The sequence below is a fragment of the Dreissena polymorpha genome, chromosome 1, assembly GCF_020536995.1.
Source record: "Dreissena polymorpha isolate Duluth1 chromosome 1, UMN_Dpol_1.0, whole genome shotgun sequence".
Lineage (NCBI taxonomy): Eukaryota > Metazoa > Mollusca > Bivalvia > Myida > Dreissenidae > Dreissena > Dreissena polymorpha.
Window position 1 is genome coordinate 120,948,355 of NC_068355.1, and position 60,948 is coordinate 121,009,302.

The 60,948-nt window shown below is 34.0% G+C and overlaps 1 protein-coding gene across 1 annotated transcript; it reads right to left on the reverse strand.

Annotated features, from left to right (window-relative positions):
- Window positions 1-21,672: 21,672 nt before the first annotated feature.
- Window positions 21,673-60,494, reverse strand: LOC127847192 (uncharacterized). Its single transcript, XM_052378919.1, has 9 exons — window positions 59,608-60,494; window positions 44,047-44,174; window positions 35,397-35,521; window positions 34,449-34,855; window positions 33,537-33,590; window positions 33,174-33,312; window positions 32,238-32,353; window positions 24,855-24,927; window positions 21,673-23,277 (listed from the first exon to the last, which is right to left on the reverse strand). Exons 1-9 carry the CDS (start codon window positions 59,689-59,691, stop codon window positions 22,547-22,549), a joined length of 1,857 nt encoding a protein of 618 aa, XP_052234879.1. The 5' UTR covers window positions 59,692-60,494; the 3' UTR covers window positions 21,673-22,546.
- Between the last annotated feature and the right edge of the window lie 454 nt (window positions 60,495-60,948).

The window sequence follows — 60,948 nt, forward strand, 5'->3', positions numbered from 1 at the left end:
AAAATGAAACAAAAAAAACTTGAAACTGAAACCATACAAATAATTGCAAAACTTGAAAAACAATTGCATAAAACAAACACAAATGATACCAAAGCCATTGAAGATGAAATAACATCAAAAAACAAGTATTAGAAGGAATTAACCATACACATCTCAATGGAATCATACTACGAAAACGTGCACAGCATGTTGAACACAATGAAAAAAATACAAAATACTTCGCAAACATCGAAAAACGTAGAAGTGAACAAAAAACTGTACACAAGTTAGTAGTCAATGGCGAAGATATAACAAACAGACTCAATACTAGAAGAACATTTATTTTTCGAAACCCTCTATAAACGAAAACATGTAGAAAATAACACCCTTTTTAAAAATACACAACATGCTTTAAATCAAGAGGAAATCTACTGTGCGACGGATTACTTAATGAAAATGAATGTGGATTAGCACTAAAAGAAATGCAAAATAACAAAAGTCTAGGATCTGATGGCATCACAATCTAATATTACAAAATTTTCTGGAATGATATTTAAACACATTTAATTAATTCACTTAACTATTCATTTAACAACGAAAACTTAACTACGTGACAAAAACAAGGTATAATATCACTCATTCCAAAACCAGGGAAAAACTTAGAATCCTTATAAAACTGGCGCCCGATTAGTTTACTGAACAATGATTATGAAATTGCAACTAAAAGTATATCAAACAGAATCTAAAAAATATTACCATCAATCATTTCAATATCTCAATCAGGTTTCATTAAAGGACGTTACATTGGTGAAAACGTACGTCTGATACAAGAATGCATAAAGTATTTCAACCAACTAAACAATTCTGGCCTCATTTTATTTGCAGACTACGAAAAGGCTTTCGACTCACTAGACCATTCCTTTATGTTCTCTTGCTTAGAAAGTATGAATTTCGGTGAAAATCTAATTAAATGGGTTAAACTATTTTATACCGATATTAACAGTATAATTATTAACAATGACTTTTTTTTAAACAGTTTTAACATCGAACGAGGAGTAAGATAAGGATGTCCACTTTCATCCTCGCTATTTATTATATGCATCGAGTATCTAACACATTATATCAAATCAAATAAGCATATAAAAGGATTATCACTAGAACCTGACGAAGAAATTAAACAATCCCTTTTTGCTAACGATGCAACTTATTTTTTAAATAACAGTAGTGACTAATTCAATAATCTTATGGAATTGCTAACCCTTTTTGGAAGGACATCAGGCCTTAAACTAAACAAAAGTAAATGCACTGTGCTTCGAGTAGGTAAATTTAAACAAAGTAATATTCATCTTAAAATGAAATTCAACTAGACATCAAATGAAGCAACAACTTTAGGAATAACCTTTACAAACAATGAAAATGAAACAGTTCTAAAAAACATATTGCCTAAACTACAAAATTTTTAAAACTGTTTAAAATCATGGCAGCATCATAAACTTACACTTATCGGAAAAAACACCGTGTTGAAAACGTTTGCAATCCCTTAATTAATTTATACACTAACAGTTCTCCCAAACCCACCACATGATATCATTAAAGATATACAATCAGAAATATTTAATTTCATATGAGACGGTAAACCTGATAAAATTAAGCGAATTCAATTATTTTAACAAGTAGAATATGGAGGTATCAAACTAACGGATATTGATTCATTCTTGAATGCAATCAAATGCAGTTGGGTCAAACGATATTTAGATAATACCAATACGAGTAAATGGAAATTATTCTACCAGAAAATTCTTAAAACATATGGTGACTCCCTACTTTTTGACGATGCTGCGAAGCATCGTCTAAGTTATCATATCATGAAAAAATTCTTCACAATGGCAACCTATGTAAAAGACCGAGCCAGTCCGATTGAGATAGCTCGATTTTTCTTATCGGCATACCTCGCTGATTATCATTGATAAAGGTATAGGAAGCTCAGCTATAAATAGGAGAGCATATTCTGGGAAAAGATTTAATAATAGTTTGAAAACGTTAATTTTAAATCAGTTATATTCAATCCATTATATGTTTATAGATCAATGAAACAACTATGGATTTTCGGTATTGTATTTGACCTTTGTCGTGATTCAGTAAATAAATTGCGAATTAAAACGTGTATAATTAACTTTCAACGCGATCATGAGTGTAAAGAAAACGAATTATTTCGAACCTGCCATTTGTAAACGTTGTAGCGACTACGGTATATAAACAGCATAATAGCCGTATCATATATGTGATACTCGCTCTTCTGCGTTCTTTCTCATTTTGCATATTTAATAAACTTTTCAAGCATAAATTACAGAGCCACATCAGTACACATACTATGTTTGACAATTCATTATTTTGTTGGATATTGTTTGCTTTTTTAAACACATATTAGGTCATATCGCGGAGATTTAGTTAACCTTACCATGTGTTCATGGGCGACCTCCCGTATTCAAGTGCTCTTACGACTTTGTGCCCATACCCACTTTCGATCGGGAATCATCATGAAATTATTGCCGTACTTAACGAACAAACATGCCTAAGCTTATCGAATTAGAGAAAAAGAGCAATAATCAAAAGAGAAAAAGTATATGTTCATGCACATGGGATTGTGAAATCACGTCCGTACACATAGCATCATTAACTAAGGAAAAGAAACAACGAAATATAAAGTTTGGTATGATATACATGTGAAATTAAAGAGCATGGTGTAATTAAAGAGCATGTCAAGAATTGAATTTATATGCTGAAACGTAATGTTATAACCCACAAACGTTTTACTGTAACAGACAGTTTTTTAAGATGAGTGGTACAGAAAATACACGTCGAATACCTTTTTAAAGATATTTCTTGTTATATTTGATCGAGAATGTAACCCGCCTCTCAGTTTCGCTGAAAGGATCAAGTTCCCCACGGGTTCTACTTCTCCGTACTCTACATTCGTAGAAAATATAATTGAAAATAAAAAGTAAAACGAACAATATATTTTACACACTTCAAATTACAAACTCAACCGAAAGCTCTAAATCTGAAATTAAATGGCAAAACCTTCTAAGAGAAAACAAATTAATTGGAAAAAAATATGCCATATAAATCAACTACTGATAGCACACTAAGAAATTGTCTATATAAATACATCCAGAGAATAATTGCAACAAATAAATATCTTTTTGAATGATACCTATCCAACACAAATCTATGTGATATGTGTAGTGAACATATTGAAACAATTGAACACCTTTTCTGGGAGTGTAAACACATTCAATCTCTATGGAATCAATTGACAACCTTTCTAGAGAAACAACAATTTATTGTTAAAATATCTCTCTTAGACATCAGTTTAGGAGTAAATACCTTCAAAATACAAGATATTAATAATGCTGTGAATTACATAATTATATTAATGAAATATTTTATATTCAGCATGAAAAACATAAAACAAATACCCACAATGAACTGTTTTATCAATTATTTAAATCTGAAGATTCAAATTGAAAAAGAAATAGTCCTAAACAATGATACACCTTATATATTTGAACAAAAATGGAAACACATTAAACTTTCATAAACAAGTCCAGTATGCTTTCTACCCACTTTATGCAACCCATCCTTATTCATAACTATTCTTTTTTTTCTTTTTTTTCTAAAAAAAACACCTATCACAAACAACCAAAGAAATAAATATATATTAAACCTTTTTTTTTTAAACAAAAGGAAACCACAAGGTCAAAAAATATATATTAGTATATATTGTATAACATGTTTTGAACATTATTTTTGTTACATGGTATCACTTTGTTTTATGATCATATACATGTATACATTGTATGTGTTATATTGAATATAAAAAAAAACATTTCTAATATCCAATACATATCAGCTCAATTCGACAGTGAAACAGCATGAATTTTCTATAAATTACATTACCCACCTCGAAGTAAGTAAAATAATTGGCAATTTTAATGTAAACATGGCTACGGGAATCGACGGGATCGTTGCAAATATTTTAATATACTGTGGAGAGCATTTTGTTGTACCAATCTTCGATAATAAATAATAGTATTCGTACAAGAATTTTCCCCAATTTGTTAAAAGAAGCTTATGTTCTACCAATATATAAAGGCTCAGACAGAGAGGACTGTAATAACTATCGTCCGATTTCAATTTTGCCAACTATATCCAAATCAAAGTAGTGACAGTACTGATGTGACGATGCTTTTGAAGAGGATGGATAAAAAAGGATCAATTTCAGTTTATCTACATCACAAAAATTGTGTATGTGGGTAAGAAACAAAAATGAGTACGAAAATTGTGGGTACAAAAATAATGCCAAAAAAATTGGTTAACAAAAAATTTGGGTTGGAAAAAAAATTGGGTACGAAAACCAAATTGGGTACGACCAATAATGGGTACGAAAAAATTGGGTACGAAAACATTTGGGTAAGAAAAAAAAATTGGGGGTACGGGGAAGTAGTACCCGTGGTAAGCTTGACCCATTCAGCGAAACTGCGAGGCGGGTTACATTCTCGATCAAATATAACCAGAAATATCTTTAAAAAGATATTCGACGCGTATTTTCTGTACCACTTATCTTAAAAAAACGTTATGTTACAGTAAAACAATTGTGGGTTATAACATTACGTTTCAGCAGATATATTCAAAACTTTACATGATCTTTAATTACACCATGCTCTTTAATTTCACATGTATAGCATACCAAACTTTTTATTTCGTTGTTTTCTTTCCTAAGTTTATGATGTCATGTGTACGGACGTGATTTAACATAATTTTTCTCTTTTGATTATTGTTTTTCTCTTATTCAATAATCTTGGGCATGTGTGTTCGTTAAGTACGGCAATAATTTCATGATGATTCCCGAAAGTAGGTATGAGCACATAGTCGTAAGAGTACTTGAATACGTGAGTTCACCCATGAACACGTGGTAAGGTTGACTAAATCTCCGCGATATGACCTAATATGTGTTTAAAACAGCAAACAATATCCAACAAACGAATGAATTATCAAACATAGTATGTGCACTGATGTGGCTCTGTAATTTCTGTTTGAAAAGTTTATTAAATATGCAAAATGAGAAAGCACGAACATGAGCGAGTTTCATAGATATTATACAGCTATTATGCTGTTTATATACCATACTCGCTACAACGTTTACAAATGGCAGGTTTGAAATAATTCGTTTTCTTTACACTCATGATCGCGTTAAACGTTGATTTATACACGTTTTCATTCGCAATTTATTTACAGAATCACTACAAATGTCAAATACAATACAGAAAATGAATAGTTGTTTCATTGATCTATAAACATATAATGGATTGAATATAACTGATTCAAAATTAACGTTTCAAACTATTATTAAATCTTTTTCCCAGAATGTGCTGTGCTTTTTATACCTGAGCTTCTTTTACCTTTATCAACGATAATCAGCGAGGTATGCCGATTAGAAAAATCGAGCTATCTCAATCGGACTGGCTCTGTCTTTTACATAGGTCGCCATTGTGAAGAATTGTTTCATGGTATGATAACTTAGACGAGCTGCTTCGCAGAATATGTTAAATAAACATCAGTCAGGGTTTAGAGAAAATCACTCTTGCCAAACAGCACTGATTCGACTCATTGATGTGGCTAAAAGATGTAGATAATGGTAATTGTATTGGTTCTGTTTTTATTGACATGAAAAAACGCTTTTGATTTAGTTAATCATAAAATTATGTTATACAAACTTAAAGTTTATCACTTTTCGGGTGGTACATTTTCCCTTTTTCATTCTAATCTTAGTCAAATACAACAATGCGTAAAACTAGGTACTCGTTTTTTTACCCTTCTTACTATTAAGAGTGGTGTCCCTCAAGTTTCTATTTATTTTGGACCCTCTCTTGTTTCTAATTTATATAAATGATATTGGGTTATTACTAAACCAATCAGACATAGACTTGTATGCTGATGATTCGACTCTATATGCTACAGGGCCAATCTTTCAGAAATTCAGACTTACTTACAAAATGATATTTATTCCATACAAAAATGGTGCACCTTCAATAACATGATAATAAACCCTATTAAATCAAAATGCATGCTAATTTGCTCGAAACAGAAAAAAATAAGATCAGCCTTGATCTGAAAATAGATAGCATTAGTATTGAAAATGTCACTATCCATAAGATTTTAGGACTTTATAACGACAAACACCTGCAATGGAAAGCACATTGATAAAACATGCTATAAAATCAGCAGTAACATAATTCTGCTTAAAAAGATATCAAATTATCTCACTTTTGATATGAAGAAATTATTTCATAATTCATTTATTCTAACCACTTTCGATTAGTGTTGTACGATCTAGGGCAACGCTAATAAAACCAATTTACAAAAACGCGCAGCGAAAGTCATTCTACAAACGCCAAATAGAACACCATCCAAAGATTTGTTTTTACAGCTTAATTGGCTCTCGTTTAATAATAGATGTAAATACCACACGGCAATCTTAATATATAAATGTATATATGTGTCAACAATCAGAATCCAAAATATTTAAATAACTTTTTCTCGAAATCACAAATATAACTTAAGATCTGTAACCCATTACGATATTGTTAATACCAAAGCGAATACAGGTTGGATATTTGGAACAGTATACCAATTGAAATAACAATGGCATGCTCTATCTCTGCTTTTAAAAGGCAATATAAAGCACATTTATTTTCTAATCAATGATATGTCATGTTATTTTCTTATCAATAATATTTCATGTGTGTGTAGCGCCGTTAAATGTCGCATCGCCGTTAAATGTCGCAGGCTACGAGATTTGTCGCAACGTTGACGATAAATGTCGCAAGGACCGACATTTGTCGCAAATTCTACTGACGATAAATGTCGCAACTTTAACGATAAATGTCGCAAAAATTTCAACTGCCGATATATGTCGCAACATTAACGATAAATGTCGCACACCTTTTTAAGTCATGTTAAAAACGAAAACTTGAAGTAAAATGACTGAAACTTTAAGGTTAGATTTAGATTACCCGACGAGGTTCTTTGAGCCGACTTCCACCAGAATGGTCAGTTTTTAGTTAGTATTGTCCGAAATGGTCAATTGTGGTCAGTATTTTCCATAATTGTCAGTTGCGGTCAGTATTGTCCGAAATGGTCAGTTGTTGTCAATATTGACCCAATCAATTCTTATAATTCTTGGCTCGAGTAGCCAGTTGTTGATTTCCCTGTGCTAAATGGACTGCTGTTTTAAGATTGGCCAAATGTTGTAAGATGTGATAAAACTGTAACATTATTACAGCAACACAAATTACGATAAAATTGTATTGAATATTGAATGTTAGTTACATGACTGTAGTACATGTAGCATTATCTTAGTTAATGTATTACTATTTTGCAGACGCACTGGCATATGCCGGAGTTTGTACTGGCGTACTGATGAACTGACTGAAGAATAATATGTTCTTTTTATTGTTTCGATATCGTTGCCTTCAATTAATGCTTAACATATAGGCAGCGGTATTCTTTGTCGCCGATTCACTGGCTCGCTGCAGAGTATCAATCTAGTGAAAAATACCTCATCCCCGTTTATCAGTGAACTTAGACTTCTGTTAGTTATTTCCTTTACTTTCGTGAATATAAAAGTTTTTGGATAGTTGCAGTGTCAAATATCATCCTCCGTTCACAGTAATTTTGTGTATATATAATCTGACACGAGTTCTCGTTTAAACTTTCATACCATTTTTTATTAAACGAGTTCAGAAATTTTGTTAGTAAGCGAGCCTCTGATGAGCTTACTTACTAATTTCCTGGACGAGTTTAATAAAATATGGTATGGAATGACAACTCGTGTCAGATCGTTTTTATCACATGCTTTTAAACTAAATAAAATACATCTTAACTGACCAAACAAATGCTGATAGATATAAAAGTTGTTTTTATATCGTGACGTCATTTAATGTTGACAAAGTCATTTCACCAAATGAAAGCAATGCGATGGGTTAGTTATTGATTCTGTAGCCAATGAAAACGCTTAAAAATGTTGTATAACACATGTGCAATGTGATAAATACGTAATGTCTGTATTACATTGAAAACAAGGTATAGTATGTGATAAAATATGATTCAAGATATGAAGGTCTATTGCAAGGAAAATCAACAGGACACAAAATAACGAAACAATTTGTTTTTTATTTTACACTAAATTGAAAAACAACAAATAACTGCATGTTTCTACATATTGTAAGCAATTAGCAGTAAATGAAGCAATGTGAAAAATACGTAATGTCTGTATTACATTGAAAACAAGGTATAGCATTTGATAAAATATAATTCAAAATATGAAGGTCTATTGCAACGAAAATCAACAAGACACAAAATAACGAAACAATTTGTTTTTATTTAACGCTAAATTGAAAAACAACAAATAACTGCATGTTTCTACATATTGTAAGCAATTAGCAGTAAATGAATAAAAATAATAAGTAAACAATAAATGTAGACATTATAATCATTTTTAAATAAAATACAGTAAAATACCAACAATGTCTTTGTTGATATGATGAAAACAATAAGGCATTCTTCGTGGGTAAATGCATATATATATATATATATATATATATATATATATATATATATATATATACAACACAAACTATTTAATTACTATATTTCCAAAATCATCATGTTATATAATATAAAGAAGTGAAACTCCAGCTGCTGGAGCAGTATTGAATTTTCATTAAAAACAATTAGTTGGTCCTTTATTTAAGGCAAGTGACCGATTGCCCAAACAGTACAAAACAGCACAATACAGCACAATACAAACCAACATAAACACAAAATATGAATAAAGCTGGGGTCACCGCCTTGGAACGGTCAATGCAAAGCATTGGGGGTTTAAACCTGGTTATAGAGCGCTCAACCTCACACTTGGCCCAGCAATATTCATAATACATTTAAGTGTAAATAAAATTTAACGTCATAGCATTGTAACTCAAATTAAACAATAATAAAAGGGAATTAAAACGCATTCAATTTAATTACTATTTAATTACTCAATTGAATTGAAGATACAAGAGTAACAGAATTACAACTTTTTGACGAACGATCAAATAAAACTATTAACAATTGTCAACTACATTCCTTCTTTATAGAAAAGATTTGAGAATGTAGAATCATAGAGTTAATATCTCAGATAATCATCGCGCAAATACAGGAAGAAGCAGCAATAATGGGTGTAAAAATTCCATATTACATAGCTTGGTTGTTTATGTGACTGCTAAACAAATTAAAAATAATTAAATCAATCAAGAAACGCCTATCAGAGAGAAAATATAAATAAAATGGAACATTATAAACCCAATGACCTATGCATGTAGATTACAACTGGGAAAGTCGGTCGTATGACGTCACAAAAATCCATAATGACATAATGACGTGAACAAATTCCAAGGGCAGTACTAAATAAAAATATTCATGGGGCTGTGCTACTTATAAAACAAGTTTACGTGATTTAATATTAAGAAGCAAATGAATACAAATGGTAATACCATTAAAGCGACATTATTGGAATCAAACAGTATATAGGTGTTTTGACAACTGAAGACAGAAATGATTTGATGTACGATTTGAGTCCAAATGTAGTTTACATGCAGATTTGTTCATACGACACAATGACACAATTTTATTCAACAGTGAAAAATGCCTATAATGTAGTATTCATGCAGATTTGTTCATACGACACAATGACAAAATTTTATTCAACAGTGAAAAATGCCTATAATATCACTAATGATTCCAAATTTTAAGGGAAGAAAGATATAGTGAATCGAAAACCATCAAACACGTGTTTTTAAGTACATAAGCATCGTATCCTTTTGATAAAAACAAGTTAATTAAATTGAAAAGTTTAAAATGAACATTTGGTTTAACATATTTTAATTTGCGGACACGCTTCAAAACATCTCCATAAAATGATGGATGGGAGATTCCATTATTTAAATGCCATTTTAAAGAAACATTATATTTTGAAATTAAATCACCATACTTAGAGTAAAATCTAGCAAATTTATTTCTTAGGTTATGATACAAAAAGCCTTGTTTTAGCAATTTTTTAGTTAATATTAGATTACGATCAATAAAATCTTTAATACACGAACATGCTCTAGCATAACGTACCAACTGCGAAATGTAAATACCATAGGAAGGTCCTTTAGGGATGTTGCCATCTAGAAACGGAAAATTCACAATTTCAAAGTTAAAATCGTCCCGTTTGTCGTATAAACTAGTTTTGATCAAATTATTATTAATAGTTAAATGTAAGTCTAAATACGCAGCGTCTGTATTGGATATACACGATCTATTTAAGACTAGTTCTTTTGGGTAGATTTTGTGAATATATTGTTCAAATAATGGATTATCTAAATTAAGTATGTCATCAATGTACCTACTAGTAAGGTTAAAACAATTAATCAAATCTACTTGCTTAGTTTTAGATAATTCTAACATAAATTCGCTTTCATAACAATATAAAAAAAGGTCAGCTATAAGTGGCGCACAATTAGTACCCATAGGAACGCCAATAATTTGTTTAAATATTTTACCATTAAATTCAACAAACAAGTTAAGCCGTAAAAGTAATTGGTTATATCACAAGTAGTTTTGGGGAACACAATATGTGAACAAATACAAACTTTCATGTTAATTTTCATATAAGTTTAAAATAGAATGGTAACATATATTGTGTATTCAGTTATTATGTTTTATGTATATCCATTGCTGCAGCTGAACATATAACGCTAAGGCATTAATTGCGCCGTTGCCGTCTATACCAAATTCCTTCTACCGTGTACCAGCCGCATAAAGTAGCTAATCGCAGAAATAGCCATGCATTTACCCACGAGGAATGCCTTATAAGTTGACGAATCGCCTGATTCAATCCACTGCCAGAGCCAGATAATGCGATTATCTTTCGAACACTGATGGGCGATACGGTAACGTCACCGAACCGACTAGGACAAAGATACAACCGCGGAGGCGGTGTCTTACCTACTAAATCTCTTAACATCCTATTTACTCGTTGAAGGGAGTATCTTGACAAAGGGCTTAGTTTTAGAACAATATCAACAATTATAGACCAAATCACACGCGGCAAGATCACATGGCGGTTTTGGTGAACGTGTTTTCGGTTCCTTTTAAACTGTACCATTTCTCTCAATCGCGTAATGTCACTGGTATTGGGCGATCCCAGGTCGCCAGCGTTCAGGTCATCACCGCCAGCGTTCAGGTCATCGCCGCCAGCGCTCAGGTCATAATTGCCAGCGTTCAGGTCATCACCGCCAGCGCTCAGGTCATCACCGCCAGCGCTCAGGTCATCACCGCCAGCGTTCAGGTCATCACCGCCAGCGCTCAGGTCATCACCACCAGCGTTCAGGTCATCACCGCCAGCGCTCAGGTCATCACCGCCAGCGCTCAGGTCATCACCGCCAGCGTTCAGGTCATCACCGCCAGCGCTCAGGTCATTACCACCAGCGTTCAGGTCATCACCGCCAGCGCTCAGGTCATCACCGCCAGCGCTCGGGTCATCACCGCCAGCGTTCAGGTCATCACCGCCAGCATTCAGGTCATCACCGCCAGCGTTCAGGTCATCACCGCCAGCGCTCAGGTCATCACCGCCAGCGCTCAGGTCATCACCGCCAGCGTTCAGGTCATTACCGCCAGCGCTCAGGTCATCATCGCCAGCGCTCAGGTCATCACCGCCAGCGCTCAGGTCATCACCGCCAGCGTTCAGATCATCACCGCCAGCGCTCAGGTCATTACTGCCAGCGTTCAGGTCATCACCGCCAGCGCTCAGGTCATCACCGCCAGCGCTCAGGTTATCACCGCCAGCGGTAAGGTCATCACCGCCAGCGCTCAGGTCATCACCGCCAGCGCTCAGGTCATCACCGCCAGCGCTCAGGTCATCACCGCCGACGTTCAGGTCATCGCTCGTAGGTGGATCAGTTTCCCACGTTACTTGTGCTGATGTGCATACAATTCTTTCTAATACATGCCTTTAATAACCAAGAGCAACGTTATGCTCACCGGCGCCCTCTGGGTAATGTCCAAGTATTATTAGAGGGTAACGGCTTGACAGACTTGAACTCCCATCCGGACTTATCAATGTAGTGGCACTATTCCTAGTCGACACTATTAAAATCTGCATATTTTTCAGCTGCGACATCGCTTGCAATGTTATTTGATCACCGTATTCATATTCTGTAGACATCCGCGACAAATAATTTCGTGGTTGCTCAAGTATTGAGTTTCACCAGTTTGCTCCACAAATCCTTTTACCAAGTACGGGTATTTGCCTCAAAAAGGTTACTACTTCTTGTCGAAGCGTTTCTTCCGACCTATGTATTCCATACTGGCGTATGTGATATGAAACAGCTGCTAACTGACAGTTTCCGTTCCCAATAGGATCCATTACGACGGGCAATCCTAATTCCGATCTCAAGTTTTCAAGTTGAGACGATTTTGTTGTAGCTATGCAATATTGTTTTCGATGTAACCGTTTCTTGTTGGATGCACCAGTTGATGTACACGTATATTGTGTGAGGTTGCTTACGTGGTACCATTTTTCTTCCGAACGGGCAGATTGTCCTGCTCGAGCAGATTCGGGGACACGATATTTAATTTTGTACATGTTTGTTTTCATAGATCGTTTCGCCTATTACACTGTAGTGTTGCGACTTTTGCGGCATCTCTTAGTTTCTTTATTAGCAGTTTGCGATTTAGCTTTGAATTGTCATTATAAGGATCCCTTCCATAGTAAACTTCATGCGGTGACTTCCATGCTAGACATTCTTTTGGGTAATTGTTTAGTATACGTTGATTCTCTGGTAGCTGTTTTGCCCAGTTAATACCAAAGCTATTCGCATGCGTCAAATCGTATGCAATCTTTTGCTTCAATGTTTTATGCATCCTTTCAACTTTCCCCTGACTTTGAGGGTGATAAGGGCGACTTTTGATATTCTTTATATTGAGAACTTTCAACAACCGTTTTACTTCCCCATCGAATTCACGTCCTCTATCATGCTGAGTTATTTTTGGTTTACCGAATTCTGCAAATATGCGACTCAAATGTTTAGTGATTACATCGGGTGATTTGCTAGGTATAGCTCGTAACCACACAAACCGACTAAATATATCCATTACGCTTAGAATGAATTTACACTTTTCTTTATTATATAACTGCATGTCTCTTCATATCGACGAGATCGATTTGAAGTATATCGTGGACAGAACTGCTGCACACATGCTTGAGAGGGGCTTTGTTCGAAAACTTTGCATTTCTCTTCTGATAATCCGGCAGTTTAGAAATAACTTGCTTTATATATGCCTCTTAAACTCCAGTATATCTTCGTTTTAACAGATGATATAACCTTCTCACACCAATGCCTTTACTTTTATGGTAATTATGAGTTATAACTTTGCTGCATTTTGATTCACACAGAAGCTCTTTTCCCTTATAGTACAGTCGATTATTTTCAATCGAATAAAACTCTTTGTATCTGTGAAATCTTCGCAGTGTAGATCGTTCTAAGGGTGTCCTTTCTGCAACCGGTACATGATAGGTCCCTTCCGATACCGCGGACGTTTGTTTTATGTTTATTACTTGCATGGGAATTAGTGATGTTATTACTCCATTGCACGACGTTTTATGCAGTGGTAGTATTACGATAACGATAACAATAAACCAACAATAACGTGAGTGTTTTGCAAGAAAGGCAGCAATCGATAAACAAGTGTCTTAACACTTGCGTGTTCATCCTTTTTTCCCTCCCCCCTAAAATCAGCCAATATTTTTTTTAATAAAATGTGCATATTTGGGGCCTTAAAATCGAATGCCAAGGGTTGGTTAACCCCAAAAAATTGCTTGCGGCGCATAGAATAGGATATCATAAGCTACTATCAACCGTTTTAGGATTGTCAATTTTTCACTTAAGTATCCACCCCCTGTAAAACTTGACCTACGCCCCCCCCCCCATTCGAAAACCCTGGAACCGCTCCTGCTTTGATGTCACAAACATGACATCACGAATTGACAGATGTCGGACACAGTACGAAGGTCTTATTGATTACAATTTTTGATAGACGATTCCATTTATTTAAAAAAAATGGCAGCAAAATGAGATCGTCCATCCGGTTGACATTTAGTTTAGACTATTCATGTTTCTACAAGATGCAAACACGAGTCGCGATTATAATTTAATCGCATGAAGTCTTCTTATCCAACAGTTGACTTGTCTGGGATTTCATTTTGGCGCACTAACTAGAGAAAGAACCATGAAGACAGCGATGCTGATTTCGAGTTAATTATTTTTATGTTTGATTTTAGTAGGGCATGAATATACGATTGCTCGTGTGATTAAACCATGGTAACTATAGCATACCTTTATATACCCTGATTTCATAAAAAGCTTTGCAAAGTCATATACATAAAGTAAACGTCATTTGCATGGCATTTGTTGGTGAATTTTGACTTTTTTTTAAATGTTGAAGAAGATATTTTAATTTTTAAAGGCGATTACAAAAATAAAAAACAATGACGCTAAGGCGAACATTTTATTTCTTCAAAACGTAGGACACGGGTGCAATATTATTGGTTGTTCATTTTCTTGTATCTTTAAGACGTTGCCAATAGTCTTTAAACGAAATATTCAAATTGGTAATGCCGTCTATTTACTAAATGGTTTAACTATTAATATAAAATGCATTTAACATGAAAAGTATATGTATCAGAAAAACGCATGAGTGTCGCCTGCGACATTTAACGGCGATGCGACATTTAACGGCGCTACAGTGTGTCTGTCTAAAAGGCAAAATGTGTGTTTGTTATGTATGGTTGTAAGAAAATATTGTTTGAATGTTTTACTTGTTGTAGAAAGATAAAGCAAAGTCAACCGTTGAGTTAGAAAAAAAGGAAATTATATCCTTCTGCGAATACAATGAAAAAGTGGGGAAAGAAATCTTAATAGAAAAATACAAATTGTTATTGATGAAGATGATCACGTCAAATGTTCTACAAGGATTGTGTGCAGTTTATGCCTGAACAGACGTCATCATTATGGAATATATCGAAAAGTATAGATTAACAATTCACTACATTGGTGTAATTGAGCTGCTAATAAGTATATGGCTTGCATTGAAAAAAACACGTCGTCATGGGCATCAAGTACAATATGTATTTTGGTGACGTCACACTCAGCACACAATATCATAGCAATATTTGCGAGAATGTTTTTGATTTTGCGAGTTGGTATTTAAGCTGCTCGCAATGTTTTGCAAGTAGAAAAAAAAGTTAAATTCGAGCCCTCAACTAAGAACTAAGTTGCACGTTGATCGCATGTCTAAACAGATACCTTACGGTAAATCTAAACCGAGTCTGGTGGATGAACGTATACCGTGTTTAGATCGCGTATGTTTTAAATTATAAGTGATATGGGCATTTTTCACTGTTGAATTGAGCTGAAAAGAATGAACAGGTCAAACGAGTTAGTTAAAATGTGGTTACTGACCAATTATCTGTAACTCATCTTCCTACCAGTTGTTTATAAAAATATATTTTATATTCAATATTCTTACGTGACTCACCCAGTCCTCTAAACCGAAATGATCCGTAAAACAAAAGTGTGTCTTTGTGTAGTATGAACGAATCTGCACTAAAATACATTTAGGTTCACATCGTACATGCATGATCAGTCGTGAAACGAAAGTACGGTTGATACTCCAATAGATTATTTTTCTATTTCCGGGATATTGTTTTAGTATTTTGATGCTGCATTAACAAATATAAAAATGTATATGAAGTGAAAAAAAATAAACAACGGTTGCGATAGACACCTATAAACTGTTAGATGCCCATAATATCCCTTTAAGTTATAACATTGGTAATATATAACAATGCATTCGTTATTCTTAAAGCAATACCTCACAAACCGTAAAGATAACGGTTTTGTTGCAGCGGATATTACCTCGGTAACGGCGTCACAATAATGTGTTCGAATGCCTCCACCATTGATCGTGATTGTCTATGAATACAGGCTTCTGTTCGGCAATTCGATATCATATTTTGGAGAGCGGATACTAAGAGGGAGGCGGAAAACTACAACGGGCGAGGCATGGTATGGTATTGCGCAAGGGGGGGTTAAAGGGCTTGGGTTAGGGTAAGGGTTAGGGGTCGGGTTAGGGTTAGGGTTGGGTTTAGGCTAACCCTAACCCGACCCCTAACACTTACCCTAACCCTAACCGAAGCCCTTTAACCCCCCCTTGCGCAATACCATACCATGCCTCGCCTGTTGTAGTTTTCCGCCTCCCGTACTAAAATCGCAAAAGCTTAAAGTGATAATATGGGCATTTGTCACTGTTGAATTGAGCTGAAAGAATTGACAGGTCAAACGAATTATTTAAAATGTGGTTACTGACCAATTATCTACAATTCATTTTGCTACCAGTTGTTTATAAAAAAAATTATATTATTTTCGATATTTTACATGACTCACCTAAATACCTCTAAGCCGAAATGATCCGTAAAACATAAGTGTGCCTTTGTGTCGTATGGACGAATCTACATGAAAACTACATTTAGACTCGCATCGTACATCGAATCATTTTTGTCGTCAGTTGTCAAAACGAATGTACGGTTGATATTCCAATGGATTATTTTTCTCGTTCCGGGATATTGTTTTAGTATGTTGATGATGCATTAACAAATATAAGTGTATATGAAGTGAAACCACCAAAAATAAATAACATTTGGCAACTTGCGATAGACACCTATATACTGTTAGATGCCCATAATATCACTTTAAAGTAACATTACTACTCAAAATCAACGAAAATTTTGTTTAATATATCGTAAAATAAACTTAACCAATTAAAAATCAGTGTTCCTTATGGCAATTACCGAAATTTCAACGCCAGATGTGGTCTGGTAAAATAGATATTTGTAGATACAACATGCTCGTTGTTTTTCCATTTTAATTTCCCGCAACGATATCTATTCATACGACACAAGAACACTAACATGGTGTTCGTGTGTCGTATATATAGATATATTCGCGGGAAATTAAAATAGAATTAACTGTGGTCACAAATAAATAAAAACGAGCATTTTGTATCTACAAAAATCTATGTAATCATACCACATCTAGCGTTGAAATTGTGGCTGTTGCTATAAGGAACACTGATTGTTTACAAAGAGCAACATCGTCTTAAAGATATGAGTAGATCAGATTCACGAAAATTTTGGAAATATATAAAGAAATTAAAAGGCGGTAATAAAAATCAATTCAATATAAATGTAAATGATTTTTTTAAATCACTTTAAACAAATGTCTGCAAAGCCAAACGAAAATTGTTTTAGTAATTGCAATTATTCAGATTCAGCTGACGGCATAAATATTGACTCGCTCGACGATGCATTTACGACCGATGAAATTATTAAAATGATATCTTCGATGTCCCGAAATAAAAGCGCTGATTTGGACGGTAACGTTGCGGACTTTTTCATTGATTGTAAAGAATGTATCGCCCCATTCCTAGCTAAAATATTCAATTACTTATTTGATAACTGCGTGTATCCTGAGTCCTGGACTAAAGGCTCAATTGTCCCATTGTTCAAAAAGGGTGATAAATCTAATCCGGCAAATTATAGAGGGATAACTTTAGTAAATATTCTGGCAAAAATATTTTCTTTAACGCTGCGCAACCGTCTAAATAATTGGTGCGAGAACGAATCAATTTTAAATGAATGTCAATTTGGTTTTAGAAATAATCGTAGTACATCTGACTATATTTTTATTCTACAAAGTATTATTCAGAAGGTTTTAGCAAATAATTAAAAACTATATTGTGCCTTTGTAGACTATGAAAAGGCATTTAATACTGTCATTCATGATGCCTTATGGATTAAACTTGTGAACTCAGGTATCAGCTGTAAAATGCTTAATATGTTGAAATCCATATATGCAAATGTGAAATCGTGTATAAAGTGTCCAAGCTTAATGTCATACTCAGAATTCTTTGATGTATCATTAGGAGTCAAGCAAGGTGAGCCTTTGTCACCTCTTTTGTTTATTATGTTTATTAATGATATTGGTGAGCATTTGAGTTCTACAAACCTATGTACAAACGATGTTGATATGTTATCTATTTTTATGTTAATGTTTGCCGATGACATTGCAATTTTTTCAACTGATCCCCATAGTCTACAACACCAATTAAATTGTATAAATGAATATTCTAAGAAATGGGGTCTCAAGGTAAATGTAGGGAAAACTAAGGTATGCATTTTTCAAAAGTATAAATATAGAAATATTCACACATGGGAACTCAACGGCGACAACATTGAAATAGTAGATGTTTTTACGTACTTAGGTGTTAAATTTTTCTATAACGGCTCACTTAAACGTGCAGTTGAATCACTGAATGAGCAGGCTCTCAAAGCATTTAATCACCTTATTTCAATATTCAGTAGAATCAAATTAGATATTAAAACTAAGTTGTTACTGTTTGACTCAATGGTAGCACCAATAATCACGTATGGCTGCGAAGTTTGGGGAATTTACGATATGCCTGAGGTTGATAAACTGCATTTAAAATTCTGTAAACAAATACTTGGGGTTCGTCAACAAACATCTAATGCTGCTGTACTAGGTGAACTTGGTCGCTTCCCATTGTCCATCATTTGTAAATAACGAGCTCTTAACTATTGGTGTAAAATCATGAGATCACAGAATACTTTGATAAATAGAGTTTTTAATACATTAACCTCTGACGATGCATGCATGAATATTGATAGAAAACTGTGTTGGCCAAATGCTGTTAAAACTACACTTGATGATCTTGGTTATAGTAATGTATGGTTGCACCAGTATCACGAAATTGATTATATTTGTATGCTAAAACAAAGAGTCCGTGATGTTTACATTCAAACTTGGTTTGAATGTATACAGTCTCAAAGTAAGCTAAAATACTATATCTTATTTAAAAAAGAATTTTGTTTTGAAACCTACTTGAATTGTATAGATAATGAAAAGCATAAAATTGCGTTGAGTAGATTCCGATTGTGTTCGCATCACTTAGAAATAGAAAGAGGAAGATTTAACAATATTAACGTTAACGATCGTAAGTGTAAAGTGTGTACATCTGATATGATTGAATCTGAATTTCATTTTCTATGCATTTGTCCAATTTATAGAGAGTTAAGGTTAAAATACAACATAAGGCTGTCATTTAACACATTGAAATATTTCGAAACAATTATGTCAACAAAGTCTGTAAAACGTATCCGTAAAGTATCGAAATTTATATATTTTGCAATGTTAAAACGAAAAGAAATCATTGATTCGTCTGTTGCTTCCTAGTTGTCTAAATTCCTTCACATAATAAACATTGTGTTTTTTGTGCTACATTTTCATATCTATTTTGTGTGTTTTTGTGTGTGTGTGTGTGTTTTTTATAAATATTATCTATCGAGATTATTTGTATGCTATGATTTAGCCAATCTTCATCTCACTGTGTATATGTATTTATCATATGATTTATTTTGCCAAAAGCATGTAATGCTGATTATGCGAATAAATAAACCATTGTTTAGGTGTTAACTTTATTTTAAGAAATACTTAACGAAATTTTCGTTGATATTGAGCGTTATAAAGACTTTAATTGTCCATAATCCTAGCTGCCTTTATGTTCCTCTGCAATTGACTTATTTTGAAACAAAAAAACGATATTGGAGGAAATAAAGAATATATATTTTCGAAAGTGTTCATTGTTGCGACGCACTTGTAAATACAGTTTATCAAACGCGCAACAATCTTTGGTTACCCTTACATTACAAATTTGCTTTGCTACTTTTGACTATAAAAAATACATTATGCACTTATTATTTATTATTGATTATTTATGGTCAGAATGTTTTAACAAAGAGACAACTCGATGACAACTTTAAAGAAATATTCTTATTAAATCAAAATCATCATGGCTTCCGAAATATAATTACAGTGGTCAAAGTAACAAATCGACAAGCCCATTCTCTTTGACCATACTGCTCTTATACAACAAGTCAATGTACGCGTGTAAATGTACACCATTATTCAAATGTTGCTACGTCGTACTTCATTGCACTCTGCGTAGTAATGAGCTGACAAACTAGTCTTCTCTACTTCACGGGGTTTAGACGCATTGTTGCAGTAATTCACGACGTCTGAATTGTTTGATTGGGGAAACGCTTATTAGATCATTAAAACTGATAAATGCCATAGGTCCTTTCATAAACAAATACGTATGCGGTCTTCGATGAAAGTTTGACTGTGTGATTTCCATGATTATCCAATAATTTTTAGACTGTCAAATTACACGCACTAAGTATTGACAGTTACATCTGGAGTTTTTGGCCGTGTACTACGGACCTTATCAGCAGAATGATTTCTACTGTTGGGAAACGTTAACACCTTTAATTGTCGTAGTGAGCGATGTTAACGTACTGTCCCCGGTCCGAGCGAGAGTTAAGGAGGCTATTTACATCCCTGCACTAAGACCGGCGCTTTACAAGGACGGAGGCCGCTACCAACTCTCGCACTCCTGTGATAGTTCGTTAACATCGCTCACTCCGACAATTAGCGGTGTTAACGTTTCCCAACAGTAGAGATAATTCTGCTGACATGTCCATAGTACACGGCTGAAAGCTCCAGGTATAACTTTTAATACTTAGTGTGTGTAATTTGACAGTCTAAAACTTATTGGATTAAATACGTGTGCGGTTTTTAACATGGGACGATTACATTAATTCATGTTTCCAATCAATTAAGTAAACCTGGGCACTTCAAAGCAATGCAAAAAGTGCACGTGTGAATGCATGTCATTCTATGTTGTATGAAACGCACACAATAATTTTGTATCTGCATAATAATTAAATATTTTATCTTAAACTAAACAATACTGCATATTATTATTCATAGACGCTTATTAACGTGTATTAATTTATATAATTATATGCGGCAATGAAATAGCTTGGATAATTATACTCAAATGTATCAAATTCGCTCAATTGTATTCTTTAAAACCCAAAAATTATTCATTATATTGTGATAGTCAGTCACGATGTACGCGAGTTTACGTTATATATCCGCTTCGAAAGAATTTTAACTCATTTATGCATAGCGTCTAGGAAAAAGGTATTTGCAAACAGTGTAGACCCAGATGAGACGCCGCATGATGCATGATGATCAGGGTAAGCACTGTTTGCTTGAGTTCTGTAAGAAAATATTCAAAATATAGAAATTAATATACTAGAAATCCCTAATTTTGGAAATAAATTGACCCAATTTAGAAGGATGGGAGAGTCCACTAGGCATAAATGGGTTAAACCGTGAGCTGACTGCATAGATGTATAGTGTGAGAATAAATAGGATTCGAAAATAACGCACATATTGAAGGAAAATAATGGTTGCATCGTAAGGTAAAACTTTTACACACTCGGTGCGTTTTGAAAACCACTTTCTTAGAAGCTTTGTTAATTTACCCGGCTAATAAAATTGAGCTTTGTATTCAAATAATAGTTATACCATTACATGCGGATACGTTTACGATACTGACTGATGCAATTAATGGTTTATTAATAAAGAAGAAAATATATGAGTTAAGTATGGTCAGAGCAATGTTCACGCAATATATTATATAATTGCATATGTAAACATATATGAAAAAACACATGACTTCAAAGTAATAATAAACCCAACTATTTTTTCTCAAACACCATCAACGATAAGGTAATGTCACAATGTCTATGATTCTCATGCCAACAATGTCATCATCCGTTTTTTGTACGACAGTTATAATATTATGTTTCATATCGTATTGTGTTTTATTTTTAATTAATATAACTTAATACAAATCTTTTCGAAACAATTTTGTCAGTATTGATGTTTATCGGTCAATAAATATCTGTTTTATGTACATAACGATATTGAAATAAATATCCGATTGAAGTATTAGAAATGTAAACCCGTATACTAGCAATACACTTAATTTGACCGTGCTCCGGTTCGAACATATATTTGCGTTGATTGTTCCTAGTTTTACGATACAAACTGTGTTGTTTTCAAACATGAAAGTAAATTACTATCAATGAAAAAAATGTGTTAAGGTGATAAGCGTAATACTTAAGCAAATGCATATTTTGCCAACTACATGTTTTACTTAAATAAAACAAGTGATTCTTACACATTAAAACTCGGTGTGAAATAATCATGATATATTATGAATATATATAAAAGAAATTGGTATGAAACTAAACACACACAATTTAAGTGACAACGTTTAGAATAAAATAGTATTTACATCTTTTCGGTTAAGCAGACCATTTGTTACGTTGAACTTAATATTTTATAATACAATATATAACACATTCATTTGTACATGACGTATTTATACTTGCAGTCTACGGCATAAAAATTGCCCTTCATTGCAACTTTTATGCATTTCCATGATTTTTTCCATCAATGTTATTAATAGAACACGAATGGTTGTATGGATTGCGGTAATGTACAGTTAAGGAGTCCATGGCACCGAACGAAGCCCGTCTTTGTATGTCCATGGAATCCAGACTGTCTAGTAAACGACTGCCATGCTGCAGTGGAGGTCTTGTTCCCACACTATCACTATGTGCTCTGTGCATAAACACCAAGTCATTTTTTGGTGAAGCCGCGTTCGAAAAGTCTGCTTCCGCAACGCTAGACTCGACCGTTTCTTGCTTTGACAAATCATCCACGTTGCAGTTACGGTCGGTAATGTCATCGTTAGATTCGGTAGATAGGGTATCAATTGTCTCCCCTCGCACCAGTCTTTTTCCGATATGACCGTTTTGCTGCATTGGGATACTAGACTTAAAGTGCGTTTGGATACTATCACTATCAAGCGATGTATGATGGCCATTTCTGTTAATCTTGCCACGCAAGTAATCAGCTGACGATCCGAGGAAGCCAAGCAGTTTCCCTTTACTATGTCTCTTCTCACTCTGCACGGTGGTATCGCTGGAGTGAACAATTTTATTACCCGCCAAGATGTCCTCTGACTTTCCTCTTCGCATTTTAGGCGTTCCAAGAACGGACCAAAAACTACCGGACTTGTTCCCAAAAGCCCCAAACGCCAAACTTGCAAATGACCCCATTGCCCCTTTTCCACCAGGTTTGATCTGTTGCCGAGCTGTAACAAAGTATTGCCGCTAACATTTTACAAGTTTCACCAACCTATTATTTATATTGAAGCTATAAACTTATTTAGCAATGTTCGATATCAGAAATTCCAGGTCAAAATTTGTAAAGTCTCTGTTTTATACCCACTGTTTCGTAATGCGCATTTTGTACGACACAATCACTAGAACCCAATTCAAATGAACTTACGTGGTATTTAAAAATCTAATGACAGAAACTGCACGTGTATGCTAATGAAAACAAAAATGTCACCCATGTCAAAAGATTGAAAACTATTAATGTACTTTTATAGAAAACCTTAAAATGAATGTTAAAATCACATACAATCTCAAATGTTTCACATACAATTTATATCAACAATTGTCATCCCCAAATTACTTGCAAGTTGGATACAATTTACAATAATTAGAACATGCCAGGAACACAGCAAACACTTAATATCAAATGGTCATTTCAGAAATTGATTCTATGTTAGCAAAAACGTATACACAAATTATTTAGATGTCTGCAACATTAAAAAGATGGTATTTACAACGACAATGGCTACATGTATATTACATTGTTACATACTTAAGTTATTAAAAGAAGTTTTCACAGCGCAAAATGCTAACATATATACTCGGAAGATATATACACATTTTTACATAAACATATGATCCATGCTCTGTGAAAGGGGGGTGTATGCATGTGCGTAAAGTGTCGTCCCATATTAGCCGTAGGAGTCCACACGGGCTAATCAGGGACGACACTTCCGCCTAAACTAGATTTTTACTTAGAAGAAACTTCATTTAAACGAAAACTATCATAATAGCCGAAAGTGTTGTCCCCTATTAGCCTTGCGGACTGCACAGGCTAATCTGGGGCGACGCTGAACGCACATGCATTAAGTCCCCTTTTCACAGCGCGGATCATATTTTACTTACGGCGCAAGTAACACACATTTACCCTTTATATGAGGCATGCAAAGCATTGTTGAATACTCCACCGATACACCAAGTCCAATGATACATATTTATCACAACTCAATACAATATTCACATCAACCTACCTGGTTTGCTGAACTGTCATGTCTTATATGTTACGCATGTTTCATAGGCAACAAACCTCGCCCAACGTACTGATAAATATCCAACATGAAAGTGTAACACATGAGCAACTTGTTCGGAAGTTTCTTTGACTACCTTGTATAACGTATTTACAAGTTATTCATTCTGACACACTTAAGTAGTAATACGCATGTATTACAAAACTAACATTTGTGTTGTTGTTTTTTTCCGTTTTCTTTTGTTTCCACGTGTGTCCATTTAAAGCATACATTATCCGTTTATTTAATTCTCGAAGAAGTACACATCAAACAACAAATTGTTTTTCAACCTATCCGTTATTGGTTAGGCATTCTCAAGCGAGGAACGAAACAGGCAGTGGGAAAACACCAAAACCATAAGTCAGAATTTCAAGTCAGAGAGGTTTCACAACACCAAAATCATGCAAGCTGTTGGCGATGGCATTTTCGACCGTTCTTCGCATGCTTTGTTTCAAACAATAACACACCCTCAAGCTGCATGTTACCTAAACTTTGAAATATTTTCCAGTCGTCAATGCCTTCCGAGAGACAAAGTTTCTTCAATGCATCGACTTGTTCCTGAAACACGCATGTTTATATGAACCTCGTTCTAAAAAAAACTGGGCTTAATGCATGTGCGTAAAGTGTCGTCCCAGATAAGCCTGTGCAGTCCGCACAGGTTTATCGGGGACGACACTTTCCGCTTTAATGGTATTTTTAATTTTAAGGAAGTCCCTCCTTACCGAAAATCAAGTTTAGGCGGAAAGTATCGTCCCTAACTAGCCTGTGCGGACTGCACAGGCTAATCTGGGACGACACTTTTCGCACATACATTTAGTCCAGTTTTCTCAAAAGTCGACTCAAATGTATACCAAACGGAAATTAACACTTTGTTGAGACTTTTACGGAGCAGATGCTTTAAAGTTTAAGTAAACGGCACTGTTCAGCGTTACTCACGTGTGCCATGCTTATTAGATACATGGCCATAGCAACGACTTTATATCCGGAATCAAATCTTAAATAACGTGAGTATTGCCCCATATGACTCTCTATCGACATACTGATTTACATGAGCCTAGCTTAATTACTTTCGTGGTGTTTGTAGGATCCTGCTTTAAAGTATTTGTGTAACCGAAGCAACCACACTTTTGTAGAATGAAACATCTGAAATAACGTCCATATTCCCCATATTGGCCTCTACGAACATATAACCAAGTATCATCAACATTTACATGTATAAAGTTATATTGATTCTTCCCAGGATCACTATTTTTCGGACAATTTTACTAATTTCTGTAAGCATTTCAACCAATTGTATGTATCACTTAAAATCTGACATAAAGCGCATATTCCCAAAATACCTAGTTTGATTAACGTCTCTATAACCCTCAATATCAACGAAAATTTCGTAAAGTATTTCTTAAATTAAAGTTAACACCTAAACAATCAGCGTTCCTTATAGCAATAGCCACAATTTCAACGCTAGATGTGGTATGATTACATAGATTTTTGTAGATACAAAATGCTCGTTTTTATTTATTTGTGACCACATTTAATTCCATTTTAATTTCCCGCGAATATATCTATATATACGACACGCGAACACCATGTTAGTGTTCTTGTGTCGTATGAATAGATATCGTTGCGGGAAATTAAAATGGAAAAACAACGAGCATTTTGTATCTACAAACATCTATTTTACCAGACCACATCTGGCGTTGAAATTTCGGCAATTGCCATAAGGAACACCGATTATTAATTGGTTAAGTTTATTTTACGAAATATTAAACTAAATTTTCGATGATTTTGAGTAGTAATGTTACGTTAACATAATATTGGTTATTTAAGGGTTATTGCCAGATTCGGAGGTGAAGGTCAACGGACGGAAACACAGACAGACAGATCAGAATAAGCCTTAACCCAAATGGTTCCTCCTGTAGGGGAATAATGAGAATGTAAGATTTCGTATGCCGGTTCAGAGGCTCATAATATTTACGATTATTGAACCAAAGAAAAGGCAATTCTTACTATTTTCAATAAGAATATTGTCACAATCAGGTACATATTGTATTATACATGTAGGCACTTGTTTTTAGTTGAGAATATTGAACTCCAAATATTGCTTCGGTAATGGGACATTTAATTTGTTGATTTGATTTTATTTGTTTGCATAGCTGATAAATGTCGGTAATATATGTCTTATACATAAGAACAAATACCTTGAACGCAAAAGTATACAATATAAATGTTTCTATGTTTCATCCAATTATTAGAAGAATGGAATGACACTTTCATAGTTTAATTTGAAAAGAATTGTCTAAATAAAGACAATCGGTAATCAATATGATGTCGTGTTGTTTGATTTTTTTTGCAAATATTATTCAAGGTATCTGTAACATTGTCATTACCCCCCGTTCTCACAGAGATGCGACTTGACGACGATCATCCCGATCAAGCCACGATCTGAAAAAGGTTTGGATCGGGGCGGATCGAGACCGATCGGAGTCTAAATCGAGCAATTTGGCAAATTATGGTCTTCATTTCGACTTTTTTTCTTCTTGTTTCTTGTTGGCCACGATCCCGCTACGCTTGTTTTGAGCATGTTCAAAATAAGCGTGGCGAGAGCGTAGAGATCTCCGATCATGAAGACTCTACCGCGATCATACTGCGCTTATGAAGACTCCACTGCGTTTCTCCTGCGATTTGTCACGATCGGCCACGTTTTCGGCCGCGCTTTGATCGTAGTAGAAGCGGCGTCTATGTGTGAACGGGGGTTAAACACAATAAACGTACACAGCTCAAAACGCCAATTCGGTTTTCATATCGATTTATTTCTTTTGATTTCATTTTAACACAAGTAATACATCTAAAGCACTATGTGACATAACCTTTCTTCTTTATTCCAAGCTAGTTCGCTCCTTACAAAGGTCAGGGGGGCCTGCGTATACGGGAGCTTACCGCGTTTAAGTGAGAACGTTGTTGCAAAACTTCAAAGATGGCGTCGTTTAAGTGTTTTTCGTGAAGGAGTAGCGGATATTTTCACCCGGTAAGCCAGTTTATATTTATATTTCTTTTGAATGAATAAGCCCTTTCGGCTCTACGGTGTTTGTGCTCCCCTCGGTTTTTTGTTTCAATACCGTAGACGTCGGAATAAAAGAGTTATTGAAGCAAAACCGTCGACAAATTTGTTGTTTAATTTCTTGACCTTCGAGATGTTGGATGTTCGAATATCATTTTCTCTCACAATAAACAGTATTTGTACATCTTTACAGTAAAATATAACATAAATCACGATTATTTTATTATCTCGACGCGTTTTTATGTCAATTAATTCATTAAATGCCGAATTATAACGGTTTAATCCCCCTTTTTGAAACTAAACTTCCTTTTAAGCACATTTTGGGACCTGACTTCCAAATGATAAACAGCTCTTCCTATGTTAGAAGGTTTTATGCGAAATTACTTTCGTGAATAAATTCCGCATTGGTGCAAGTGTTTTGCAAATCATTTTCACTTGAGGAAATCAAGTTATCTTTTTTTTATTAATTGTTATATTATTAATTTTTATTATTGTATGTTTAATCGCGTACTTAACGCTAACATTTAGTGTGTGTAAAATATAAGACATTCGACGGTATTATTAACACAGTGTTATCCTTACCTCTTTATTTTAACACATATGGACATACTTATGTTTGAATATGCATCAAACGGAATAGTATGCCTACTAAACGGAATACAATGCTTACTATTTCCAGAAATCAAGACGCCAGTTATATATGTCAAGGATGCCAAGATTAAAAAAAACGGCGTAACGAAGTGTGTACCGCTCTAGAAAGCGAAAGGTACATGAAAACCCACCAATCAAACAAAAAAGATTACGTCGAAGTACCACGCCAAACAATCACATGTGCGTGCAATATAAGTGTAGTGAAAACAGAAAAGAGTAAAGCCGTTTCGCTACTAGTATAAGGTTGCTGTAACCAAATACTGCCATTGTTGCGATTCGGAATACATGAAGCAATTTGGAATACCTGACACCTGCTTAGAAGATGCATATCGGTGGGTGTTTTTTTTTAATGAAAACTAAAATATTAATTGTTTATTTAATACAATGACATTTGACACGTTTTACCATAACGATACTGATACATGTATGTGACTTTGATGTGACAAATTTTGGACGACCTTCTTTTAAACCAGTTCTGAGTTGGTCACTATATTATAATCGCAAAAAGTGAATATGTAGTGGATAGAAAGATTTGTGCAAATGCAATACACGATATGATTTCAGTAGAAGTAATCATTATATACATGTATTTTCTTCTCTTTTATACATATGTGAATACATATTATTTAAGACTGTTGTATTGATGGAATAAAGTATTGATTCACATAGAAAGATTATTTCGTTTGTTCCTAACATTGCCTTCTAATCGTATGTTAATATGTCAAATGCATAACGAATTCATTCCGACCCAAATCTTTTTTTTTATCATGTATGCAAGTGAATACAATTGAAAATGTATGCAGAGACATCGTTGGAAGAAATGACGTAACACAGATAATGGTTTATTTTCATAAAAAAGTGAGAAACTAGCATGACTTATACGGAACAAAACGTGTAATTAAGTAGCACTCATAGCAATTATATGTCAGACTTGTCTATGTAGAAATAATAAGATAAAACAAACAAAAAAAACACATAATACATCAGCTGTACATTTTTTTGTTTGGTTCGTTTGTTTTATTTGCTGTTTTAGTCCGGCTCTGTTGAAGGACTCTCTCTTGCATATTCTACATTTAAACTCATGTGGTCCATGAATGGGGAATGGTATCCCAGTCCTCCGCTAATGTTAAATTCCTAATTACATAATTTTATACTGCAACGAGAGATGCACTTATTATCGCCCTTTAACCTTCGTCATCTGAAAAGACAGTAAAAGAATGGTTAAAGAAAATTTCATATCAGAATAAGGTCGACACGTCATAAAATACATTTAATTAATTAAAATATTACTGATAAGGCTGATAAACATTCTATACTCTCGTACATCAGCCACCCCACAACCCATCTTCTTTAAAATCGGTGAATTGATTCAGTTGGTCGGCAGGTTTTGTGTACAACATTTTCATAATTCTACAGTTAAATGATTAAGAAAACACTTATATTGCACCACATAAAATGCTATAAAACTATAAAATTGAAGTAGACATATAAACTTTATTATAGATGGGTAGGTATTTCGTGTCAATCTCTTTCACATATGAAAGAGCTGTTGGTCATTTGGAAGTCATGTTATGCTGCTTAAAGTACATATGGATGCATAACTTAATTTAGATTAAGCAAAATAAAACACTAGGTATTTGCCAAGATTCATAAGAGTCAAATATATACGAGAAGCAAGAGCGTAATCGTGCGCAGCGAGACTTGCTCATATAGAATTGAACCTCTTATGGCCTTCTTTCGAAATAATTTCATGTCTCCGAACTAATATGCAAAACGCCCGGTGTTTTTTTTATATGCGGATTAATGCTCCGTTTTAGATCCATAACTTATGAACGCCTCAATATTTTCAAAAATTTACACCGGATTAATGTTCACCGACATTTTTCATACAGATTTGATATAGAGCTGATATAGAGCTGAACAAAATAATACATTAAGCCCTGTTTTCCCGGCACACGCGCTGGAATACACATTTAAAAAAACGCTATACAAATTCCAGTACTTGTGCACTTAATAGATTGTAAACAATGACGGGTGAAATCCGTACGTGGGAATTTTTCTGGTAACCAAGAGCGACGTAAACGTTCATGAAGCCTTTCATTAATAAATGTACATATGCGTCGGGTGTCAAAACCAGCATCACCGGATGTAAAATCTATTTTTGACCTGCATATTATCCGCTGCTGTGTGCACCTGCCAATTAGTTTAAAATGGATTCCGAACCGATTAGTAGTTAACATAAATCAGGACATAGTATCCCTTCCAAAAAGGGCGCTATGCTGCTTAATAGTACATGTATATTGCAAAAACGTGAAGCTACCCACGTATAATGTCGCAGTTTATAACAATACAAGTTATGTTTCATCTTTTGTAATGTAGCTTGAGGTTTCGTATCTTTGAAAAGTATGAAAAAGGTATACATTAAAACAGAGGAAACGTTCTTTAAAACATTCATATCAATGGTAAATTCAATCACGACAGAAAGTTCGTGTATTTGGAAGTCATGTCCCAAAATGTGCTTAAAAGAAAGTCAGTTCCAAAAAGAGGGGTTAAACCAATAGTTTTTGGCAATAAATTTGTTATAGGAGATAAAACGGCCTAGGGAAAATGAAATAATCATGGTTTTAGTTATAGTTTACCGTAAACGTGCATAAATACTTTGTATTATAAGAGAAAATGATATTTGCACATCCCATTTCTCGAACGTCACGTAAGGAGACAACAGATTTGTGAACGGTTTGCCTTCAATAACTTTTTTATCCTTACGTCTACGATCTTGAAACAAAAAACCGAGGGAAGCACAAACACCGGAGAGCCGAAAGGGCGTATTCATTCAAAAGAAATATAAATATAAACTGGCTTACCGGGTGAAAATATCCGCTACTCCTTCACGAAAAACACTAAAACGACGCCATCTTTGAAGTTTTGCAACAACTTTCTAACTTAAACGCGGTAAGCTTCCGTATACGCAGGCCCCCCCCCCCCCCCCCCCCTGAAGGTACTACGTTCACATTATGGACTTTAAATCTTTTATAGATTATATATCATAACATAAATAATAGCTCTAACATATGTTTCATGTTCCACGTTTTTAGCAGTAATGCGTGCACAACTTATTTTAAATACTATTAATTCACATTCACATAATACTGCCTCAAATAGATCAGTATAAATTAGTATAAATTACTAATTACGAATTCATTATATTTATTTTAAAAATGGTTCGAGATTCTCTGGAAGCTATATGACACGGTAGCTTGCAATTTTTTTTAAAGATGAAGTCCGTTTCAAAGTGTAACGCCATCTTTTCACTGTTAACATGCTGAAATGAAATATATGCAATACACGTTGTAACCGATACCCCACCCAATGGTTGACATTGCTAAATAGATTATCGCTAACACAGACCTAACGAAATATTTTTTATTTGAATAAATATGACTTAACGATTAGATGCGAAATGGCTCATCCTTAGTGTCAAATGTATGTTGTTGTTGTTTAATTTATATAAACCGCTTACATTAAGTATTATGCATATTAAATTTCTCATGAATGGTTATAAGTATTCATTCAACCTTTATTTGAAGTTTGCTCCTCTGACAACATATGCGCGCTGTATTTTGAAGATGATGTTCCTATTTACCGCGAGAAATGTACACACAAAGTGTTATTATAAATCTACCTGAACATATAATTAGCCTTTAATCTACAGGCAAAAAATCGATCTCGGTCCTTCACCAATTAAGATTCAAGCCAGATTATCCGGCACACTTTCAAGGAAGGACAACTTTGTGTTTAATAATCTGTTTAGTTGTAAGCTTCAATCAGCTGTTGCCTCCCTTATTATAGCAAGTAGCGGAAAAAGTAGAGTACATATGCATACAATTTTGTTTTAGAATACATGCTTTTTTAATTCATATATCTCTTTATGCCGAAAACATTTGTTTTGATAAATTATGATAAATATATAATCACTTAGTGTGCTTTGTGTTTGTATGTGTGTGCGCGCGCCCGCATGCGGGCGTGCGTGGATGTGTGCGTTCGTCGATTTATTGCAGCAAATCTGTCAATAATGGTATAGTCAAATAAGATTGACAAGGGCGTAAAAGAACGCTATATATTTATAATTTGATAAAAAAAACAATTAGAAATATAGAACCTTGTAGTTTTCCCTCTCCGCCCGAAGTTGTTTGTTATCGTTTTCTATTTTCTTCTTTTGTGTGAACAGCATTTTCAAGCGAATAGTTTCATGGTCTTTCACAACCATCACCAGACCTAAAACAGGAGCAGAAAAGACGTACATTTGGCAAACATCAAACGGTTGCATGAGATGAGGGCGGGTGGCGATTGCCATTTTAGTCCGTAATATGTTAACTGCACTGAGACGCTTTCGAACAAGACTTATTGGGTGTATTATAGTGTTTTTTTTTAATTCTAAGAATAACTATAATTTTTCTGTAGGCTTATAAAATTACATTTACAGACATACATGTTATTTTCAAATAGCTTTATAGGAACAGTTATTGGTACACGTGATCTGTGGTCTTTGAGGTCATTTGGCAGGTGTTGCAGCTTCAACAACACATATTGACAACATTTTATTTTCTGCATTAGGAGATGTGCCTAGAGTTGCGTTTTGTAAATCCCGAAAATCTAGTATTACAGAGTCACACACGTATGGTAGTTCTATAGGATTAAAGCAACAATTCGAATTCGGTAAAGCGTGTATAAGGGTCGGGCAACTTTGCATAGAAGAAACGAACACAGCCATTAAAACCCCAGAGGTCAAATTTGCCAGAAATTTAAAAGAGGTGTTCAAACTTAATTAATCATTCGACATTCTAAATGGTCGATCTCCAATAGTTCAGTTATATAGAACACTTGCGGTGCCTGCCTATTCAACTGTTTCTTCTAGTGCATGGTGGGCGTAACGAATATGTATATCATGGAAATCCATACATACATGCGTACCTTAGTCTTTAAACCATAACTTCACAGCAAATGCTTATTACGACTATTTTACTTAAGTTATGCTAAGAAGCCATGCTTAGGTTACTATGCCAAGACTGAACTTGTATGTGCATGCGTTACTTACTATTAGTGACCCTTATTACTCGCCAGGGAAGCATGAACGCTAGAATATACACAAACTGCGTGAGTGTGTACATGGAAAGTCCTTTCACGAATATCATGTCCACGACGAAAGACGCTAATATCACAACTGTATCGAACACCTACAAAATAAAAAGGAGCTTCGCATCGATAACAAAGTACATTTATTTATTATCCCTTTTAATAGATGTTTGCTACAGGCAATAAAGTGTAACACTTTACATTTTTTTACTATTTTCTTCTGCTTTGATTAGTTTTTCATCACTCTTTTGTTTGAATAGCATATACTTTATTGGATATGGTTTATATACATAACCCTTTTATTTTTACCTGACCGTACACTCACCTCCAGCCGTCTGTGTAGTAAATTGCGACCGAAGCAAATGATCTTTAACAAAACCTGAAACCCGAAGTAATGCAATATCAGTCATTTTATAAATAGTTTTAATAAAAATATGGTCATACATCTTAAGGCAGTAAATGCGACGTTATATATTCAAATAATTGGATAAAATAGCACACGTGTGATTATTTGTTTATATGTATAACTTATCGCTTTTTCTGAGTGCCGATATTGTCCAGAAACATGCACAATTAGCAATTTAAACGAATGTTTGATGAAATTGTAAACGAAATTTACATAGTTTCATAAACGTGGCAACGATATAGAAAGTTAATATCACCAAAGGTATACGCTGAACAAACCCTTTATAAACCACCCCAAATAAATCACAATCACTTCTATATGCAACACAGTCTCTAGACTAAGCCTGTCATTTGTTTCATAGTTAGGCCGCAATTTTACAAACATGACACCATTTGATACCGCTGAAATCTCAAGCAATATCTAGACATCTCCCCAAGAAAGAATATTAATAAATCCATCTCTATGGCATCGCGTTCTTTTTGTATTGGAATTTCCCTAGATGTTTTGTCCTAATTTATTTCGAAATTGAGTGATGGTGTTTTTCTTTCATTTGTTCTCGTTATTTATTGTTTTACGCTTTGTTCTAAACGCTCAAACATTTGATATGAAATCGATATGCTTGATAAAGTGACCATGTCCTCAAAAAGATTCATTGCACTTGCAATCAATATCGGGATCAATGAAAAGAGTCTACACATTTTGAGTCTACGCAATTAATATATGTATGATACTCTTATGACCCTATCTGTGAAGTCCCTTTCACATAATTCGTTTACACAATCAGGAATATTTTTTTCGAAACAATTTATAACGAATGCAATCAGTACCTACCCATGACACCAGGATCACGCTGATTGTCAAGCTAATTTTATGGAATACGTATCCAACCATTCTGATGGCAGATTCGCCAGCGTCTTCTTCGACTTGATTACTTCGATCTGTCCCCCTTTTGTCTGGCAAAGAGACGTTTAACCCGATATCACCTGGTGCGTTCTCATGTGTCAGGATCGACGCCGTCATCGTGTTCATTAGTAACGTTTTATTGTCCATGGCCATTTGTGTATATCCCACTAATGTTGAATCATTTGCAATTGAACCCCAAAACAGCTGGGATTCCAGGATTTTGTCGTAAACCAAATCTAGTTTACTCAGTGGTATGTTGGAAAACTGATTCGGATACTGTTGCTTTAGTTGTTCCAAAAAGTATTCGGATGACTGCTGTGAATCAAAGAGGATATCTGGAAGAAAAACATGAACTTGTAATTGTAATAGCTCTATTACAATGAATAAGTAAACATTCGGCATTTAATCTAGGTTAACGCAGATTACTTTCAAAAATAGGTCTATGAGTATAAGTAACTTAATCAAAAATACTTATATGCATTCAGCGTAAAACCTCTGACGAGTGTAAGGTTTTAACATTTACGTATACAATGATTAAGTATTTAATTTGCATCTCGTTGCCGTCATATCAATACTTCAAGTTATTAGAAAGTCCCTTTATAATCTTTGCAATAGATACAATCATTATGCCAACATTAGCATGCAGGTGACAAGGAGGCACATACTGTAATTATTATGAAATATGCATGTTACTAACATATTGTTTGCTCCAAGCGGATATTGAAGATAACAATTCATATTCGTAACACGGAAATGAAACATATTGTCCGATCTCGGTTCTGTAATATACCTCTCGAAACCTTGCCAACATTACAATCCATCAATATACAATTACTTTGAAATATGGCTGGTATGTCAACAAAATAATTAACTCGCCTTTCACGTGATGCAAATCTAGAATGAGTTCTCCAAGAACCAAGGCGCAGTCAAGTATATTTAGTGCAACGATGAAGAGGAGCGTGTACTTGCTGAGCAACATCTTGCCGCCTTTCCGCCTTAGTCTGAAGCACATACGTATGTATAAACTTAGAAATCGAAACTATTTTTAATTAGTCAACACATAAATCTTTCTTTTGGTTATCTGCCCTAGAGTTAGAAGTATACCGATTTGATTATGCCATTGTGCGTTTTATTACCAATAAAATATAAAACAGTGATCGACAACTTGATTTTCTTTTGACGAGTATCTGCTTATCGTAGAATCACGAACATATTTAAGTAATTATCTGAATGAACTTTGAGATTGCTAATTGGTAAATACCGGTTGATGGCTGCGTGATACATTCCGGTAGATGACTGCTTTGTGCATGCCTGTAGATTGCATATATTCCAATAATTGTGATAAAAAACAAAATTCGTTGAATAACAATCTGTTAGAAACAATTTGGTGGAGAGATTGTGTTTGCCTGATGGTCAATTTGGTGGAGAGATTGTGTTTGCCTGATGGACAATTTGGTGGAGAGATTGTGTTTGCCTGATGGTCGATTTGGTGGAGAGATTGTGTTTGCCTGGTGGTCAATTTGGTGGAGAGATTGTGTTTGCCTGATGTTCAATTTGGTGGAGAGATTGTGTTTGCCTGATGGTCAATTTGGTGGAGAGATTGTGTTTGTCTGATGGTCAATTTGGTGGAGAGATTGTGTTTGCCTGATGGTCAATTTGGTGGAGAGATTGTGTTAGCCTGATGGTACAATTCGGTGGAGAGATTGTGTTTGCCTGATGGTCAATTTGGTGGAGAGATTGTGTTTGCCTGATGGTCAATTTGGTGGAAAGATTGTGTTTGCCTGATGGTCAATTTGGTGGAGAGATTGTGTTTGCCTGATGGTCAATTTGGTGGAGAGATTGTGTTTGCCTGATGGTCAATTTGTGAATTGATGACTATACTTTTGGGATGAAAAGGGTTTTCTTCGCATGTTTGATTTCTATATATTTGTGGTGTAAATCATAGACCGTTTTGTTTTAAAATGATTTTTTAATGATATGTGATTAACATTCTTCTAGCAGATTGACAAAACACGTTTAATTGAAATGGGAAGAAGCGCAAACGTGTGTGCTCCACTTCTTCTGAATATGTCACGTATTTAGCAGACTTTCGCTTAGTTAATGCCACTGTAATTACGTGCATGAGTGTTTACATATAATAATTCATCAAATGTAATAATTCGTGATACACATGACTACGGACAAAAACTGTTCACACAGAGAATTGGCCTTACCACGGAACTTCAATGAAGACGCGTGTTCTTCTTAAGTGCCCAATCAATCCCAACAAACATTACTGATATGATTATATTCAGTTGCATTTTTGTCCATCATTACTACAGGTTAGCAGGTGTTTGACTCATATTGAGTGAATACAAGAACATTGAACAAGCTTCCGTACAAAGAGGATATGTAAGCAGTTGTAATAAACGTCTTTGTAGTGTTGCAATGTGATTAATTAACCCAATTATGCCAAGTGAACTCTCCCATCCTTCTAAATTGGATCCAATTTATTTCCAAAATTAGGGATTTCTAGTATATTTATTAATATATTTAGAATACTTCTAAAAGAAATTCCTTTAAGCAAACTGCGCAGACCTTGATGAGACGCCTCATCATGCGGCGTCTCATCTGGGTCTACGCTGTTTGCCAAGGCCTCTTTTTTAGACGCTAGGCATAAATGGGTTAATTACATGAGATACATGTCAAGATTTGTCCATGGCAATCTTTGTGTAAAACGCCGTTTGTTTTGCGAAACAGGTGTTACCAAACGAATCAATGTATGCAATGAATGTGCTTAATACCGTTGCCAAATTAATATAATGATATAACTAAAGTCGACATGTCTGTTTATGCAATAACAAATATGAATTTGTTGGATAACTTGGGCGAATTGAAATGTGCCGTGTGCCAATTTATTAATTACAATGAAATCTTTATCATTGTTAGACTCGATCGGGATGGTATAACGATGAAATGTACACTATAAATGTTGAATACACGTTTGCATTCATGTTCGTTTATCAATTTATTGATCTAATAAGTAATATTTGATTTTATTCAGTTAAGAACAAATAATTAGATTATATCTAAACATTGAAACGTATTCATTTTTATTTATAAGATTATTCTTATGGTAGGAATAAGCTGTTTCAAAATAAGTTGATTAATGAGCGATGCGAGTGATTTATTAATCACTCAATCATGAAGCAGTATATGTACTTTAAGAATAACGTTCTAGTATACAGTATTGCTGCTCTCATGTTGAATACATTTAATGCATGCTTATTTTCGTTGCAATCATTTCAATCAATTACTTTTAAGAACCGAAAACTTTCTGTACAACAAATAATTGTAAGAATACGAATTAACATGTATTCATGTTTAAATAACTAGCTATCCTGCAAAGACCACTTATGGTATCGTAGGTGTTTGTCGGTTATAGGAGTATTGTAACAGTCGTCATAGTTACTGATATCAGTACGAAACTTCTGCAATACAGTTAGACCCAGGGCGATAAGATATGTTAACCAAAAAATGACAGGTTAACTTATTTACGTGCAATATACACAATACACTTATATATTATTGCAATATACACACAACCTGTAATTAGTTTATCCCTGCTGAAATGCGTACAACTAAAACGTTCATATGAAATAGCAAATATGAGCACAGATGAAAGTGGACGTTTACTGTAATGTATTTATAAAATATTTCGTAGTTAAGACTAATCATTACAATTGTCGTTTGTAGATAAAATAGATTAAATTTCCCATCGGCATTGTCATGTTCGGCCTCTTTTCGTAATGATTACTCGACGAAATAAATATTTAAACAATCACTAGTTTATTCGGCTTTATAAATCGTGTCGAATATACATTGAGAAGTGATCGACGTACTTATGTTGCTTCCAAGTAGTGTTCCATTGTATTCATTATATTAGTCATTGGCTTAGTATTATTAACAAAGAGAAGTTTCAATAAACAAATGTATCTTAAGAGCATTTCAACTGTTATGCTTCGGAATTTTCAGCTTCTGTTAATGTTCTTGCAGTCTGCGTTCCTCTGTTATCCCGGTCACTTAAGTGCAATTATCAAGCATGTTCCTTGCCAGACCGTTATACAATGGCAACAAAGCTACGACAGCGTGTAATAAAAGTGCCATATCAACCATAATAAATCTTGTTGTGAAACACTGAATGGGGGCGTTCTTTAACCCATTTATGCCAAGTGGACTTACCCATCCTTCTTCATTGGATCAATTTATTAAAAAAAATAGGGATGTCTAGTATACTTATTTCTATATTTAGAATATTCCTTAAAGAAATTCCTTGAAGCAAACAGCGTAGACCCTGATGAGACGCCGCATCATGCGGCGTCTCATCTGGGTCTACGCTGTTTGCCAAGGCCTTTTTTTCTATACGCTAGGCATAAATGGGTTAACAAAAGGCAAATAATATGCGGCCTCTAAAGATGTCGTTAACATTAGTTTGATGTGACACATATTTCTGGTTTATAAAACGTTTTGGACTAAACATATGCTGGACAAAATAGTGACGGTTGCGCTTCATTTTTACACATTTTAACGAAATGGGGGGGGGGGATAATTTTTGTATCGACAAATAAGACGTTTATTGTTTATTTTGATAATAATTCAAAACATTTTTAGTCATAACTGTAATACCTTTTTGTATTACATCAAGTCGATTAAGTGGTATGTTCGTGAATTAATTCAATACATGTCATGCGTATAATTATCGTCCTTATATTTCACATTTGAACAAACAAAAATATAATATCATTTATGCAAATGTGACTAGCACACAAGATAACATTTCCAAGAAATATTTGGCCTTTAATCAATATAGAAAATGCATTTCTATCCGGATTGTTTAATCAAAAACGCCAACTTTGGTGCTCTACAAAAGACATTGGCTACCGAAATTCAATTTTCTTTGACTTAATTAAGTCTTATTGAGTTCAAACAACCCGACAAAAATTGCTTTTTATAGATTTTCCGACGCATGGGTCAGTAATAGGGATGACCGTTTGTCTTAGAATATGAAATCAGCCATTTTGTGTGTACATGTTGATGTTATTATGAAAAGTTCTTTATAACTGTAAAAGTGACTATTAACGATTCAAAGCATAATAAATAATACTTTATTACGAAGCCATTAGCAGAAATGATTAAAACTGAATAGCCATTGGTAAAGATATTATTATGACAAATTCTTACATAATTAGGATAGCGACTCTTTATCATTTAAAGTATTCAAAAGTTTATACTACTATGAAGCCATTTAAGACCGTTTTAGTGTTGAACACTGCGTTGCCTATTTAACTAACGATTATAATAGACGTGTGATAACCACAGTATACTGCATGGGTCGGTCATCTGTTTGTTGAATGTCTATGTAGTGAGGCATAGGTTGTTGCGATTTGTACGTGCACTTAATAGAACATTGTTAACATGTTCTAAACAGCAATTAGTGCGTTGTCATATTGGTGCATGTATACGTGTTTGATTTACAAATGTGCACAATGTTAAACATTGGTAAATAGAATATAATACACTGTCAATCTCGTACTTTACATGTTCTCACAAAATGTATATTTTATATATAATAATGTTCCATTATAGTTTATTCATTTATCGATTATTGTTATATTTGAGCTTATCAATACAAAAAAAACGTAGTATTATCGAGGGTATGCATGAGCATGCACAATTTACATATATACACATCATTATTTAATGTTTGTTTATAAGATTATTGAGTCACTGGCTTGAATAAATTGTAGGGGTTCTACACTAAATGTGAAAAGAGTCTGAACATACGTTGTAAACCCAATGAGGTTGCATTAAATTAGAATTTAAATTGCTCAGTCAAACGCTGACATTCGATATCTATTATAATGTTATTATATTGGCATAAAACAATTATACGTTCACTATTACGCTTCATCGTTGTCTTCGAATCAAAAACGTTTTAATGCTCTTTTAACAGATGTTAATTTGCCTTTGAATAGTACTTGGATATTAACTTCGCTAAAACATCCACATCAGCTTAGCAAATCGCTTATCTTCCTCGTCGTCCCAACGTGACATGCCCAGTAAGCATTTGAACTAAATGAGTACAAGTAAAAGATTAGCATGGCAAAAACACTTTCTGCTGTAAGTATGCATTTGACATGTTTCACTGGTTTACCTCGCTCAATTCGATACTAATTTGAATCATTCGAGCAGGTCATTTAGTTCGTTGCTTTGATCTAAGTCAAGTTATTAGCTTTTATAAAAACTTTGTTTTTATTAGCTTTAATTCTTGTTTTTAATTAACGTTTTTTATTGCATGCGTTGGTTACTAAATGTATTTGTTTGATAGCTTATTTTTTTCTTAATATATGTTCATAAAAACTGTCTCAAACAATTTTTTAACGATATTTTAGATGCATCATGTATATATATGAGAAAACACATGCAATCTTAGTTGAGCTCCAATTAATGTTCAACCGCAGCACTACAGTTTCGAAAATGGAAGTTCGGAGTTACCGGTATTTGATTTTTAACGATGCAATCATATTACTCCAATTAAAAATTCGTGTTCAAATGTCGAGGAAAAGCGCTCCAAAAATCTTGTTCGTTATTGACCGATTTGAAAAAAAAAGTATTGAAATGTGTCTTGTTCTGATAAAACTGGGCTTAATTCATGTGCGTAAAGTGTCGTCCCAGATTAGCTTGTGCAGTCCGCACAGGCTTATCAGGGACGACACTTTCCGCTTAATCTTGATTTTCGGTAAGAAGGGACTTCCTTCAAACTAAAATTACCATAAAAGCGGAAAGTGTCGTCCCTGATTAGCCTGTGCGGACTGCACAGGCTAATCTGGGACGACACTTTACGCACATGAATTAAGCAAAGTTTTCTCAGAACAAGACAAATTGTTCAAGCATATACAGATTTGATTAAATACAATGCACAGAATATTTTTTTAATATCAACGAATGTGTTTTAAGATAGCTAAATTTGTCAAACACCACATTTTAGGAAACGTATTGTCAGCTATAATCTCAAATGTAATTATGTAATAAATAAGTATGTATTCATAGACAGAATCCATTGTGTTTTCGTTTTTTATAAACTAATTATATCAATAAAGTATGATCAATTAACGACATGTTACACCCACTAATATGATCACATTTAATCATGCCCAACAAAAGACGATAGAGAAAAGGCGATGCAAACCATACAAATATTAATGTATGTGCACTTTTATAGGTACCGGGTAGTTGAAGATTTAAGAAAAAAATAGATTGTTATTCTTATAAGTTTGCTAATTAATTAGCATTATGTAAGGAGCTCTATTATACGCGTCATAACCAGTTAGTGTCCGCAAGTCTTAGCATACCAACATGAATATAACAATTCCATATATAAACTTTAAGCAAGAGTTTGATCAATATAGGAAAGGACTCTTATAATAAAAAAAAACATTAACTCGAACAATAGGCAATCTAGGCGCATTTCTCTGTTCGTAATAACCAGTCTTTAATCAATTTTAAAACAGCGTTTTCTGGTTAAATCATATCAGAATTAGTGCGTTACTTCATAAGTAGTAGCGGTTTCTTACACATTGTATAAAATACTTCGAAAGACTGTTTAATCGATGTGGTGTATACAAAACATCATGGTGGCTTTATTTTAGAACACGTAGGGGGCGGGGGCGTTTAAAAGCGCAACTGATTATACATCCCTCAGTTCAATTTTGTTATGCAAACCAATTTTAGGAAAGCGCAAAGTAAGTAGAAGCCTTAATACGGTGTGAAGACTGCCAATAAGTCACGTATTCATCATTTACACTCGTGGAAAGGAATGTAAAAGGATTAAATATCGTTGTTCGCGTTGGTCACTTTAAAACCTCTTCAACTATAAAAAAACAAACAAAGCACAATGAACCGAAATAATGTATATCATGGTCACTTTATTTTGAGACGCATTTCTTTCAAGGAACAATCGTTTCCAAAAAGGAATCAATAACCCATCTCCTGACAGAATGAATTTTGTGATTATTTGTTGACAGTACAGTATTTGTATAGATCGTGTCCCGTCTCTCTATTGATTGGAGCTTTGTCATCATGTATTCTTCAAGTAAACTTCATCCGTTTGTTTTAACTAATTAAAAGATAAAGGCTTAACATACGTGTGTGATTGTTTTTCGGAATATAATTGCTCGTTTGCATCGTGCTCTTTGTTTATCTTCATAACTTAACAAATATGTCTGAGGTATTATCGTTTATAAAAAGATATAGTACGGATGAATAAAATATATTGGTCGCAATAATTTGAAAATGATAACATAAATGAGACTATTAAGTAAGTAAGTAAGTAAATAGTTTATTATAGTGACATGAGCATTTCGAATGGTATAAACAATAATATATACATATAAAAAAGCACCCGGCCCATTGGACCTATAAGTCACCTTAGCTGTTCAGCTCAATCTACACGTAAAGCATATATATACAGTTCTATGTCATTACAAGTGATGTACGAGTGGGACTGAGAAAACAGATAGCATATTACTTAAATAGTTTGCATGTGTCCGTGTTTTATTTACAAAGCTCAATCGCCTTAAACATTTGCTTATATAATATCGTTACATGTCATGATATCTCGTATTAGATATATGATCGCAAAATGTATCTTATCTTGTTGAGGTTCATTTATATATAATAATGTTCTGATATAGTAAATCTATGTAGCAATAATTGTAATATTTGTGTGATCGATTAAATAACCCTTAGTAGTATCGAAGTTATGCATGATCATGCTAGATTTACATGTATACACATTATTATTTAATGTTTGTTTATAACATTATAGATTTCCTGGATTGAATAAAATGTAGGGGTTGTACACTAAATATGATAAAAAAAACGTCTATGACCTTATTGTTGTAGACCCAATAAGGTCGCATTAAATTAGAATTTAAATTACTCATTCGCTATGTATTATGCAGTTATTATACTGCATAAACAATAATTTTATATTCGTATTTACTCTCCATTGTTTCTTTAGAACAACACACTTTTAAAGCTTGTACACAAGTTCTCTTAAAAAGGTCCGTTGTATTCTATTCGGATAATAATTTCTTTTAGCCATCAACATCAACTACATGAAGCGTGTATCTTCCTCATTGTCCAAACGGGGAGTACCAAGTAATCATTTGTTTAATATGAGTTAAAGTAAGTTAAAGATTATCTGGCTATGTCGCACTGCGTTGTTTAACAAGATAAGATTATCTGGCTATGTCGCACTGCGCTGTTTAACAAGATAAGATTATCTGGCTATGTCGCACTGCGCTGTTTAACAAGATAAGATTATCTGGCTATGTCGCACTGCTCTGTTTAACAAGATAAGCATGTGGTTTGTCCCTGGCTGTATGCTGAGCGATGTGCTTATTTCACAGAAATGATAAGTATTCAACTGTATGCGTTCTTGAGTTATTGGTGTCTGTGTGTTGATGATTTAAGGTTTGCTTACTTGTGAATGCCCTCCCCTCTCTCGGGGTCGTTGTCCTTGTCCCTCTGCAGCTCCGCCTCCAGCTCGTGCTCCAGTTTCTCCACGGAACTGTACGCCTTGGCGAATGCCAGCGACCCAGCCGCAAGCATCTTAAATAAATAAAAAATCAATTGTGTTTAACGTTTAATCGAGTGTTGTCTTTATACATTCGGCGGTTTGACTTTATTTTGCTATTCAATCACAGCACATAATTTGTTGTTGTTGTTTTGCGCATCTATATACGCATAATGCCACATGTTTTCAAAACGCGCTAATTTAACTTGCTCGTTGTATTGCCATTTCGGGGTACAGACATGTTTACGTTTGTTTCCTATTGCATTTTAAAGATATTTTTTTCTCTTTTTTTATAATCATCACATATCCGAGTTGCCGTGGTACGGTTTACTTCGTGTAATGATATCCTTCTGTGGTTCCAGTGTAGATACTACGATGACATTAATGAGCGTGTATCACTACACTGCTGCAATTGACTTGATGCATTCTGTCGCTGTCAAGTCAGCTAATGAAAAAGATTGCACAAACGAATCGAGTTGTTCCAGTAGACTAAACCGTTTGAAATCGGGAGGCCATGCATTTAGACTAGACTATATACGGTTTCATAGTGTACAATTTTCACATACCCACCAACGCGACCACTTAATCAAAAGAGCGGCATCACATGTAAACACAAGTTACACATTAAACGATACCTGTCTTTATTATAAGCATTTCCGATTTAGGGTTATTAGGATTTTCATACAAAAGCCGTGATTGCGAACACATCATAAGTTTCAATTAAATATGCTCGTTTGTAATTATCTGCATGATATGGATGTTAATGCCACGATAATGTTAATTCATATGCAATCCTCGATGATGTTCGTTTATACAAATTTTCATTTTATAGCATCCCCCTTTTACTAAATTAGTCATTGCATTAAAACAAAGGCTATCCATGAATGTTTTTTTTCAATAAGTGATAATCGAACGTTTTGGTTAGATTTGTATTTGTGCTACCAAATCTGTGTTTGAGTATTTTAATTACCCCATTCAATTTGATTGACTGCAAACGAAAGATTTGCGAAAATACATAGGGAAGCAATTAATGTGTTCAAATTCGAACCGCACGCGTTACCTTTTCATACTATCTTAATATCCGACAGATATTTTAAACGTGGCGATAACGCACGCTTTCTGGCAGCTGATAGTCATTATCTTCATTACAGTTAACTTCCATTTCACACCAGACGTTGAGCTGATAGGTGATGGTCATTTCAGCCATTACGTGCGCATGTACAGCTTGTATTATTTCAAACGGATTTCTTTGAACTCTTTTATTGCAATTCCAGTTTATATCATAAAGCATATAACATAAAAGTGTGGTGTTCAAAGTGGCATTGAATCGAATGAAAATAATATAAATTAAATATGTTTGTTTGTAAACACTGGGTTCTGATGCTTGGAACAAAGTAAACAGAAACGTATGAATCTTGCATGAATCTAAACGCATCAGTTGCTTTTTTGTTGAACCAAGTTTGCATATTGACACTATTGGCTTCTTTTACTGTTCTATCCGTTTTTGCTTGTTTGGTTTTTGTTGTTGCTACACTGTCTGTCTGTCTGTCTGTCTGTCTGTCTGTCTGTCTGTCTGTCTGTCTGTCTGTCTGTCTTCTGTCTGTCTGTCTGTCTGTCGGTCTGTCTGTCTGTCTGTCTGTCTGTCTGTCTGTCTGTCTGTCTGTCTGTCTGTCTGTCTGTCCTGTCTGTCTGTCTGTCTGTCTGTCTGTCTGTCTGTATGGTCTGTCTGTCTGTCTGTCGTCTGTCTGTCTGTCTGTCTGTCTGTCTGTCTGTCTGTCTGTCTGTCTGTCTGTCTGTCTGTCTGTCTGTCTGTCTGTCTGTCTGTCTGTCTGTCTGTCTGTCTGTCTGTCTGTCTGTCTGTCTGTCTGTCTGTCTGTCTGTCTGTCTGTCTGTCTGTCTGTCTGTCCTGTCTGTCTGTCTGGTCCTGTCTGTCTGTCTGTCTGTCTGTCTGTCTGTCTGTCTGTCTGTCTGTCTGTCTGTCTGTCTGTCTGTCTGTCTGTCTGTCTGTCTGTCTGTCTGTCTGTCTGTCTGTCTGTCTGTCTGTCTGTCTGTCTGTCTGTCTGTCTGTCGGTCTGTCTGTCGGTCGGTCGGTCGGTCGGTCGGTCGGTCGGTCGGTCGGTCGGTCGGTCGGTCGGTCGGTCGGTCGGTCGGTCGGTCGGTCGGTCGGTCCGGTCGGTCGGTCGTCGGTCGGTCGGTCGGTCGGTCGGTCGGTAAGAAATGATACAAGCACATGTTTACCATATTAGTGTTGCTTTAACATTAATGTTGAACAACCAGTCTAGTCAAACCCTTTCCAGATAATTTCCATAACACAGATTTTAAACAACAATGTTTATAATGCATTGGATTATGCGTCATAGTGTAACAAGTGCACCTACCCATAGAAGCGTTATTATTTTATCATGTAACATATGATTAAACAATAAAAAGCACAGTTTAAATCCCAAATTTTAAAATGCTTGATAAACTGTTAAAATGTAATTCTTATATTGTATAGATTGTAAATCAATTCATAAACGTAATCCTGTTAAATTAAAAGAAAATTTATGACATGAACATGTTCCAACAAGATTCAAGCAATCGTAAACGTTAAAGTAGAAATTTTGAATCCTACATGACTCTATGGTTTTCTCAAAAGATGTGAATGAACTTGTTGTAAGAGCGTGTCTAGTATGTTTCAATCCCGCATGTTTGAAATGTTTGGTTCTTTGGCCACGTTGTGTTTAGAATAGGCACAGAGATCCGGTAAAACTTATACTACCGCTGTGTGCGTTTTCAGTCAAAGACTTCAAGTTTCCGTTATAACACATCGTGAAAGAATATATATTTGCATTCCAAGTGTTTCCAGTAGGAGAGCAATGTTATCATCATAAATCGGTGAAGTATTTAAAGCTAGTGACTAATAACAAAAACATAAACGAAACAGCCCATGACTCACAGAAAATCCACATTCACTTGCAAAAACATGGATATGGTCAACGCGAAAAAAGGGACGAAACCCGGTACAAGCGCACACAAACATTACTATTGGCTCAGACTAATCACAATACATTCAACTTTGTTTTCCTTTAAACTTATTTTGACAAGTATTATTCTGCTTAGGGATATTTTAAAATACTTAATCGTCTGAGTACACTCCTTGTATTACCGTTTCGGCATTGCACCATCACCAAAACTATGGACAATAAAAAGTCGCAATACCGAAATGTTTATGAAAAAGAATAACGAGGAGGAATAATTTGACACATGTGCAGTATCATTTTTGTATCACCGAATTGCGATTTCACGAAAACTATCATGTGTAACTATTATTGATATAAACAAAACAGCTTGTGTTAATTATATGACTATGCCATCAGCATCGACGGAATCAAGGAACAAATTTAAAATATAATATGACACAAGTGACGCAATATTTGTTTTACAAAAAAATGGCCAAAATGTAACAAATAACAACTTAAAAGTGTTGAACTGATGCATGTATTCGCCCTGCTTCAGTTTTATATTTACTAATGTTTTGAATTGATTAATTAAAGTGATAATTTTGTAGTCACTTCAATTCTTTTTGCATTATCTTTGTTAATACCATGCTATGAGGTTTATGTTTATATACAATTATGTGCTTTTCGATTCATGTTAGACTAAGTCTGAGGCTTTGTTTGTCTTCCAACCGGTTTAAATCGCAGATTATTTGCATGCATCATTAATAGTGGTTGTATTTCCCATTAAGAATGTGCTGGCATTTACAACAAAACGGTGTTTGCTTTTTAGCGTGTAAAAGTGTTATATGACTTTGGTTATCATTGTATCCTTTGCATCAAATAAAAGGCTATCGAAACACGAATGTATCTACAGAGAATATTCTTGGTAAAGTATTAAAACCAGTTCCACCATTTATAAATTTAAACTGTCGAGAGCAATGTAATTTATTTAATGCTTTAAAGGGACTGTCAACCACGACGCCGAAAAGAAAAGTTGTAAAATATCGTATTTGTTTACAATTATTAGTTTATATTGATTAAAAAATCACGACTGGTATATTAAATTACTTGTTAAGTTTTCATATTTTCAGTATATTTGGTAATACATTTTACTAGGTATGTCTACCAGGTAACTTACCAGTTAACTATAAAAAACGCCAGTAGATTGATCATCATCGTCACGTGGTAAACCCATGAATGCAAATTGAGCATGCGTAGTGAATTGTATATATTTTAATATATAAAATGATCAATCTACTTGCGTTATTTATAGTGTGTATATCGTTATGTCAGCTATTTTCGCGATGTACTTTCGATTTCACATCGCGAAATTTTATTAAGGAATATACTGAGAATATGAACTTTTTTCGAGTAATGTAATATACCAGTCGTGATATTTTAATAAATATAAATTAATAATTGTAAAAAATACGGTATTTTACAACTTTTCTTTTCTTCGTCGCCGTGGTTGACAGTCCCTTTATGCGTTTTGACGGACTTTTGTTGGACGATACATGCCAGCCATTCAAATGGTGTACATAACTGCAATCGCTTGAATATTCATACACACATTAATTTTGTATCGCATGCTGCTTGCAGTCATTCGAGCAACCTCTTCGAATATCGCTCTAAGGTTTATCAATCACAAACACGCTGCTGATGTTGACAATGGCAGATGTTATAAGGTTTGACTGATACGGTTTCCATGATGCCAACTCCAGACTAGATATTCCTATTGCCAAAATGAACAGAGGCACAGATAATGTCTCGCTTAAGTTAAACAAGATCGAGTCTTTTGAAAGAATTGATAAATATTCTGGGTCCCTTCATGCATCAATCCATATGTATTATTATTGTTACAATATAGGTCCGTAATAGAAGTATTTGTTCCATAATAGTACTAGTATTTGTTACAAGCCAATATTATGAGTATATGTACTTGTACCAGTTATAGACATTAATAATTTGTAGATTCACTAGTAGCTAATTAGATGATCAGTAGGACCAGCAGCATCACAAAAGGACGAAGCGCAAGCAGAACGCATATTAAGTTTTAAGCACGTTTTTTCCTAATAGCTCTTCGGTCATTCATTTTTTATATCACACGGTGTGTTCGGTCGTGGTAGTTTTATTTTCAGTACAAGGAGAGGTTAGACGCTTAAGTGTATTAAGTGTAAAAACTTCATCGCATTATTGTGACATACATTTATTGGTATGAATCATTAAAAAGGTACCATTTTTATCAAGCGATCCCCTTCAATACCAGCTTCACGGTTATAAGAAATAGTGCACGATACATAATTAAGGGCTTATTTATCGTGCTTAGACCGTTCTTGTACAATATAGTGGTAGGCGCGTTAATAATTCAGGCATCAATATTATAAATCAAACAAACCAAACAGTTTATTTAAGTTTATTGTTTCATTTCAATTATATAAACAACCAAACACAAAAATGAGCCTTGTCATACAAAAATGGACCTTATGCCGTATGCGGACAGCGCAGCTCCAGACCTGCGTGAGCAATCACACGAACGGTTTCGTGGTATCATAAGCAGGTAAAGTGTTCAGACTACACTCTTTCGTCATATGACACAGAATTGTCTTGGTTTTGTTTCCAAATTACTAGAGAATAAATATGAGTCAATGAACTTCTTTTTGTAGTGTTTATAATACCCGCAAACACACACATACAAGCGCTCGTAACTTTGAGGCTAGTACTACTTTGGTACTAGTTTTTCAACGACCACGTGTTAGATGAATGTAATAAAATGGAATGATACGAAAAATTGTGCCAGAAGAAAAAATAGCTCAATCAGTTTAAAACAATAAACGTATGTTCCATTGTATAATGGTGGGTTGGTATATGTACATACATATCACTTTTAATGCGTTCGATGATGATTCAGAATCCATTGTGTGAAGCGGTAATAATAAATTATGATAGTGTAAGTCAAATTGTTACCAGCCTATCATAAAAAAAAAACTTTAAATTAAATATTTATAAATGATTCTGGAAAGCCATACATGAATTAAAAAATAAAGCAAAATCCAGAGACATTGCCAGTAAAGAAATTCATTCTTGTTCTTGTCTTAATTTTTTGTAGCAGAACAACAACTTTAAACATACCTTACATGAATTGATGGAATTAATCCTGAAATAATTTTTTGACATCAGTTTCAACACAAACGTAACGTTCGGCGACAACCATCACGTTTATTTGGTGTTTTTTACCTTGACCTCAACTTGAACTGAAACCATATATAACTGAAAATCGTATTGACGAAAAAAGTAACCGAGAGTGCATTGCAAAATAGTTCATTTAAATATAGTAATTATTCGTGAACTGTTATAGTAAATTATTGTGTTCATATAATTATTGAGACACGAATCGGGTCTTGTGACATACAATACTCAGTGGGGATGATGTCGATTTTGCCATTATACAGAAATATAGCAGTATAGAATCTCAGAACAATCTTACATTAATGAGCGGTATATCTCAATACGTTGGGTGCGACAAATACACGTCAATAGTCGAATCAGTGAAGCCCTTAGGAATAATCCGATTGCCTACGCATTATTTATAAATTGCAACGGTCGTGAATGTATTAATTCCTTATTTCATTAGCTTTCAAAAGTAGCACATACCTTCGCGATTTGTAATTTTGATATTTTAAACAACTGAGAAAAATGACGACGTTGCTGACTGAAATACATCAACAAAAATATTATGTCATGAACACAAAAATGTCCATTTACGGTTTAATTATGTTATACAAAAATATTTTACAGCTTAACAATGGTTATTAAAAAATTGTTGATTAAATTATATAACTTAAGAACGAATTGCATGCATATATTCTTACGAAACAAACGTGTGCTGAATCAATTCGCATTGAATGATATTTCTTTACAATGTATCCATGTGTTCACAATTCGGTAATCCAATAAAAGCATGCATCGCTTATGGGCTTACCATTAATAGTAATTAAAATTCATATTGAATTGTCAAATTAAGGATAAATACCTTGCTTTACTAAACTTGATTAAATATTAAGTTTGTAGCCACGTGAAATTAATTTTGATTTGAAAAAAGGATTATAGCAAGCTATACGCCATACAATTATTTTCATCAACTTCATCAATAACCTGTCCCATAAATGAACCAAGAAATAAAAGACACAATCAGAACAAATCTATAACAGTACATACTTGGTATGCTAAATATATATTAAACTGAGTGTAATTTAAAAATTATCACAATAGGATTAAATGACTGAATAAAACCAAACAGCATATGCATGTTCATTGGCCAGACTTATATGGGAAAACAATATTGTCATTTAATAATAACACCATTTTCCATTGAAACGTATGAGTAGTGTGATGCATGCTGACATGCATGGTATGGTCTCATTGTGTATATAAAAACAAAGGCTCCTAACGTCTTATGTGCTAGTCAGCTTCTCTTTGATATCATATCAAATACATAATCATTTGTTCTATCTGTAAGTCCTGCACTCTCTTCCTGACTAACATGTACTCTTTGATCAAGAGTATATGTGTCGTGTTCTGAGAAAACTGGGCATAATCCATGTGAGTTAAGTGTCGTCCCAGATTAGCATGTGCTAATCAGGGACGACACTTTCCGCTTTTACGATATTTTCTGTTTGAAGAAAGTCTCTTCTTAGCAAAAATCCAGTTTATGCGTAAAGCGTCTTCCATGATTAGCCTGTGCGGACTGCACAGGCTAATCTGGGATGACACTTTACGAACATGCATTAAGCCCAGTTTTCTCAGAACACGACACATATATTGTGTCCTGCAAACGCATTATCCCACACTGTAAAATAATGCACTCGATTAACTGTGTGTGCATGGGCAGAGTTCTGCTATTGTGAATGCCGTAGTTAAGCATTCATGTGGATACGCAAATATGTTTAATATCTTGGTCAATGACGCATAAATCGGTCATATTTTGCTCTTGTGAAGATTTGAAAGGTTAATAAACGTGATGTCTATTCGCGAATGGGTTTATGTCGCCTTTGCACGAACGAAATGCTGTTGTTTATTTGTTTAAACAAGTTGGCTATCTTTTTTGTGAAAGTATTATAAAGTGATATTCAAAGTTGTATTGTCTTCATTGTTTTGATCCTCACTTTAAAACAGCATCGCTCGGTACTCCTTAATATGCAAAAAATAGTGGTGCTTTACAGCAAGTACGCGAAATTCTTTAACCCGAGTAAAAAGTCGTATAAATATTATCATTTCTTTCTTTCAGATTGCTTTCTTACAGAAGTTTCCATCTTTCTAAACCCAAGAAAACGTTAAAATCGTAATAAGACAGAGAAAAGGCGATGTCCATGACAGCAATCTATGTAATCTCTTGTGAAGTTAAGTGCAAATACTTGGTTTTGCCTAGAAACAGTTTGACAAGCTCATAAATGCTCCCTTCGTTGATATTGTTAAATTATCAAATACATACAGTAAAAACATGACGTACGTACATATTGCGTAAATTGGTCGCAATTTAACCACATGTACCTCACTGACGGAAAATATCATATTTTAGAAAGAAATGGCATACATTTGCACATGGCTTTATAAAACTTTATGCGATCAACGATTTGTTTTGAAAAAGAGAGAATGCTTTATTTCGCGTAAGAGGGTAATTTATACTATAATAAGCATCAAAGCGGCCTATTCGGATATAATCATTTTATAAATATCGTGTCTTTTTATTCACAAGAATTAAATCAATAAAAAGAATAAAGTTATATCATGTACATTTATTAGGTCATATCAAAACTATTTGGCACGGCTATTGTTTTGGAAATGCCTACATGTATCATTTAAACTTCAAGTTTTAGTTAACTTTTGATGCATATTAAAATGCGTCATTAAAATTGACTTTCAACAAACTAACATATAATCTTTGCAAGAAACCTTTGTTAATTCATTTTCTTTGATTTCACAATGGGCAAATATTTATTTGCAACTGGTGTTTTATATTTACAGTTGCAACTATGAACTTATAGATTGGCCAAACCCTACTGGGGATTCTGCTAGACATTAGTATCATTTTTTGAATATATACCACTGCGGTAAAAGTTCCGACGAAAAGCTGAATGTCGAATTCATTATAACTTGTCTGAATAAAACACAAGATGATAAACCTATAAAAACGAAGTGATTAACATCAGTAACACATGCAGCATGTGCACTTAATAAACACATATCAAACATCGGCAATCTGTATACCCAATCCAGAATGTATAATGTGGCAGTAAAGCATTGAGTAAACGTACACAGGACTGGATAAGACGCATCTTGAGACCATACATACATCGTTTGTGATTCCGACACAATTTTGATAATGTGCACTTCGCCTTAGTGCGAACACTGAAATGGGTTAGTCGAGTTTATAATGAAACTTAGCAATCCTTCACTATACGGAGTTATTAACTAAATTAAATTTTCATGAAAAACAAATATGGGAACCCAAAATATACTCATGCAATTGTATATACAATGAAGCATTATCACCCATGAATCCTTGATATATTTATCTCACGATAAGTGTTCAAAGATATTATAAATAAGTAGTAGTACTAGAAGTATAGTAGTTGTAGTAGAAGAAGTAGTAGTAGAAGAAGTAGTAGTAGTAGTAGTAGTAGTAGTAGTAGTAGTAGTAGTAGTAGTAGTTGTTGTAGTAGTAGTAGAAGTAGTAGTAGTAGTAGTAGTAGTAGTAGTAGTAGTGGTAGTAGTAGTAGTAGTAGTAGAAGTGGTAGTAGAAGTAGCAGTAGTAGTAGTAGTAGTAGCAGCAGTAGTAGTAGTAGTAGTAGTAGTAGTAGTAGTAGTAGTAGTAGTAGTAGTAGTAGTAGTAGTAGTAGAAGTAGTAGTAGTAGTAGTAGTAGTAGTAGAAGTAGAAGTAGTAGTAGTAGTAGTAGTAGTAGTAGTAGTAGTAGTAGTAGTAGTAGTAGTAGTAGTAGTAGTAGTAGTAGTAGAAGTAGTAGTAGTAGTAGTAGTAGTAGTAGTAGTAGTAGTAGTAGTAGTAGTAGTAGTAGTAGTAGTAGTAGTAGTAGTAGTAGTAGAAGTAGTAGTAGTAGTAGTAGTAGTAGTAGTAGTAGTAGTAGAAGTAGTAGTAGTAATAGTAGCAGTAGTAGTAGTAGTAGTAGTAGTAGTAGTAGTAGTAGTAGTAGTAGTAGTAGTAGTAGTAGTAGTAGTAGTAGTAGTAGTAGAAGTAGTAGTAAATAAAACTTTAAATTTTATTTTTCAATAATATGATGCAATTTGTCAATTATTTAATATTCAACAAATATATTATTTTTCTTTTTAAACCAAAGATTCGTGAAGAAGTGTGATCACTTTATCATGCTTTGTCGTAAAATCGTTTGTTGTGTGTCTTTATTATAAACGTAAGTGAAATATGTTCGACTTACACCCAAGACTTAAGATCTACTACATTCAATCCATTTTTTCAACACTATTTTATCAGTAATGTTTAATATCCAGTGTATGAAGGTAAATCCTTTTAATATTATGATAATCATAATAATTTGCAACAACAATTATTGAACGTAGTACTACATAGTAAAAATGAACAAGTATATTGGCTTTATATTAAATATGAACTTTTCTCCATGCCAAATCGGTGTATATGTGAATGAGTATGTACATATATACATCAAGACTTTTCTGATTCGACATAGCGAAATGTTCCAATAAAGATAAAGCAAATAAAGGATTGACACTGTGAATAGTTGCAGCTTTTTGCAAATTGTGGCGAATAGTGAATAAAAACAAAATTGACACAATATTGTCTGTTGTAGCAATACATTAAAAAACATGGCAATGTCGTTTGTGCTGATTCAAGCACGTTGGTTTGTAACATTTAATCTAGAAAAATCCTGACTTGACATAGATTTGCTTTCAACTGAGCGTGATGTGCGACACATAGGCCTATCGTTCGTTTGGTTATAATTTTCATACCAAGACTTGATTTTGGTTTAGTACTTTATTTAAAACTAAAAACAAATATTCGAAATTAAGAAATATTTTTTAATTATATCCAAAATGCATTACCATTTGATGCGTGTAAACTATGACTGCATTGCTGAGTACAACTAGTTTGCTATGTAATTATTGAAGACATACTATCCCAGTGGCTGTAAACTAAGTTTGTGTGATGTTGATGTCGCACAAATCTAGATATATCAGAGAACAGTGATTCCTTTTCCACATCACTGCGTTGAGGATGTCAAGAGAGTACAGTTTTGTATTAAAGGACGGTATGTCTAAATTTGTGTCGTCACATTGGGTACGGTCAACACAAGTCAAAAGCCGTGACCGTCAAGTCATGAACAAAAGATTGTTTCTTAAAGAATCATTAACTTAATGTTTATGGTTTGGATAAACAAAGGTGTGTTTAATGGTTGGATACCATCGAAAAGTCAATAATTTGAAAATATAAGGGTATTCACAATACGACAATCAATTTATTCCTTAAGAGATGCATGCAATAACGGTTATCTGCTTCAAGTTGCTTTCTCATGATTTATTGGTTGTTGTTAATTTGGAATAGTAAATTGCCTGGCTTAAAGAAATTAATACAATTATCTTTAAATTATTATTTTATATATTGTTTCGACCCTTATTGTGTGTGGTAACTTCATGGTACTTGCTCAATGTACAAAATAAATTAATCACGCTCTTTTGGTAAAAGCAAGAAAGAACAAGAAAGAACTTATTGCATGGCATCCGAAGACGGCATGATCCCACCAACAATTATGTATAATTGCTGTAGTTGTAAACAATGTTGTTTTTTTCGAACGAGTTTCTTTCTTACATACAATTTCTGCCTTTTTAAATCAATTATAATGTTTAACGAACAAAAGTGAAAATGACACAAACGGCTCTGTCATCTTGTGTTAGCATAAGTTATATATATTTAGACACATACTTGGAAATGCAAATGCTTGGTCTTGCGTAGAAATGTTTTATGTATCTGGTTAGTATATCATGCGTAAGATTATACGGGTTTAAGTGTCACAGATATATCATTACAACACATCGTGCATACAAAACACTTATGATTTTACTTCGATAACATCTGACTAAACAGACGGCAAAACTTAGAATCAAGAAATAGAAAATATGTGGTTTTCTATTGTTTAACAGTTCGAAATTTTCACATTCTTCAAGAAAGCATGACAGTATTTAAATATGTTCCAAGGTTGTACAATTTGTAAAGATTTTTTGCAATTATTGGCATTTCATTCCGATTCAAATCGTCAAAACATCACAGTCAAGCTGTTTATTCGAAACGCAGAACGTCAGAAAAGTGTAAATGCAGCATCATAACCTGATAAAACCCAAAATGAACGTGGTTTCTAGAAGAACACGTACCATCTGTTTACACAAGCCTGATTGTAAAATGTGCCAGTAACGCAATGGATAAACATTCATCAGTCGGAATAAATACAAATTGTAAACACAAATACATCCTCTGTGATTTCTAGGAACATTCATTCAAAGAATGAAATTAAACATACATTGAAGCACTACCTACACTTTAAACATGTAATTTTTATTTCGCAGTAAGTTCATAGAAAATGTTTATGTAAACATACGAACGCGTGTAGTTGTTAAAATATTTTACTTTAAGTTCTGGGTGTTTAAAGCTTAACAAACAAAGAACGAAAAAACTATAAGAAACGTTAATGTGCAGTATAAATAATAGTTAATACAACTATGGATAATACAATTGTAATATAGTTCTACTAAAATAAGATTGTATGGTTTAAAGATCCCTTAAAACATTTATTACATACAATGTATGCTAAAGTACTGAGCTTTTGACTCATTTATATTACATGCTTGCTTTTATTAACATTTTTACATAATGATAGTATCAGCATAAACTTTAAATACCTGGTTCAAAATAGATCGCTTTGAATCCTTCCGCTTATTATAAGGCATGCCTTCATTTTGTTAACAGAACTAATATGTAAGTATGTATTTAATATTTTCAAGTAGTTATTATTCTCAGCAAAATATTTTTTTATACTAATTAACAATAAATTGTTTTTGTTTCCAAAAAAAACACACGATAGTTTGTGTTTCTGCATGAGTCCAGTTATTTATAAAACAGGAATGACATTTTTATTGCAACTTTGAAATGAATTCCATATTTCTTCCGTAATTCGATGGTAATCTTACGAAATAATGAAATCGAAATCGTTAATGGGAACTCGACATCTGTTTCCATTTACTTTGCAAATGCATATTGACTTGTTCGCGTCGACTTTAAAGAAAAGAAGGCTGATTAGTCGAAATAAATTGTTTCTTGCTTATGACAACAGAAAAAATGGCAGTTGTGTTCAGCGTATCATAAGTGCTAACGAAATTAAAACTTTGAAAAAAAGGAGTGACAGATAAGGCCTTTCAATCACCTTTGAAGCAACGTAGAACGTGAATGTATATGCACGTGATTTGAAAACGGCTGCGTAAATATATAAAATAAAAAAAATGGCATTGTTATCTATAACACATTTGCTTCATTATCAAAGAATTTGTTATATGTTCATTTGTTTAATTATCAACAGTATGAAATAGCTAGTCATGCTTTATCATTTAATCAAATGCGAACGACTTTACGAATCTATCATACGGATATGTATAAACACGTCTAGTAAATACAGTTAAAATTATATTCGTTTGTAGTAATATGTTTATCAGCTGTATTGACAATACAGGAAAACCAAAACCCCATATTAATCATCAGGGCGGAACTCCTTGTAACTTTCGCTGATATTTATTCAAGGCGAATGACGCATTTGCTTTCCAATGTTTGACGATACACATGACATGACACTTATACGGAATATGCATAATATTTATCATAAATAATATTTAATCTTAGGTCACTTCCTTCGAACGGTCGATTCCAAGTTTTGTGAGTTTAAACCCAGTAAAGAGGCTATTCGAGCGTCTGACTTGTCGCACCAAAAATGGAAAGTACATTTATTGACAATATATCGGTCGATGATTACCAAATGGAGGTACTAAACAAATGTAGAATCCATTTAGTATTTCAATTAGGTAATACATATTAATACCTATTGTATCGCCATGATATGTTTATTTAAATAAATTAAAATTAATGTACGCATACACTTGAGAACGCTTGTATTAGCAAAGACAGTACAGATGTTGTATGCATGATATCAAACAGCTCTTGTGCAAGAAGCTGTCTCATGTCAAAAACACGTCACTCATTCTGAATTATATTCAAGAGTTAATATTAAAGAGTGGGTGTACGATATGATATTGACCTAGCATGATATTCTTTATTTTACGAATATAATTACTATATGTAATTGTATATTTAGGACTTTGATTCTTTGATAATGATGACATACCTTTTCGACCAGTCATGCACGACAAAAATATTGTTGTATGCGTTTTGCATTTCAAACATTTGATAAAAAATACTGTTGATTTGTATGGAATTTGTGATATCCAAAACCTAAAAAATCGATTGCTAGTTTGCGGATCCATTGATCTCTTGACAATTTATGGTTTCAATACAAATGTTGTCCCGGAATACCGTAGACAATTTGCACAGCTTGTATAGATGCAGTATTGTTATCAAATGTAAGCAAATGTAAGCAGAATGTATATACATTATGTTTGCATTTTGAGCAATGTATGATATTTTAAATACTTTTTCTTTAGGAAATACGCGGTGAATATTTGGTGCGGGTATGACAGATGGGTTCAATGTTATTACAGCATTCAGTTTTGTTTAAAATACATTATAGTTTAAAAAGCAGTGCATTGAAGAAGCACGCTGCTAAAGCAACACCTATTTTCATTAAGTTGTTTAACTACTTAACATAACGCTTGTACGTGGAAAAGAACCGAGCTGAGTCAAAAGTAGCGTATAGTGTTTAAATTTAATAAAAGAAGCATAGACCATATAAAACACTGTTTGAGCAGTCGGCATTAACAAACAGAATACGTAAGGACTGACAAACGGCGATTGAGCTACTCAAAACCATAACAATTCATGTCGTAATTGTTAACACTGATAAAGATTGGCGATTCGGTAAGTCGAACCTGTTGTCGGTTAATGCAAAATGAATAATCGTTATTAAGCCGCCAAACATATAAATAAGCGGTTGACTTCAAACATAAGGCGATGTTTCTGACGTTCCATGAGCAAAATGTTAACGGCGTGGGCCGCTGTCACTGAGGTGTGTTTTTATTCAAATTTATTTTGTACTATTATTATACAATGCGATTAAATTGTGTAGACCACGTACGCAATATTCTAGCAGTAAATCCTCAAAATCGTATTGTATAAATATTACAGGATCTTAGTAAATAGATATTGTCTGCGTACGTTTGGGAAAGCCCTCGAACATGTGTAGATATGAAACTCAAGATATTAAATATCGTATAAAATGCATGTGCCTACCTTTAAGCTCTCTCCTGGTTTCGGGTTTCCCCATCGTTTCTTTTTCACTTTTGGAACTTGCAGTGAAATAGATTGAACAGACATTTTCGTTGTGAAAAAGTTGTTTTAAACGGCCAGTGGTACCGCTTTTCACTAGCTTTGTTTGTAAAATATAAATATATTGTCAGTCCATTACCGAACAATCCAACATTCAACGTTTTACTATGATGTTATATTATAACCACTAAATTTGACGCACGTTGTCATTTATATGTTTTCAAATGCTCATTCATCATTTACAAATACCTTAGTAGCCATACCAAGTTCATGCAAACATATTACACATTTCGATTGTTTTGCGACCAAAAGCAATACAAAAGTCCATAATGTGTGTTCCTTTTTTTCTATCAATACAGACATTTAATGTAAACAGTATTTCTAGTAATACAACTGTATTACACTTTATACATATTTAATATAGCATTGTCATTAAATATGCATATCGTTACACAATAAGCACGATTAACCAAATCCTTAATAATTGCTTTAAACGAGCCTTACATCCAAGCGAATTGACATGGTCGTTCACATGAAATCATTCCGAGTATTAATTACCAATAGTCTTTTTTTTCAATACACAAGTGCCCCTTGCTTTCTTATCGGATTTCTGTAGTACAACTGCGAATAAAATTCTGGCATGTTGCATTTGCTTGAGAAGTGATCCCTTTTGATCTTTCCAAATTAATTGAATTCTCTGCAAAGCTGATGTAAGAATTCCGCTTCGTACTGTTTCAGTTATAGATTTTCAACATAGCCGACTGGGCTTGGTTGTTATTGGATAACAAGGAATCCAGCCGGAAATCATTGCACAATTCGAGTGAAACCTATGAACCGTGCCATTTCAATAGCATTAGTATAGAACTCCTGTTCATGAAAATGAAGAAAAACACCTAACACTCACAATACCAAGTTAAGATCTAAGATGCACTTTAAAATGTTAGTTAAAACATTATTATATCGCTCTTATATATTATCATTTATAGTATAAAATGCTTCATCAAAATTCATGTTAAAAAGTAAGCCTTTTGTTTTGATAAGTAAATAACTATTACATGTCACATTGTTATAAGTAATAACTATTATCATTTTATTATTATTATTATTATTATTATTATTATTATTATTATTATTGTTATTATTATTATTAATATACTTGTGATATTTTTAATAAATTGGCATTTAATTTGTATTTGTATACAATGTTGCATCTATATCATTATCAAGTTCAATTAACCGTGTTTTTTTTGTTTTCTCTTTCACACCAATAATACCATTTTTACAGCTCAATATGCAAGAAGATAA

What these genes read in the sequence shown, in the direction of transcription:
- LOC127847192 (XM_052378919.1), bottom strand. Translation starts at nt 59,691, where the DNA reads ATGTCTGTTCAATCTATTTCACTGCAAGTTCCAAAAGTGAAAAAGAAA. An exon ending in AGATTTGCATCACGTGAAAG is followed by an intron (nt 34,856 to 35,396) that starts GCGAGTTAATTA and finishes TTTTTCTTCCAG; the next exon opens with ATATCCTCTTTGATTCACAG. An exon ending in CGGAGAGGGAAAACTACAAG is followed by an intron (nt 24,928 to 32,237) that starts GTTCTATATTTC and finishes TGCGTGTTTCAG; the next exon opens with GAACAAGTCGATGCATTGAA.